The following is a 72,089-nucleotide window of genomic DNA, read 5'->3' on the forward strand; positions in this document are numbered from 1 at the left end:
AGTTCAATCACTTTCGACCCTTAAAAACGGCACCAGCCCTTTCAATTTCCAATCGAATGAGCCATTTCTGAAGTTTCTACAAATACGCTTTCTATAAGAACCTTATATGCCCCCAGGGTATAGCTTACAACCCTTGCCCTGAGGGCTGTTTGGGGAGTTTCATCCTCAAAGACATAATTCCTGGACCTTTCAACTACGCTGAACAAAATGCCTATCTCAAAATGTTGATTGAATGTGTATGGAGAAATGTTGGGCGTGAAAGAGGGTTTAGCTGCCCTCCAATCAATCTAGACTATTAAGAAGGGTACTAGCTCTTTCAATATCCAATCGAGTTAGCCCTTTCCGAAGTTTCTACGACAACGCTTTCTATAAATACGTTATATGCCCCCAGGGCATAAATTACAAACCTTGCCCTGATGGCTGTGGGGGCGGGGCTGTCATCCTCAAAGACCTAATTTCCAGAACTGTTCGGGGAAATGGTGGGCGTAGAAGGGCTATTAGTTGCCTTCCATTCACTTTCGGCTATTAAAAAGGGCACAAGCCCTTCCAATTTCCAATCAAATGAGCTTTCTCCGAAGTTTTTACGACAACTCCTTCGATACAAAGTGCCCTGGTCTAAACGAAAAAAAACAACAAAAAAACAAAAAATAAATAATACATTGTGCCAACATCGTTCTTTACTTAGGCAGCGCTATTGCGCTGCCTGTGACTAAGGATGTATAACATGGGTTACACTTAAGTGTTGCTGTTTGCTAAAATGGCAATTGTACATGACGCTCGGATTTCTTGGTTTATTAGACCTACACAAAACATGTAACTCAGAGAGCATCGGAAACTTTTAACTGATCATTAAACGGGAAACACATGAAAATGCTGTTTTGCATTTGCTAAATGGCGCGGGAATAGACACTGATGGATGTGGTATGATGGCTTCAAAGCACTTTGAAGTGTAAAGCTCGAAAAGTATGCCCTGCGTTGACCATGCTTCAAACAATCTTCTAAATCTTTCCATGTCAAAATCTTCATCTGTCCTGAGCGTAAGAAACTCTGTCAGAGTAATAGCAGGAATAGTTGCTTTTTTTGGTGCTTCTGCAAGGTATAATTGTGTATTAACCAGAGTGACAAAAGCACATCTAATTGATATGTGCGACACAAGCTAGATTGAAAGGCACCATTCGACAATGCACTTCGTTGCAGAGCTTCTTAAACTCATTTCAACTTTCTAGGTTATCCGGGGCTTGACAAAACGCATAACTGCAGCAAAAAAAAAATTTATTATATATTGCTACCTCATACCCTTCGATCTAATGGTAATAATTAACTCTCTTAGCATATCTGGACTTATTTTACCTTTCATTTAGCTATTTCAGAAAAAGGCGTGGACCTTCAGTCTGCAACTACCGATTTACATCAACCTATATTTCAAGCGTTTGGAGGGTGAAACTAAGAAGAAAAAAAATTGACGAGGCAACTAAATTATCAACTAATCTAGGATTAGCAACAACAGGTCCAAGATTAACAAAGGAACAAAGGAATTGGATTAATGTTTCATTCAGTTCGCATGAGGAATACTATAGATGCTCACCTTTTAGTCCCTCTTGGACTCGATTGTTTTGGACTTGGAAAGGCGCTTTACCGTAGAAACGCTGAGCCCTTTTAAGCTCACCATTTTCTTGCCAATAAATCGCATTGGAAACTTGACTTGACCTACTTTACTTAGGTCTCCTGCCGGGTGCTACTTGGCGTAGAGAGTGGTATCTGTCTCCTTAAAGAGCATGGGAAAGAGCAGAAAAAATTTACTGATACGATTCATGACTTGTCAGCACAATATTATTGAGTTGCCGGTTTCCCCTTCCAATAATTTTTTGAATGTGCCCTGACCATAGAAGCCACAATATGGAAAACCTTGTGGCATCGTTTGAGAGAAAGCAATGAAGGCAAAAGTAATATACCTGAAAGAATAAGGGACACTTCGCAGAAACAGAACTATTGGTGCTGATATTTTTCCAAAGTTTTAGCGCTCTTGCAGATCCTTATGACCCTATCTGTCAGTGAGACCCTATCTGTCGAGGACATTGAAAACATGACTGAGAAATATAACGATGGAAGAAAGTCTCACTAGACTTGCCCTCTTCATGCTCACCAATTATATTGCCATAAATGTAGAGAGTCTTATTGATAAATTGTCTAAAAGTTGAAACAGGAGCCGGAACTTAATAATTAGCCATATAGCCATAATTAGCCATAATAATTAGCACTTCTAAAAGTGCTGTTTTGAGGTTATATTTATAGAACTGACAGCTGAATAAATTATGGACTAAACAAAGGCGTACGGTTTTAAATATCAGTAAGGTGTGTTCTATCTCCCTTTATATGGATTATTTTGATGCATTTTGTCTTAAGGAGCACAGTAAAGGCAATGGGAGATCACGGAATCAAATGGGGAGGTAAAGGTCTCCTGGACTTAGATTATGCTGGTGATTTAAGCTTCCTAGATGAAAATGTGAGCAAAATGAATGAACTTCTAGAGGTTTTGTGAGGTCAGGGTGCTAGAATAGGTTTGAAAATTGATGTTAAGAAGACTAAGTCACTAAGGCTAGGAATAAGTGAGGATGAAAACTTGACGTTGGGTAACGAAAAGATTGATCAAGTGGGCAGCTTCACTTACCTTGGTAGTATTATTAGTAAAGATGGTGGGAGCAATGAAGATGTTAAAACTAGAATAGCCAAGGCTCAGGGTGTTTTTTCACAATTATAAAAAGTTTGGAAGAATAGGAAGATAAGTCTGCAAACCAAGATTAGAGTATTAGAAGCTACAGTGATGACAGTAGTCAAATATGGCTCTGAAGCATTGGCGCTTCGAAAAGCGGATGAAGATTTGCTAGATGTATTGCAGAGAAATTGCTTAAGGATTGTTCTGGGTACCGGGATGACTGACAGAATTTCAAATAATAGGCTGTGCGGAAACTGTGGTTCAATACCGCTCTCTAGGGCTATAATGAAAGAAAGGTTGAGATGGCTAGGGCATGTTGTGCGGATGAAGGATGACAGATTGCCGAAGATTGTTCTTTTTGCCAACCGTCTAGGGCTAAATGGAAAGCAGGTCGTCCTCGTATGGGGTGCGAGGACGTCATAAAGAAAGATTTAAAGGACATGGGAACTTCGTGGGAGGGTGTAAAAAGAGAGGCTTTGAATAGATTGGGATGGAGGAGGAGCGTGCATAGATGTGTTGGCCTCAGGCGGCTTGGTGCTGCGGTGAGTTGTTAGTAGTAGTAATAGTATCTAGTGAGAAAAAGTTGTCAGATGTAGCTGATTCAGGAATAGTGACTGTTATTTCGATTAATCTTAACTGTGAAAGTATATTGCGAAAACAGATTTTTGCGAATTCCAAAAAAGAGTATGAGACCCCTGAAAATGGTGTTGGGTCTAAATGAAAAGTAGCGCCACTGGAATCACCATGTTCGATAACCTGAAACACGAGAACTACAGCTTCCAACCCTGAACACGAAAGAAAATCACTATTTTGCATAGAAAGTGCTGATGGGTCCCCTTTCTTTCCTCTTCTTTTTTCTTATGGCCTAGAACCCTCAACTGGAGGTTTTGAGCCCCTATCGTGAAAAAGGAGGAAAATTACTTTTTTGCATGGTTGCATGGAATGCATCTTATTATTTGTTTCTACTTCTTGTTTCTGTCAGGGCTAGCAGGTTACCACAAAATCACTGAGAGATTTCTAATGACTCATTTAAAGCTACCACTCCTCTCCCCATGATTCTTCTAAATTTGTCGTAATAACTTCATCGCAAAGTGCCATATGGCACTATACGATGTGGAAAGTTCTGCAGTGGAAAGGTTGGAATGCACAATAAAGGTACCATTGTTATCTCCATAGTCGAGAATCTTTAATTAGGGGTTTAAAAGCCCCCCTTTTGTGTAAAGTTACTCTATGTACTTTCCTCCCAGCCCCATTTGTGAGAAAACACTGAAAAACCTGTTATACAAAAACTACCTCATAAGAAAATAATTTGTTTATTTTCCTTTTCCCGTCGGACCCCCTTGTTAAGTGACAAGGTTGCACGTATTTTGTGGGAATGATAAACGTTGTAGGAAGTAAAAATGATATTTAATAAAATATTTTCTTCGATTAGTTTTGTGTTTTCAGTAAAGCCATAGTTTTTATAATCCTACAAATATTGAAAAATATTACAATTAAGTTTATTTGAGCTAGTTTTGTAGATTTATAGTCTGCGAAATAGCAACTTTCGTTGAAGTTTCTACCCCATTTTCGTAATAAAAGCTACTTTTCTTTTTTTTTTATTTACTAAAAAGGGGTCGACTATTTTTAGAAAAATTTTGGAGTTTTCTAAACCAGAGGGAACAGGCACGTACGCAAGAATTTGTTTCGGGGGGGGGCCAATTTGTTTTGGGGGGGGGGGCAAATCCTTCAAACCCATTATTCTCTGAGAAAAATCAGAAAATTATGGGAAAATGAAAAAAATCATGAGATTTCGGGGGAGGCCCGGGCCCGGAGGCCCCTCCTGCGTACGTCCCTGAGAGGGAACTCTATTCATTTAAGTTGATTTGAGCTTATTATGTAGTTTTTGTTGACCATATAATGCTCGATCATTCACAAAACCCCAGTACATTCTTAATTGGGTATCTGTCAGTGTGAAAGTAATTGTTCGTAAATTAATGAAATAACCAGAACGATAATTCGAAATTCCCTCTGGGGTTGCTTGAACTTGAAGATAGAGGGGAGAGTTTCCCAAATACCTGCCAAAGTGACTGAGAATTTAGCCATTAACGTCCTATTGTTAATTTTTATAAATTTAAGGAAAATCAGAGAATAAAACAAACAAACGATAGATGTTTTGAACAAATGTTAAGTTTGAAGAAGAAACAGACCAGACGGGGACAACGAAAGAGAGAGGGATGAACAGGGGTAAATAGTAGGTTTTTTTATTGATTAAGAAAAAATATTTGAAATTTTTCAGTTTTCTCTATAAGAATCTCTTTTTGGCTTACCATTTACATGTTTGACAAAAATTTGCAGCAGTTCTTAACAATAATTCTACTATAATGCTCTGAATGGAGTTAGGGGAAAAATATTCAAATATATGGGTTAAAAATCTGCATTATCTTTGAGGTTGTATAGGACTGATGGAATTCTAACCCTACAATCTTACAATACCGAGCATAGACAGATAATTGTCAACCACCCCCTCCACATACCCTAAAAATTTTACGTTAATTGCCTTAACTTTTCCTGAGATATCGCAGATGCGGTCTTTTGACCAGGGTTGCCAAAACTTTTAAGGACAAAAGTGTCCAAATCAGCCAAAAATAGACACTTTTAGTGTCCCTCTAGAAAACTAGCCAATATACAGGGTTGCCACTATGAATTTTCAAAGCCTGTGAAAAAAGTGCCAAAAAATCTGTTAAATTCGTCCTTCTTTGTTGCGCTACCTCGCGGTCTGTTACCTGCATGAGTTCTGCAAGTATTTCCATCTTTGTCATTAACGCTACCAATAAATTAAGTCTAGTACTAGTTCAATTTGAAGAGATGGCACAAAAAAAATCGTCATTAGAATGTCAACAGAGCGAAATTTTACATCGATTATCAATATCGCTACCTATCTTAGTCGAAAAATAAAGAACCAATCATAGAGATTCATTTTCACTTCGGCATTTTCATAAGTTATGCGAAAAAGATGCGAGTCGTTGATCTTAGGTAGCTATTAAGGATCTTAGGGTGCGACAAGGTCCGAACGGCTGTAGCAACGAAAGGTTTATTTTGACCTACATGGTTTTAAAGTTCAATAAAATACGTCGATCTTCTTAACCACTCAGTCAACTGGTTGGTCAAGGTGTTAAAATCATTTAACAACTCCTCTATCTTGCCGTTTTCTGAACATTTAGAAGTAGCCCGGAGAAAAAATGACGTTTTCGAGAACTAAAAAAGTGAGAAGACAAGGCCGATTGAAATAAATTCGCTTGAGTTATACTCGATAGAAACTGTCGACAAGCGTTAGACAAAAAATCACAGCTGAAAGTATAGAATATAAAACAGAAACATTCGCTAGCGGCTACAAATAAAATTGAGCCGCAACACAGCTTTTCTGCGAAACTCCTTTCTTTCTATGACAGCAGTATAATAACAGCCTTGTGCTTGCTTGTACTTGTTGCACGTTCAAGGCGTATCCAGACTCATCGTGGCGCCCAGCAGATGACGAAATGTCTGCTTCCATAGGTTTCGCTCGAGAGTGCCAGGCTCCACCATTTCAAGCCACTAGCGATCCCAGCGACGGCCGTATTTTCGGAATCCTCTTATTGGCTCAAGATCAGACTTAACTATTACTAGCCACGTCTTCTTTAGGCCTCCTGCGCTCTTCTTCCATGCCGGTAGTGGTAGACATTTGAGACATATTTAGCTTATATGCTCATCTGGTCTGCGCATTGTGTGGCCAAACCATCTCAGTCTCCTGTGCTTAACAATGTCAGAGACAGGTGGGCGATCCCTACATCTTCTCCTTACTTCTTCATTCGAGATTCTATCTGAGAGGTGGATACCCAGGACATATCGCAGGCATTTGTGGTTGAATATATTCAAGCTCAACGCTTTGGTTACTGCAAGTGACCATGTTTCACATCCATAGAGGAGGACAGAGAGAACCATAGCTTCATACACTCGTAGCTTTGTGCTTGGCGATATTTCTCTCCACTTCAACGGTTCCGTAGTTGAAGGAACACACTCCAGTCTGACGATTTGCGGCTCTGGATTTCTTCTGAAGATTTGCCAGCAGGGTTTACCATCGATCCCAGGTATTTTAACGACTGGACGTCCTTTATCTGATTAACATTCAGGGCAATAGGGGTTTCATCCATCCCATCTGTTCGCATAGATTTTGTTTTTGGTAGGCTTATTTGGAGACCAGTCGAGAGTTCCTTGACTGCCATGTCATTTATCATAGCCTGGGTTTCTGCAACAGATTCAGCAATCATGTCCACATCGTCAGCATAGTCAAGATCTGTGACGGGGAAGGACGGGCTTACTGCAACCTCCTCATGCTTGTCCAGGACCCTGAGGATCCAATCGATGACGAAGTTGAACAAAGTTGGTGAAAGGACAAAGCCTTGACCTACACCTTCCTCGATCAGGACCAGATCTGAAAAATTGCTATCGACTCTTACCCGGGCCTTTGTTCCAGCATAGTATGCCTTGAGCAGATTGATAATCTTCTCTGGCACACCGTCCTCTCTCATTGCTTCCCATATTGTATCACGATGGACCGAATGAAACGCGGTAATGAAGTCTATGAAGATTTGGATTGTTTCCTGCTGGTGTTTAAACCGGTGTTCAAGGATCTGTCACAGGCTAAAAATCTGGTCACAACAACCCATGCCCGGCCTGAATCCTGCTTGGTTGAGTCCCGTTCATCTGTTTCTGGTGTCTCTGAATCTATTTAAAGGTATGACTGCGAACAGCTTGGCAGCAATGGGGATAGGGGATATACCTTGGTAGTTTTTGCAGTCCATTAGGTCTCCTTTTTTGAAGATAGGGAGAATTATTGAGGTCTTCCAGTCATATGGGATGTATTCATTGTTCCAGCCTTCAGTTATAACGCTATGAAATTTATCCATCACCACCTCAGGGAGAGCTTTCAGTAGCTCGGCAGGAATCCCAGCTATTCCTGGGCTTTTATGGTTTTTCAAAACTTGGATAGCCTTAATTACTTCATCCCTGGAGGGTGGGTCCGTACATGCAATTTTATATGGCTAGTTGTGTGGGGGGCTCTGCGGTCCAGTAAGTGGTTGCTTTCGATTACTATTGTCTTCTGGTCTCGATAGCTCTTGGAAGTGAGCTCGCCATCTTTCGATATACTCCTCGATGCTTGTGAGTATTTTCCCATCCTTCACCTTAAGCGAGAGGATGGTAGTTTTCTTCTTCTTCCCAGTGCATTCTCCAAGTATCTGAAAGATTTTTCGTGTATCATTCCGTTATGTGGCTCTTTCCATATCACTGGGAACATTAGACCAGTAGGATTTTTTGTCAGATCTTTTCGATTTGTGACATTTTTGTCGTATCACTTTGTATGTGGGGGATTTCTGGTTAGTCATTTATTTTTTCTTGGCAGAGTTTGAGTGTATTTTCTGAGATCCATTTCTTGGTTTTACGCTTGACAAACCCAGGTATGTTGGAGGCAGCATCATTGATGTGGTCCTTGAGTTTGCCCCATTTCTTCTCAATCTTTATCTCTTTATCTTGGGGCAGTTGTGACACTGATCTGTCAAGGTTGCCTCCTTGGTGTCATCTTGAAAGACATCGAATCTGTTTGAGAGTTCAAGGACAAACACTCCTCGGTACTCATCTACTTTCAGCTTCAACACGTCTATTTTCTGGTTTGGCATAGTAGTCTTCCTTGAGCTAAGTCTGTACTTTAGCCTTGTCTTCAGCAAGAAGTGGTCAGATCCTTTTTGTGATTTCGTGTTAGCACCTCTGCGCACTCTCGAGTCCAACACCATGGATTTCCATCATCGGGATACAAGGAGATAATCTATTTGGGCCTTTACTCTTCCATCACGAGATTCCCGTGTATACGTATGACACGACTTGTGCCTAAACCAGGTGTTATCCACAGCGAGATTGTTCTGCATTGCGAACAGCAGAAGCCTGTTTCCATTTGTGCACCGGTCTCCAAGGCCGTGCTTGCCGATCGCCTGTTCCAAGTTATTCAGCTTTCTGCCGATTGTGGCATTGAAGTCACCTCCAGTTAGGAGGATATCCTTCCGGGGAATCTTATCAACGACTGTCTGCAGGTCACTGAAAAACTGATCTTTTTGCTGTTCAGTGGCATCTCTTATTTGGGCATAAACGCTAAGGATAATCAGATTGTTCGTGCGACCTTTAATTCTTGCCCGTAAGATTCTCTCAGACCCAGGCTCATATTCGATGAGCCCAGTGATTGCTTTGGGGGACAACAGGATACCTACTCCTGCCCGGCCAGATCTATCTAATGGTCCCGAGTTAAAATAGAGACCGCCTTCCCAGCCGAAAATTCAAGGGCCAAGATGTTATGTCCATTTAGTCTCGTGTCAGAAACACACAGATTATTAATAAAAATAATATTCATCAGCTGCAAAAGATTGTGTCAATAAACATTTAATCGAACACAGGTTCCAGCAGCCGATATTCAGGCCTTGTCTTCTTGATAGGACGGTAGCTAGCATACTTTTCGACGAGAACAGCATTCTTGTCGCATTGCTAATACCGGGGATGCCCTAGCCAAACTTTTCATCATCATATTTGTCAGCATCATTGAGCGTTTCTTGGGAATAAGGTACATCACAAGGTCCCCAGTCTTGTGGTCACCCAAAGTGCGTTAGCCATCACCTTGCTTGGCGTGGAGCTCGGTGATGTTTACACCCCTTCACCACTTTGAGGTGCGCTAGCGGACTTCGTATACAGCCTTGGGACGGAGAGTCAAGCCTCATTGCCTGGATACCCACCACCGCCGTGGAAATTCCCAGGCTTAGCTACCCTTTGCTCCCACTTAGAATCAGTAATAGGTTTCAGAAGGCTTATAATATCAGTCATATGCACACGGCTACACGCCACACGGATTTACGCGGAACGTGCCAGCAGGGAGTGGCCATTCACTTCTTCTTTCCAGCCTTCTCAGCGGCCTTGGTGACTTTGCCACCAGTAGTAGGTAGGTCCTTAAAGTTGACCGACTTGATGACAAACGTCAACCGTAGATAGAAGAAAAAGATGGATTCGATAGTTCTTTCATACCACATTGGTTAAGACTTTAGTTCCTATTCGGTTGATAAATGGTGCTTGCGCAGGGCACAAAAACATCTAAAAAAATCCCCAAGCTGTTACCAAAGCTTAAAAGGGAAGTAAAAATTAAAAAAAAAGCAAAAAAAGAAGAAAATAAAGACATTTGATTTTTGATTTGGAAAAATGTCCAAAAAGTGTCCTTTATTTCAAAAAGCTGCCTTTTTTGATCCAATAGTGACCCGGTGTCCTTCAGAGTGAAAGAGTATCCAAAAGGCACTAAAAGTGTCCATTTGGCATCCCAGCTTTTGACAACCTTAGATGGATGTAGTGCATTTTGATTTACTTCAATTTCCCACTCAAGATGCATTCACAATTTTAACTTAATTCTGTTAGCCGTTTTTGAGACATCGCAGATATTCCCTTTGGACAAATTTGCATGCATATAGCGTCTTCTGATTTAGTTTAACATCCTGTAAAACATACCCTGACGATACGACATAATACCCTGAGTTTTTCCTGGGATATTACACAGACACCTGTTTGGCAATCAAGGTGCACATAGTTTATTGTAATTTGGTTTTACATACCCCTCAACTATCCCTAGAACCTTTAACTTAATACCTATTCAGTGCCGGATATATTGCATCTAGGCCATTTTGACGACGTGGATGCACATAAACTCTTGATTTAAGTCAATAGTTGTGGTAGTAGCTATGAGAGTTTTAAATTAATGCCGTCAGCCACTCCTGTGATATTCTGATGTATCCTTTTGACAACCTGCATGCATTTAGGTTGTTTGGATTTAGCTCTACATTCCCAAGCACTTTCTCTGACAGTTTCAACTTAATACCCTATTCAAGTCTTAAGATATACCGCCATTGCCTTTTTAAAAACCTGGATGCATTTAAACTATTTTGATTAAGTTCAATAGAAGCAGTGGTAGTAGTATAAGTAGTATCAATAGTGGTAGTAATATTGGAAACCTTGAATAAGATATTACTGATACACCCCTTGATAATCCGCATGCGCATAGTGTGTTTTGACTTAGTTTCACATCCGACTCAAAATGTTCAGGAAGCTTCAACTGAATACTTTAAGAAATACTTGAGATATTGCTGATATGCCCTTTTGACAACCTGCACACACATGACGTGTTTTAATTTAGTTAAACACCACCCTGACCATTTTTTTAAACTTTTATCTTCAGACTCTTAGACTTGGCAATAATAGTATTCGTAGTAGTAGCAGCTCTAGTAGGAGTAGTGGGAGTAACAACAGTGACTGCAAGAGCAATATTAGCTGTGATGCAGTAGTTGTATTCAAGAGTGTCTTTTTGGTTAGTTCAACATCACTTCATCATCCCCTAATAGTTTCAACTTAATACTCTATACCGTTCCTGAAATATTGCTGATATGCCCTTTTGATAACCTGCATGCACATAGTGTGTTTTGATTCAGTTCAACTCACATCACTTCATACTTCATCTTCACTTCAACATGCATTTCACTTCAACATTCACTTCACAGTTCAACTTCACTTCAACATACCCTAATAGTTTCAACTTAATACTCTATACCGTTCCTTAAATATTGCTGATATGCCCTTTTGATAACCTGCATGCATATAGTGTGTTTTGATTCAGTTCAACTCACATCACTTCATACTTCATCTTCACTTCAACATGCATTTCACTTCAACATTCACTTCACAGTTCAACTTCACTTCAACATACCCTAATAGTTTCAACTTAATACTCTATACTGTTCCTGAAATATTGCTGATATGCCCTTTTGATAAACTGCATGAACATAGTGTGTTTTGATTTAGTTCAACTCGCATCACTTCATACTTCATCTTCACTTCAACATGCATTTCATTTCAACAATCACTTCACAGTTCAACTTCACTTCAACATACCCTAATAGTTTCAACTTAATACTCTATACCGTTAATACTCTATACCCTAATACTCTATTCCTGAAACATTGCTGATATACCCTTTTGATAACTTGCTTGCACATAGGGTGTTTTGATTTGGTTCAACATTTTCCTCAACAATCCCTGATAGTTTCACTAAATACCTCTGTTCAAACCCTGCTCTTGAATAAGATTTGGTTTTTTAAAAATTCTTTTTAAATCCAGTCCCTAGAAATAAGAGAAACATTTTTGACCATAATTCTATTAGATTACTACATAAATTACTACCACATCAAGAATTTATTTCGTAAACACTAAAGAATAAATCTAAACCTGACAGTTTCACGTCAGATCTTTCGGAATGCATTTTTAATTTCCCGGACCATTTTATTACGTTCGAAAAAGTTTCTCTGATTTCTGGGGACTGGGGTTTAAAACAAGTATTTAGGAAAACCATTGAAATTTAAAAAATCTTATTCAAGAACCAGGCCTTCAACAAAGATCCGAGTGAATTTGGGTTAAATTGAATTTATGATAATTTACTACAGTCAAATAAAGCAAATTTCGTTTCTTTTCATACCAATGACCTTTGTTTACCTGACGATGAACTTTCATCATCATTGTCGTTAGTTTCATCGTTTCGTCGTTAGATCAAGTCAACGGTCCGGAAACAGGGAAATCAAAGAGATTTGCATCTGTAACGGCTTTGGAGAAATGAACAGCCTTCAATAACGTGTAATAATTTTTGTTTTGTGTATAAGCTGATGTTATATTTGTATTATTTTAGTTTATATGCTGATGATGGCCACTGTGTATGTGACTGTAATATCTAGAGATTATTTGTTTGTGCTTCACTGTCTAGTAAAAGCATTTTCCTTATTGAACTGTTATTTATGCGTAGAAGTAGGAAGCACACAATGCGTTTTGGTCAGTTCAACATTTCCCTCAAAATACCCTGGAAGTTTCAACTTAATAATACAAGCTATTCCTAAGATATTGCTTGACAACCTGTATCCGCATATTAAGTTTTAATTTATTCCACTTCCCCCCTCATTGTTTCCTGAAATTTGCATCTTCATACCCATATCCTTAATAGTAGTAGCAGTTGTAGTAGCAGTAGTAGTAGTAGTAGTAGTAGAAGTAGAAGTAGTAGTAGCTGTAGTAGTAATAACAGTAGTAGCAGCAGTAGTAGTAGTAGTAATAGCAATAGTAGTAGTAGCAGTGGTAGTAGTAGTAGTAGTAGTAGTAGTAGTATAATTAGTAGTATTAATAGTAGTAGTAGTAGCAGTAGTAGTGGTAGTATCAGTAGTAGCAGCAGTAGCAGTATTAATGCTTTACCTTTTGGTTAGTTGAACATCCCCCTCATCCTGCCCTGAAAGTTTCGACTTAATGCCCTAAGCCATTCCTGAGATATCGATTTTGACATCCTGAATACATATAATTTGTTTTGATTTAGTTGAAAATCCCCTCGAAATTCCGTGCAGTTTTACCTTAATTAATTAAAAAAACTTTTTCCACAAAATAAGTTTTTCAAAGAAAAGCAAAGAACTCCATTAAACAAAAAATCTGCAAAAATAAAATCAAATAATTTACCAAGCGTGAAACTACCACAAATCAGCATCGATAAATAAATGAAACCCAAAACGAACATAAATTACAATAAATAACCGAGTCAATCTCAAAACGAGCAAAAATTAACACGAGTAGAGCACAAAAACCCTATGCCTTACCAAGGCCAGGACATAATTTGCACTTTACTGAAAAAATATAAATGTTTTTTACTTTTATAGCTTTAACAAATCAAATAATATTAACATTTTGATTACTAAATATCATTACATATATATTAAACTGACAATGCACATTCATTTGTATTTTTTTCAGTAAAGTGCAAATTATGTTCTGGCCTTGGGAAAGCATAGGGGTTTTGAGCCCAACTTGTGTTAATTTCTGCTCGTTTCGAGTTTGACTCGGTTATTTATTGTAATTCTTGTTCGTTTTGGGTTTCATTTATTTATCGATGCTGATTTGTGGTAGTCCATGCACATAATGAGTCTTGATTTAGTTCAACACTCACCTCAAAAATCCCTGAAAGCTTCACCTTAATACCCTTAGCCTTTTGGGCATCAAGGATCAAACATGCCCCTCTTTTCCCAGTAACAAATAATGTATGTAAACAACGGGTAAATAGCATAGCTTACAGCCCTCGCCCAAGGCAAGTTATGTACTTTTCTCATCTTATGATAGCTGACCGGATGTCTATTTATTCCACGCTATTTTCTACAATATTTTGCTAGTATGGCCTAGTAAGCTAGTAAGCCTCTTCCGAATTGTAGGAATGAAGCCATAATTCTTTTCATATGGATCTCTTTGTATTTTAATCATAAGCTAAAGCCGACATGAATAATTCGATTTTTCTTTTACATTATTCTAGGGGCAAAATCCTTGATTGAATCCTAGCTTCATGTGTCCACGGCGAAGTCCTTGATAAGAGGATTAATACAAAAACCATGAAACCTTTTTATTATATTTTCATGTCAAACGCACAATAACACATTTTTCGTACCTAAACGTAAAAGAAAACATAACAAAATGTCTTTAGTGTGTTTGAGTTAATTAGTGCGTTGTGATAAAAAATAATAGTTTGAACTATTGATCACTTTTCTCCGGTGGTTGTTTCATTATTTATAGATTAGCAATGTCAAAGCCTATGGAAAGAAATTCATTTGCAATTAAAGGTACTTTATTGCGGTTATTAACACCCAGTCTCCTTTTTACTTTTAGTTTGAAAGGGAAGGGAGGGGGTTATAAATTTTGCAATGTATTTCTTACACTTCTTTTAATTTTCAATCTCCAGCAGCTTAATTTTTCCCTTTTTTTGTACTGATGTTATTCCTGTTATTTTTTGTACTGATTCTTTCTTATTCCTGCTTGTTTTACTTTTATATTAACTATTTTTTCCATGTTTCTTCTAATTTTTAGTTATCAGAGTTTTTCGTATTGCTTTCTTCTTACACTGAAGTGGAGGCCATTGTAGAATAATTGGTACCTTTCCTGTTTTTTTTCACAGGCTTAAAGCTCTTCTTCGTTTTGCTTCTTTTTTGAGCATTTAGTCAATTAATTTGGAAGTCAAGACTTAATATTATTCTCATTTTGAACTGTTAGGTCAGTAGATATCAGGGACGAATCTCTAGCATTTCTATCGGAAGGGCAAGAAGGGTCCATGTCTGGATAGTCAAAGGGTATCGTATGTATAATATTTTTTCTCCACATTGTTGGGGGGGCAACTTCCCCCCCCCACCATTGCCACCCCCAAACTACGCCTCTGGTAGGGATATCTGCTTTCTCTCCTCGATTCCTTTTTCAATTTATATTTGTTTTGATTCCTTCTTATTCAAGTTCGTTTTATAATTTCTTAGACCTCACTGCTTTTCCATTTATAAAAATTTAGGAGAAAAAAACGGGTTTAATTTAAATAGGCAATGGAACAAAGGCACAAAAAAATACAAATTTGAATAACAAAAAATCTCAATATTTCGGCTCCAAGTTCGGGAGCCTTTTTCAGCAGAAAAAAAGCTTTAAGGGAAAAAACACATTTAAAAATAAAAATCAAATCATCGAAAAACGACAACTACCAAACAAGAGAGAGAGAAAAAGTTTTTTTTTTGCTTTTTTCAGGTTGGTTTTATGTGTATTTTTTTCATTTGTTTTTTTATCCCCTGTTTTTAGTTATTTCGTTCTACTCAGAGTTTTATCCTTCATTTTTTTTTATAACTTTTCTTGATTATTAAGCTAAAAGCCGTCCTGTAGTCGAGTGGTGGGCATACTTGAATTTCAACCCTTTGTTCTTCGGGACAGGTGACCGAGAGTCTCGGGCCCCTTTCGGTAGTATCCAAAGTATCCAGATTACTTGGCTTAGGACTGGGGTTAGCCACACGGCTCTGTAAGCTCAATCAGAGTTGGTGCAGCTTCAGGTGGGGAAATCTAGGGGGAAAATACAGGAAACATCGTATGATTAACCCCCCTCCCAGCCACGCATTTTTCTCCCGGGTGAAGGCAGAGATTCAGGATATCAGTACTTGTGCTATGCGGACAATTGGTCAAGCACGCGATAATTGTTTGTGAAGTCTTACATCAAAGACAACTTAAGGTTTTTGCCTGAATATCAACATTTTTCCTAATATATTCACTACGTTACAGTTATCCTCCTTTTTTATTCTTAATTATTCCTTTTTTATTCTTAATTATTTAATTTATGAACGGTTGATTTGCAATAGTTAATCAATTGTCGATTTATACAAAAAGATCAAGTGAAAACTACATTGATCAGGTAATTGACATCTCAAATCTCTCCCAAAATGATATGAATGACGCCAGATTTTCTTTGTATGGATTTCTTTGCGCCTTCCCATCTTAGACTGTTTGATCAATAGACATCTTTCTTCTCTCTTCTCTTTTCTCCCCTGGACAGGGCTTATTAGAATTTTCTCCATGGAAACTAGAAACCAACAACCAATCCTCTGCAATCAGTAATCTATCTATCCTGAAAAGCAAATGTTCCAGCAATTTTCACGTCCATTGCGATGAAGAAAAGATGCGAACAAAAAGTGAATTATAGTGGTATAAGAATTCATTAGCCTAAGTAAGATCGGGAAAAAGAGAAGAATTAATGGTTCGTTCAGACGTCATGAAAAAAGAGACGAAGTCCCTAATGTACAAAGAGATTATTTTAGGGTTTTCCTTAAAGGGCAGTAGAATTTTCGATTCGGAATTACTTCTATTCGCCTTTTAAGCGTAGATTTAGATTCAATCCCATACAATGAAAAATATTCTATAGCGAAGAATAAATATAACCATAATAATTAGGGTAACAATAGTCAATTAAGGCTTAATTAATATAATAATAATAAATTTGATATTTTCGCAAACCCTATTTCAAACCCTTACTTGTTTTTTTTACTCAGACCAATTATGGTTTCAGCGTCAGATACAACCTAGTAAAAAATGGGCTCTGACCAATAGTAAAAAAAAAAAAAAAAAAAAAAAAAAATCAAGAGAGGAAGAATTGTCACTGGGAGCTGATTCAGGAGTGACAAATTTTAGTTCGGAAAATCTTAATACTGAAAGTTTATTCAGAAATTTTTTTTATAAGGATCTCGAAAAACAGTCGTATGCCCAAGGACGTATGTGTCATGTGTCCCTTTTCTTTTTTTCTTGTTTTTCCAAAGGTAATCATACAGAACTGGTTCTTTATAATTTTTACTTTACTGATTAAAATATAATTTGTATTTTACTGAAATATAATTTGTAATTTACGAAAAAAAATCCTTTAAATGTTTTCACTTTCATAGCTTTAAGAAATCCAAAATTAATCAAGAATTTAAGGAATAAATATGAGCATATGTATGTTCTAACAATGCACATTCATTTGAATTTTTTTCAGTAAAGAACAAATTATATTATTGCTTATAGAAAGCATAGGGGTTTTATTATACATATAGGGGAAATATTAATTTCTGCTCGTTTTGAGTTTGACTCTGTTATTTATTTTAATTTCTGTTTGTTTTGGGTTTCATTTATTTATTGATACTGATTTGTGGTAGTTGTATTGTTGGTAGATTATTTGATTCTATTTTTGTTCATTTTTGGTTTAGTGGAGTTCTTTAATTTTTTTGAAAAACTTATCTTGTGGAATTTTATTTTTAAATTAATTATTGGAAAAAGGGGTATGTTTGATTCTTGGTCCCCAAAAAGGCTTAGGGTATTAAAATGAAACTTTAAGGAATTGTTGAGAGGTATGCTAAACACAATCAAAACACACTATGTCCAAACTGGTTGTCAAAAGGGCATATCAGCAATATCTAGGGAACAGTTGAGGGCATTAAATTGAAACTTTTACAGTATCTTGAGGTGATGTTGAAGAGTGATTGGATGGCAATAAACCATACCCACCTTCCTTGTCATTTTTAGGTGCTCCCTCTCTGCAACACTAATAAAAATGTTGGCTAGTGTTCAAACTAGTCAAAAGCTCTAATAGCTATACCTCCAGGGATGCTAGGCCCCCTCGGCCCTGGGGCAAGATTGTAAATTGTGTGATTTGACTATTGTTTATACACATTATTGATCATTGGAAAACTTTGAGGAATGTTGAGGGGTATGTTGAATAAATCACAAGTTTTATGTGCATCTAGTTTATCAAAAAGGCGGATCTGCAATATCTTAAGAACTGCAGTGGACATTAAGTTGAAAATTTCAGGACATGTCGATTCAGATGTTGAAAAATAGCTCGACAGCTAGCAGTCCCCCTACTATGCCAATTTCCTATGTCCCCTCCTCAACGCCTCGGTCTTTACGCTAAAGTTTGACTCTTTGTCACAACTCTACTTTTTATTGTAATAAGAAACTTCAGCGTAAAGAGCGGGGTGTTGAGGAGGGGACAGCACCTTTCATTTACAAAACAATTTCTGTTCGTTTTAAGTTTTAATGTTGCTCCTTACTTTCAGTTAAAAAAACTCGTTTTTTTTTATTTAATATCGTTAGAAGACGAGGAGAGGGAGTAGTGGCTAATTCTAGTTTGTTGTAATTTTTGTTTCTTCGAAGTTTGACGTGCAATATTAAATTTAATTTTCACTCGTTTTAAGATTTATTTATTCAGCTTTATCAGTATCTGTTATCACTATGTTTGAAATAATCATTTACTTTTATTTCTGTCCGCTTGGGTTTCATTTAGTCTTGAAAATTTATTGCAGAAATTGTAGAATATCGCTTTTTAATTTTCTTTGAAAAACTTCTTTCTCGGAGAGTTTAAAAAAAATATTTTCTGTTTTTTGTTTATGTCAAAAGTTTTATTATTGATTAAAATAGTTAATTTTTCTCCAGTTTTTCGCGCCTTCAGCTTAAGTATTAAGATATATAATTTTAATTTATTAGTTCTAATTAGTGTCTTTTGATTTATTGCAACACCCACCTCAACATTCCCTGAAAGTCCGAAATAAAATATGTAATCTATTATACATACTAGAAATTACAGCTCTGCAAATATAAGCAATTTTATCGATTGCCTAAGAACCACTGACTGGTCCGATGTTTTAAATTGTCAAGAGGTAAATTCTGCCACAAAATGGTTTTGCGCAAAGGCTAAGTGAGATTATCCATTCAACTTTTCCTATTCGTAAACCTAACCGGAAAAATATCCCTATATGCCCCTGGATGTCACATAGCCTCATTTTCTTCTCACACCGTAAAAACAAATTATATAAGTTTGCCTGTAAAACCAGTAGTGATATTGACCTATCAAATTATAAAAACTATAAAAACTTATACACTAAACTCATCCGTGAAGCGAAAAAAATATTATTATACAAAAATTCTCAATTGCAAAGGAAACCTGAAAAAGATTTGGTCCACCATTAATGATATACTCTCAAAAAATAGAAAATCAAAATCTGTACCTATTCGCCTTAAAGACACAAATGGCAGATTAATTGACCCTTTACATGCACCTGACGCATTTAATAATTATTTTTCTAATGTCCCTTATATGACTCTCGCTCCTCCTTACAGGCTGTACTCCCTTGCTTCAATTCTAGATCCATGTTCATCTGCCCAACTGATAACAATGAGGTACTTCAAATCATCGGTTCTCTCCCTATTAGTTTTACACCTGACTGTCTTGGATTAAGTAATAAGCTCCTGAAGACCATATCTCCTTTTGTTTACGAGCCCATCAAGCACATTGCTAAACTATCTTTAACCCAGGGAGTTTTCCCTGATTTACTAAAGTCAGCCATTGTTATTCCAGTTCTTAAAAAGGATGATCCAACTGAGATAGATAATTATCGTCCAATCTCAATTCTTCCTGTGGTATCCAAAGTGCTCGAGAGAACTATCCTCAGACGTCTGTCTTCCTTTCTGTTTGGGAGTCAGCACTCCGTTTCCTTGATTTCTCCCCACCATTATGGCTTTCGGCCGAAATTTTCAACTTCTCATGCTCTAATTGACGCCACACAGTTCATACTCTCACAACTCGACCTTAAAAAAACTGTATTTGGCTTATTTTTGGATTTTTCTAAGGCCTTTGACACGGTTGATCATAGTATTTTAATAAGTAAATTAAATAGTTACGGTATTCATGGTGTTCCCCTCTCTTGGTTTGATTCTTATCTATCTGGAAGGGTACAGAGTTTGAAATTAGGTGGAGTATCCTATCAGCCCTTACCTGTTCGGAGGAGTGTCCCGCAAGGCTCCGTTCTAAGCCCGATATTATTTCTCCTATATATCAATGATCTTGATACGGACCTGGGCCCTTCAGTGTATCCTGTTCTATTTGCTGATGACAACAGCTTCTTCATCACTGGCATCTATTTACCATCGGCAATAACCTCTGCCCAAGTCCTTCTGAACAGAGTCCAGGCGTGGTGCCTTACGAATAACATGACCATTAATAGCAAAAAAAGTCAAGTAGGCCTAGTACTATTCAAAACCCCCTACAACAAAGACGTAATCCAACCTGCTCTTGGTCTCAAGTAATCCTCCGACATCCTCCCACAAGTGGAGGTTGCCTAATTTCTTGGTGTATTTATTGACTCATGCTTGTCATTCTCTAATCATATTTCTTACATCACAGCAATAATTTTGAGACAAGTAGCTATGATTAACCGTGTGAATTATTTTCTTCCTCCTGACATCCTAGTTACCCTTTATTATTCCTTTATTTTTCCTTACTTTTCTTATTGCGGATCAGTTTGGGGAAATACAAACCGGTCCTTCACTAAAAAACTCAAATCTGCCCAAAACCGTGCCATAAAAGCAGTTTTTCGGCTTCCTCGTCTATATCCAACCTGTGATTTGTACTCAAATTTTGCCATATTTCCACTAGATCAATTCATACAAAAACTAAACTTATCGCTTGCTTACTCTGCTTTCCACAATAATCTTCCTCCTCAACTACTACCCTATTATAATATTAATAATTCGGAAGCCCATTGTCTCCGTTCATCCAGTAGAGCCTTTATAATTCCTAAATGCGTTTCTAGTGCTGCCCAGCAATCTCCCATTTACAAATCTATTATCCAATGGAACAAAACACCCTCCAGTGTTGAGCTAGCCATAAGTTTCTACACGCTGTGCAACAATCTAACAAAACTTAACAACATAATTTAATCCTTCAATTCTTAATCAATTTCCTCTAACTACACATGTTTTATTATTCTTTGTTTTTTTCAGTGTACTTTAATTTTTTCTTTTTTTGGGTCCTAAACAAGTTTTATTCTAGGATCTTTATTGTTATTTATGTTATGTTTTATTTTTATTCGAATAAATTGAATTTAATTGAAATTGAATTCCTGAGAAATAGCAGATATGCCCTTTTGATAATCGGGATTCACTTTGTTGCATTTTAATTTTCAACATCAACCTGAACATTTTCTGAAAGTTTCAGCTTAATAGCCTATCCATAACTATTCCTGATTTATTGCAATTATGGCATTTTGACAACAAGAATGTATTTGGTGTCTTTTGATTCAGTTTAACATTACAGTCAATATTTTTTGAAAGTTTTGACTTACTAATTCAATTGCTGAGATACAGCAGCACAATCCATTAACAACTGGGATGCCTTCAAATTAAACTTCAAATTAAACTGGGATGCCTTCAAATTAAGTGTCTTCAAATTAAACATCCTCCTTAAAATTCTCTGAATGTTTCAACTTGATACCCTCATCTAACTGTTCTTTAAATATTGAAGATATGCCGTTTTGAAGACCTCGATGCATATAGTGTCTTTTGATTTTGTTTAGCGTCCCCCTGAGCTTTCCATGAAAGTTTCAACTTAACACCGTTAGTCATTCACAAGCTTGCCTCGGGGCTATGGGGGGGGGCATCCCCAGAGGCATAGCTATTAGGTCTTTCGACTATTTAGAACAAAGTGACTATTTCAAAATTTTGATCAGTATTGGGGAGAGGGGGCATTTAAAAAGACAGGTGGGGCCCTTTGCCCTCGAAGGCACTATTCAACACCCCCTGAAAATTTCAGCCTTATAGCCTCAGGCGTTCTTGAGATATTACTGATGCACCTTATTGACAATCAATATGCACAAAGTGTGTTTCTATTTAGTCCTAACCCCCCCCCAGCATTCCTGAAAATAGTCACAAGTAGAGGTAGTCATAATTGCAAGTATTCACAGACATAGTCACAAAATGTCTTGGTCGCCAGTAGTCACAGTCCTAGTTGCAACCAGTCACAGTTATAACCGTAGTAGTAGTAGTGGCCCTGAAAGTTTCAAGGTAATACCCTAAGCTGTTCCTAAGATATTACAGATTCTTCCCATTTATAGCCTGAGTGCAAACAGTGTCACTGATTTAGTTCAGTATCCCCTCAACCTTTCCTGAAGTTTCACCTCATCACCCTTAGCTTTTTATACACCCCTGATCAAAGATCTTCCCTTTCCCAATGATAAATTCTATATATAAACCACAGTTTATATAATTATCCAGTATGATCTTTCTCTATCTCACCCATTATAAAAACCCGGACCAAGGTGCGAGTGCTCCAGAGAACGTTTTTGCAGATAGAAACAAAGGCGGCATCAGATCTTTTCACGGGTAGACAAGTCAGACTGTGATGTAATCGGAAACAAGTGGTAACCCGCTATTACGAATAATGCACTTTGTTGGAAACAATCGGAAACAGACTAACCCGCTAATGCAGAAAGAAGTGGGAGGAGCTTTTTGTTCGTACCGAGAATGAAGACCAGAAATGATCTTCGATAAACTTACTGGATATTTCTATAAACTGTGATATAAACAGTTGGCAAATTTGCATAATTTACAGCCCTTGTCCCGAGTAAGCGATATTAGACCTCTTGGCTATTTTGAAGAAAACTTTTTTTTTCAAAACGTTGACTAGCGTTGGGGAGGAGTTATTTAAGTAGAATGTAGAGGAAGGGCTGGCTGCCCTCAGACCACTTACAAGCATCTTCCTGAACATACCCTTAAAATGTCAGCTTAATGCCCTCAGGACTCCCTAAGATATTGCGGATACACCCTTTTGACAGCCAGTATGCACATAGTGTGTTTTTATTTTGCTCAATATCCTCTTCAAAAATAGTTGCAAGCAAAAACAGACGTAGTTTCAAGTGGTTGAAGCAACAATCGCGAGTAGTCGTAGTCACAGTCACAAACAGCCGCAGTCACAAGTAGACATAGTGGAAGTCGCAAGAAACCATAGTTGCAAGTAGTCGCCGTATCTAGTGAACTTTGTCGCAGTCGAAATTAGGCTCAGCAGCAGTTACGAGTAGCCGCATTTGCAGTCACATTGGTAGTTGTAGTATTAATTGCCCGGAAAGTTTCAAGTTAATACTTATCCGATCCTAAAATATTGAATGTACGCCTTTTCGATGACCTGGATGCACATAATGCCTTTTTACTTAGCTCAAAATACCCCTGAACATTTTCCGAAATTCCACCTCAATACCTTTAGTGTTTTCAGACACCCCCAGGATCATATATTCCAACTTTCTCAATGATAAATCCTGCATTTAAAAATCACTGTATATATAATTAGCAGTATGATCTTTCCCTATCTCACCCATTATAAAAACCCGGACCGAGGTGCGAGTGCTCCAGAGAACGTAGAAACATAAGCGGCATTAGATCTTCACGGGTAGACAAGTCAGATTTCTCTTGAACGAGAAACTTGGCTTCAACGGTGGAACACTAAATTTTGAGGAAACTAATTTCGAATTAATTTATTCCAATACATATATGAAAATCGGTAACTAGTAGTGCAATGTTATTATTAGATGTTTTTAGGAATTAAAAGTTGGTTTCGAAGTCTCAAGTTGGTTTCAAAGGCATTTTGAGAAAGTTTCTGCCAGAGTTTCGTAGTTTCAAAGGCATAAGACCGCTGATGGCAGATCAAAAGAGAGGAGCTGTTTGTACGCTGTACGCGCCGATATAAATGTATATATATATATATATATATATATATATATATATATATATATATATATATATATATATATATATATATATATATATATATATATATATATATGTATATATATATATAATTAGTTCAGATGTTTATAGGAATTGTTTAAGTAGGTTTCGAAGTCTAGGAAGGTAGGAAGTCTAGGTAGTCTAGGTAGGAAGATGTTTAAAGTAGGTTTCGAAGTCTCAAGTTGGTTTTAAAGGCATTTTGAGAAAGTTTCTGCCAAAATACGTGTTCCAGGGTAATTGGACCGCTAATGGCAGATCAAATGAGTGGAGCTGTTTGTACGCGCCGATATATATATATATATATATATATATATATATATATATATATATATATATATATATATATATATATATATATATACGTACACGTATATATATCACACACACACACACACACACACACATATATATATATATATATATATATATATATATATATATATATATATATATATATATATATATCGTCGCGTACAATGTGTGATGTCCTTCAATTTTCTGAAAACTCCCTAAGAATCTTACGAAAAACACTTCTTTACAGACGTTTGGTATTTTCTTGGATAGGGCTATTGTGGCAACTTTTACCACAGTTACCAATAATTAGAACCTAAGTTCTAAAATTGGTCTCAATCAGGAACCCTTATCGCTATCTAAATTCACAAAGTGCAAAGATTTTCAAACAGAGGTGTTTATTCTTTAAAGTTCAGGAAAGGTTTGCCCATGAGTGCCCATTTCATACGAAAATATTGACTGAAAACGAAACTAGTCTTATCTCGGCTCTCCGCCAAAACAGGTAATTGGCCTTTTTCAAGTTTCACAGGAACTACAATCTGAGAAAATAAATATTACGACGTGAAAAAAAAATGATAAACCATCCAGTGGCGGATCCAGAGGGGGGGGGGGGCGGGGGGGGCACCCCCCCCCTAACATAGTCTAAAGTAGTGTAATTTACCTAATTAACGCAAGTTTGCATTAATTAAAAGTAGTAAGGGGCCAATTCGTTTCACCAGTGATTGCGTAATATGCCTTACCAGGGCCATTTACCTATTACAATGAACCCTATGTGGGTTGGCAGACAGGTTTTCTATTATGAGACTCATTTTTTGTGTGTCAAACGGTTAAAGAAAACTTGGTGGTTAGTTCATATAATAAGTTGATTGGTTGGTTTTTTAAAAAAACTTGCCACGCTATAATGTACTCAATTAGAAAAAAACCCGATATAATGTCTGTACACTGCATCCCAATTTTCATTATGTTTTAAGACATTGTTTATAGTACACCATATATTTTTAACTTTTGAAAACAATGGATTTGTCAATTTTCAATGTGAGTACACTTTTCATTCTTTTATTTCCCAAAAAAAAAAAATTAAATAAAAACGTTTTACTAGTATATTCAAATTTCAGATGGGCTTAGCTCCCCGTCCCTCCAACAGAACAAAATCTTAAGAATGTGACGAGTATATTCGATAGAAACGTCAAACCACGCTATTCACTACTATGTATATAAAATCCCTCTCATCCATAACTGTGTCTACAAGTTTTCATTGTTTTGAAAAACACTTCTTTATCATTCGAAAACAAGCTTTTTCCTAACATGCTGTATTTTTCTGCTTTGAATGAAAAGCTTGCGTGTTACAAAGAGTGTGAGAGTTTTGGGGGGTTAAATTTCACAGGCTCTTGCTATAAACAGGATTTGTCTAATTCCGATGTCACGGCGGATGACTTTGGGAAAAAATTAGCGTGGGAGGGGGCCTAGTTGCCCTCCATTTTTTTTGGGGGGGTACTTAAAAATGACATTAGAACTTGTAATTTCCATTCGAATGAGCCTCCAGATAGGAGTTTTTAACTTTTTTTGTATGGTTCTCTGATGGTATGATTTTCATTAAAGTTTTATGAGTTTTTGAGGGTGTTTCCCCCTTTTTTCCAAAACAATGTAAATTTGTCTAAGCCGTGTAATTTTTGACCAGTAGAGTTAAAATTGAGTAAACGGATATATTTAAAATCAAAAGGATTCACTCTTTACGCTAACGTTTTTTATTGTTTAAAAAAAATAAAGTTGTGAGACAGAGTCAAACTTGAGCGTAACGAGTGATGTGATGAGAAGGGGGGCACCCCCTTTCATATAGCGAATAATGTCTGTTCGTTTTAATGTCGCTCCTTACTTTCAGTTTAAAAAACTTGTTTTTTTTATATCTAATTTCTGATCGTTTTTTAGTTAATGCAGCTTTTATTTGAATAAAAATTTTACTTTTCTTTTGCTAAATGAATGTCTTTACAAATTAACTTACGTAACTAACTTCTATATTCGTGTATTTTTCTTCTGGAAAAAAATAAAAAGTTGCAGATTTTTGCATATTTGAGCTTGAAAGCTGTTTAATATATTTTTCTTATATGCTTAATCTTAGGGTGTGATTTTCACTAGAATTCAATGACTTTTTGGGGGTGTTTCCCCCCTCTTTAAAAAAAAAAAAAAAAAAAAAATCGGTTAAATTTTTCTCAGGCACGTAGCCTTTGATGAGTAATACTAAACTTAATAAAATTTATATATATTTAGAATCAGCATTATAAAAACATTATTTTTATACATTTATTAACATCAAAATTCTGTTTTTAAAAGTTTGGATTACTATTGAGCCATATCGCTTGTTTTTTTCATTGTTTTTTTTTCTATTACGTATATGAGGGGGAGGGTCCCCCCCCCCTTAGTCAATAACACACAATTTAAGTAAAAATTCAAAAAAAAAATTTGATTCACAATCCCCATGAATCACAAAGGCCGTTTTAATTAGAATAGATATCTCTTTTGAAAGCACTAAAAAAAAAAATTGGGCTTTAAAGAGCTAGGTATTGACTTGGGGGAGAACCCCCTCTCACACATAATAATTTCTTTTCATGTTTATTTATCAATGTGATATAAATATTAGGAGCACCCTAATGAGCACAAAACAAGAGGAGGAGGAGGGAAGAATTTGACCTCTTAAGCATTAACCCATCAAAATGTAAAAAGGCGAGTTGTGTTTTTCATGCTAAATTTTGCCTTTTTTTTCAAGGAAGAGGATAAGTGCAATAAACCCCCTTTTGAAAAGAAACCAAGACGGAGCGAAGCTACATTAATGCAAGCAACAAGACCATCTATTATCAAATATTCTTGTAGAATTACACACGATCTGAATCGGCCAACGACCAACCAACTTATACTGCTAGAGTAATCTAATGCCAGTGTTAGCTCCATGCAAGCTGGAAAGAATTTGAAAAGAGAATGGATTGCTTCTCTTAATGCCTATGTCAAGCCTACTCAAGATCGTGAGCTTGACCCCCTTCATTTTATGCCAATGAGTTCAGATGTACAAGCCCAGTCAGAATTTTTAAGTATATACATAATTTTTTCATTCCCTATTTTCAAAAAAAAGGTAAATTTTCTCAGGCGCATAGCTTTTGATGAGTAGAACTTAAATTTGTTTCTAAAGTATTCTATAATAATTCTATTTCATTTTCTTTCATTAACCAAATTAGTAATATATAAAGGAATTCTAATAAGACTGAAATAGATTATCATGCATTTCTAAAAAAACAGTACCTTGTAACTTCTCGCTTCTAACTAAGACGTTTTTCTAATGCAATAATCTAATATTCCCTTGGACAAAGTAACTATACGAAAACAGATAATTCGCCATCTCACAGTTGACAATCATTCATAAAATGGGCCATGTTTTGCACTATGCTTTTGTGCGTCTCCGGTGCTTATCAAAATCTACCATCGTTACATCTGAATTTTAATCCGATTGACAGCTATAATTTGAATTTTAAGTGGGATTCTTGTAAAAGACCGTGTATTTCCGATAAAAAATATTAAGATATAGGAAGAAGGTTTTAAATTATCTCCAATTATGTCTGCACAGTGTTGCCAAGAAACATTCTCTGAGACGAACCTATTTCATTGGAACACTTAGGGATATTTTAGAGGGTGTTTTCGAGAAAGAATTTGAGGCTGTTCTATTTGAACAGTGTTGTGAAGTCCGATATCCCAACTCGAAAGGGCATCGATCCTCCTACCTCGAAGGAAGCCCCCCGGCTCCCAAGGGTCCTCACAGGGGGGAGCTCTAAAAAGGACCATCCAGCATTTTAATTGCACTTTAATTGTTGATATGGATGGAGAAAAAAAGTTCTTCTCTCTCTCTTACAATCATTTATTTAGCCTAGGTCAACTATGTCCACAACTTCAAACAAATCCGTTGGAAAAAGACAGAGAAAAATTCGGATCATTGAGAAAGTAATACCACCAACCGCTGACGTATGGGATTCGTGTCCATTATATAAAGCTGAGGAGCAAGTGTTCGTGCATCATACCACGTCGGTTTAAGAATGGTAGAAATTAATTGAGATGGATATTTAAGTGGATCAGTAGGGCTAATTATACAAGTATTTCTCATTTTCATTTTGAAAGATCTTTTAATAAAACCATTAGTTTTTTTTTTATAATTATAATGTTCTAACTTACACTCTAAGAATAATACTACATTTTCCTGACTAAAAAAATATATATTTTTTAACATGTTCAGTTATCATAATGAAAGACATATTGCAATGTAACTTTTTTTTTCTTCTTCTTCTTTTAATTGTTCAGGTGGTGGTGGTGGGACAATGACTATGAGAAATTGACATAGTTTTTTAACTTTATAAAAATAATGGGTATTTAACATAAAAAACAAAACTTTTTTTCTATAGATTAATGATATAGAACCACCACCGACACCGTTGACTGATGAAACAAGTGTATTTAAAAAACCAATTCTGTCACCACCAACGGAGTTCAGCGATGAACCTACACTAGTTCTAGAGGATATGGAGTGGCATAGGGGTTGCTTAATGATGTTTTCGGGGAAATGGCTAGCCTAGAGGACTTAAGCTGTGATATTGACATGCTTGAGGATCCGGAGTGGACAGATAGTTTTATGCGTGAACATTTAGGTGATGCTACTAGTGCATCTGAACCAGTTCCTCATAGCGAAATTTCATCACAGGACAATACAGGCTGGCTCGATCAATTGTCCCCAAACACCTTGGAATATGTACTGGGGGACCACATGCCACATCCCCACGATGTGATTGAACAGTCTGGGAGTGGTGGTGTTCTGAACAATTCTCTGTCACCCTCCACCATCAATCCAATTAATGCCATAGATACTAGCATTAATACAACATCAACAGTATCCTCTCTTCCGGATTTGTTTCTTTCCAACTCTGCCTTGCACCAAACATTGCTCTACAGTACCAAATTTGGTGACCCCTTCAACTCTCTAGTGTCGGGGGATATAGTAACAGATCCCTTGACCATTACACATTTATAGACTGATAATATTCGAGCCAGTCTTGAACAAACCCGGGGGGTGTAGGGAATGGGGCTAAGATTAAAAGCATCAAGCGCACTAAAAATATTTTTTTTTAATGAAAGTGTGGGAGAGATGTAATCGAAATGCTTGCACGCAGATATGTTGTCAATACACCAGCATTTATCAAATTATGGGTAGGTTTTTCTAAATTGGGGTAATCGTACTCAAAGTAAGTGGGACAATTATACTGAGGGGGGGCGTGGAGCTCTGGTTTTAATTATAGAAAGTTTAAATGATAATATTGGTAGGTTTAAAAGGGAATTTATCGTAAGCGGGGGAGCGGGGAATATTGAATTAAAATTTAATAAAGATTTATAGTGGTATAGGGGGATACAACGAATCTATTTCGATACGAGGCTGCAGTGTTTCAAGTATTAGTTTTTAATTGGAGAATACAGACCTCCTCACATCGCTGAATCCTAGAAAAAGTGGGATAACCGTGCAGTTAATTGTATGGAGTGTTCAATGTTCACCAAAGTAGATTTTAATTGATTAAATGACCACTACAACGTGACACTAAAAGCAATAGATACTTTTGAGCGGGCTAATGCACATTTAAAGATTGGTGTCACGGTGTTACAGTATAAAGCAGAATTTGACGAAGTTCAGTGTTCCGATAAGAAGGATGTCTTATATCCATTTCGGTCTTCTTCAACCGAATTCGGAGAACACTGGGTATGGCTTTTATATACCCCACCGACAGACTACAATTTAATTGGTCTCTTCAATCCAATTACGGATATTAGTACGGTTTTAAGTGAGGGTAAAACGGGGCGAGGGGGTGCATGTTTTTACTGTCCACCATGCATCTCAAGATTTCGCTCTGATTTAAAGTTATAGCGTCAAATGAAACACTGTAAACGTCATGGATACCAGGCTATGGAGACGGTACGATGAGATAGATCGATATTAAGTTTTCATATTGTTCAAAACCCGCTCTTGCAGAGCAATCACATTGCTTTAGACTGTGAAGTTATGTTGACAGACGTGTATGATCCCCGTCAAATTCAAATCGTGATAAAATATATGAAGCCATAGGGGTCTCTTACGCCTACGCTCAACGAGATTCCAATAATACCATGCAAGTGTTGGAGGTACTTGAGATGTTGAGTGACGGTGCAATTTCGTGCCTTCGTTATACAAACTATCTTATGCTCCTATCACCAGATGACATAGTGGCCATTAAAAATCGTAAAATGTGTTGGGTTTGCAAGGGAGAATTTGATGATGATGTTGGGAATGGGGGGAGGAGAAAGGTGATCGACCATGATCATTTGCGGCATGAAATTACATCGGGGGAGAATAATTTGAGAGGGGGAGCGCATCAGTCACTTACCTTACAGATGAGACATAAAACCGTCGTGCCTGTTTTAGACAAAAGTCCACTTACAAATTTCATATTGGTCTTACAGCAATGAACCGTGGCTACAAGGGGGGGAGTGTTTAGGAAACATTCAGAGAGGGTTAATTGTATATAATATAGAACCAAACTTATTTGAGAATCTACTTTTGCTAGAATTCAGGTATAACACTGTTGACAAGGGCAACACCTGCCTGAGTAAAATTCGTTTTGTAGACTCTTTCAGCTTTGTCCAAAAATCTTTAAGTTAATTTACTCAGTTGCACAAAAGTAACAATTTTGATAGATTCCCCCTCCTCAAACAGCGTGGTCCCGATGATGAAACGTATGAGTTATTAACGTGTCAGGGTATATATTCTTATTAGTATTACAACTCAGGCTCGAAGCTAGAGCAGGTGTCACCAACGCCCAGTGAAGCTTTTTACAATTCTCGTACTGAGAGTGAGTGCACCGCCAGCGACTACGAAATTGCTAAGAGGGTTTGGGCGAAGGGCTGATGTAAAAATGGATGGGATTATTGTAAACTTTATTTGGCCAGTGACGTACTCACTCTTCTGGATATTGTGTGCAAAAATACGGATAAAATCTATGGGGAATTTGGTTTGGATTTTGTTTATTATTTTTCCACTCCCCTTTTGGTGTTGTAATAGATACTTAAAATAAGCAATTAAGAAATTGGTATTTTTGCCGTTCTGTATCAGAACATTTTTTTAGAGATAACAATGTGGGGTGGTTATGTTTTTCACGGGGATCGTATCAAGAAAACTGATCCGAGTTGACAGCACACCAATCAAAAGTCGGACGCAGTGTTTTCGGATATGAAGTCTCTTTACCCATCGGCAATGTCTCACTACTGTTTGCCATGTGTCAATTATAATTTGCTAGACAACCCGTGTGCTTCGAATTTTCCCGACATTGCAAGTGTTAAGGAGATTGGAGCACAGGGATGTTTTTTTGAAATTGACGGTAATACCCAATGAAATCCATGACTCGGTAAAAGATTTTCTTTTTCCGAGCATAAATAGACCGTTGGGTTGGGACTCTCTGAGCCCCTACAATTGATCTTTAGTAGAGGATGGGAGTAGGCACTGGGTACCTTCAAAACAAAAACTAATTGCCTATCTCAACCCGAAATAGAATATCGTTGTTCATCACGTGCTATTGGAATGGATTGTGTCCAATGGTTTCAAGGTCACAAAGATTCATAGAGCCCTCCAATTTTATTAAAAGCCTTACATAAAAATGTTTATTGACACCTCTGTCAGTAAGCGCTCACAAGCGAAAACAAAGGTTGAGAAAACATGTCTACAAACTTATTTTGAACTTAGCTTTCGGTAAAATTAGTGAGAGTACATGAGACAAACATTGATCGCACCTTTTAACCGTACCTAAAGATTGTACTCGAATCATTGCGGATCCAAATTTCTCATTGTTCACAATCATAGACTCCAATATGGTGCTCCTACATCGTAAGAAAAGACACATTGTATTAAATAAAAATATTGCAGGCGGAAGTGCAATAACCGAAATATCCAAGAAACTCATGTTGTCATTTTATTATAATGTATGCAAGGTACAGTGGCCGATTGAGGGACAAGTTCAAGTGTACTACGGGGACACTGATTCACTCCTGTTAAAAGTCAAAACTGAAAATCTATTGAATTATTTGGAAAATGGCGAGTACATTAGCTCACGAATGGACTACACTAACTGGGACGAATCCCTCTACCCAGAGCTAGTGAAACGCCAGGCCCCAAATCAATTGTTAATGTTAAAATCTGAAACGGGTAGCGATCTGATATCCAGTGGTGTGTTTCCTGGACCGAAGGTATACTGTGTGGAAACGCACGGCAAGGATATCAAACAAGTTTGTAAGGGTGTACCTACACACTTTGTAAAAAATAATTTCGACATGAGTGTTTATAGAAACTGTGTGGAACTTAGTTTATTGCCAAGTCTTAAAGTCATGTCGATTCTATATATAAAATTTAAAAACTACACATTTAGAGTTGATAAAAACGCCAGGTCTAAAATATCGGAAAAAGTCTTTATACTTGTATATGGTGTGATGTTACTGACACACGTTCATTTTTTAATTTCACCCCTTTTTTAATTTTTATATTAAATAAAACAACTCGGTATAGAAAAATTAACTTAAATTCACTAAAAAAAAAAATATATAAATTGGGTGGGTGGGTTTTTTGGGCCATTATGGGTTTTTTTTCAAATTCTTTTTTTTCTTTATCAATATCAATTTTCTATGTGTGTGTGTGTGTTTGTGTGTGTGTATGTGTGTTTGTGTGTGTGTTTGTGTGCAAGGCAGATCAATTTCCAGTATTTAATGCCGGCCCGGGCCCGCCACAGCGGGCCCCCTAGCGCCCGGCGCTTCCCGGCCCCGGCCGCCGCAGTGGCCGCCCCCGGGGGGTGACCCCAAAATTTAGAATGTTGTAAGTAAAAGTGTATGATTTTATTTCACAAGTGTGCACATTAGTCTAATAGATGTTTTATTTTTTTTATAAAAAAAAAAAGTGTATTTATTTAAGTGTTTTTTTTTTATAGTGGCTATTTAAATGTTGTATTTTTTTATTATAAATAAATTAAAAAAAAAAGTGTATTTTTTTATTGAGGTTTAGTGTGCCTTTTTCAATGGATTTATTTTTTTAAAGAAATTTTACCTTTTTTATGTTTAATAAAATATAATATGCTTACTCTTCGTATTCTTCTCGTTATTATTCTTTAGAGGAGTAGTAATATGTAAAGTATTTATTCATTAGACGGTCATAGTCTACAGTTAGTTGTCCAGGTGAACTGTTGAATGGAACATGTATCAATTTAAAACACCATTCAGATCGTTTCTATGTGGACCATCAATGTCGGGCAAAACGACAATTTTAACTAAAATAATCAAAAAGGGCGATAAAATGTTTTTAGTTAAGCCAAAAAAATATAATACTGTTATAGTGTTTGGCAAGGTTCAAATGCTAAAATAAGAGATATTGTGACTATGACGGCACTGGTGCAGAGACAGTTCTTAAAGGAGCTTGAAGTTTTCGACATTACTAAAACAAACTCCTTGCTGCTCAGTGACAATCTGGCTGAATCTGTCAAATACTAGTCTGATAAAATTCTGAAACTATTCACCGTTCATTCTCATCATGAACAGATTTCTGTTACTCTGATTCTACACAATCTCTTTCATCGGAGCAAGTGTATGCGAACACTTGCATTGAACTGCACCTACTATATCATCTACAGAGTTGTTCGTAACTCTAGGTCACTAATCGTTCTCAATATGCAACTATCTTTAGGAGCCTCCAAATTCTTGCTCTCAGAAAACAATAAGGCACCATATATAAACAATGGTTACGTCCTCAATGCTATAAATCCCAAGCAACCTGAAGATCTACGAGCCGTCCAAGATATTTTTGACAATGAAATTACAGTATATCTCCCCGTGAACACTAAAAAGACCTATTAGTTGCTATCATGACCTTGAAGAAGCTAAATGAAAATTGACATTTGTTTTCAGTTTTAAGCCCTTCAAAACCTCCACTCAGAAGAGCAACACTCAAACACGGTATTGAAAACAATTTCCTTAATCTAATATTCGAAGTTTGTTTAAATTTGATCGAGGGTAATGTTCAAGTGCCAGAAGTAGTTAAGCAGCAGGCAAAGCAATATCGTTCTCTTGTACGTACATTGGCATATAAACATAAAGGAAACAATTTTAAAAGGAAACGACTTCTTCAGGCGGGCGGTAGCTTTTTCACACTTTTACTGCCAATAATTGCTGGACCTGTAAACAGTTCTATCTAGTGAAAATGGCAAAACCCTATAAATTGACTCCAATAGAACTCGCTCTGTCACCCGTGGAACGCTTTGAGAACAATCTGAATAAATTCCTTGACAATGAGAATATTGAGGATGACAAAAACTGCTTTTACTTCAAGATGCGCTTTACTTCCGAGTGGACAAACATAAGTCCTATTGGTCGAAGCCCACTACTGCTGCTGCTGATCCCAAAAGAGAATCATCTCTTCAGCATTCTGCTATAACAAAACTGACGAATGTGTATTTTTATAAATTTTTATCTAAATTGTTAAATCAAAGCCCCAACAAATTTCTTGAAAAAATAACATGACACCTAATCTATGCCATCGAAAGTAGTCAAGATCATACACAAATTAAGAGAGATGATGCATGTATTATCATTCAGGGCAAGAGATATAATCTACTTGATTTAATCTATGATATAGCCACATATTGTAAAGGACTATTATCATTTGAAGTTCATATATATAACTTTCTAAATACATTAAACTTCCCCAAAAGTCTTATTGGCAATAGACAAATTCTTAAAAAAATAAATGAACATGCAGCATCATCATCATCAACAACAACATTGACACCATTAAAAAATGAACTTGAAGAAGAAGAAGATTTTAAAGCGATTTCGGAAAATACTAGCACACCGCTTACAGCTAAGCAAGAGCGACAACGTAACGAGTCATCATCACCACCACAACCACCATCCAGTATACAAAAGGGTAGTGGACGTTACACAAAGTGATTAGGTTCAAAATGTTTGAAGTTCTGAAAGGTGCTTCTGAAAATATTGGTTAGGCGGTGAGTCTAATTTCCACCACAACTCTTTCCAAAGTTACGGGTGTTCAAGCTAAAAGTATAAAAGACTATCTACAAAATGAATCAAGTTACACTCTGCATAGAAATCGTAGACTCCGTGCCAATCAATATCGAAGAACTAAAGCCTTTTACCCATTGCATATAATGCAAGCAGATCTCCTGACTCTAGATGAGCTTCAAAGACGTCACAGTACACCGTACAAGTACATTCTAATTGCAATCTGTGCTTTTAGTTGTTATGCCCATAAAAGTCAATTGCGGTCAGAGAGTGTTGTTGAATTTGCTCAAACCATTGAATGTATTCTTCAACAGAATTCGTATAAAAAAATTCAAACGGATCGCGGTAGTGAATTTGTTAATCCCCATGTTGCAAAAGTACTATAGAAATATAGTAAACTATTCTATCATAGTCACAGTCCTATAAAGGCTGCATTGTCCGAATGCTTGATAAGAACTATTTGACTTTTAATTTCAAGATATTGTACATTAAAAAATACATCGGGTTTTATTTGTGATATTGATAAAATCATGTTGATTTATAATCAACGACCTCATTGATCGTTGTACAACTGTACGCCAACGGAACTTCATTATTATGATCACTATAAAATTGACAACTTTCATAAACAGTATTACAATAAATCGTCGGCTGTGCAGAAGATGAAAAATAAATTAAATGCTGGTGATACCGTTTAAGTTAATAGAACAACTAATGTTTTTGAAAAGGAGAATTACTTGTTGTCCACAGAACTTTTTAAAGTGGCAAAAATCCTAGACACTAAGCCCATACCTTATCGCCTGCGTAATACCAAAGATGAAGAGATTCTCGGCGGGTTTTATGACTATGAACTACAAAAAGTTAAAAATGGTAGTGAAATCTATCAAATTGGAAAGATATTAAAGAGATGTAGTCGCAGGGGTAAGAAACAGTTACTTGTTTGATGTCTAGGATACAACTCTGATTTTCATTCTTGGATTGGTGTTGAAAATATTGAAAATGCCTAATGATTTCTATACAATATTCATGTCCAGCGTTTACGATCTTTTCTACAATGACTTGAATACGACAAGTGATTTTTGGACAAAACTCTCCCCTACCATCAAATTTGACGGTGCGTATAAAGTGACCCTTGTCGATTGTATCCTCAGAAATACCTATGACATCCTGAGAAGAGATTGCATGTATGATATAAAAGTTATACCATTCGATTAGGCTATGAATTGCCTAGGCTATGTCGCCTATGAATTGGTTGAAACACTTAAACATAGTGACTATCCACATGTCAGATTGAAATACATTGAATATGATAATATGGGGGATTTGTGTCATACAATCAATAGAAAAATCTCATATCGTAGGAATTTTAAGTTCCATTTTAACTATTCATTGGAACAAGATAGGATTTACATTACCTCACCTGTTGACACTGAAACAATTATTCTCAATGATAATCTAAGAGATGTTCTTGGCTTTAAACTGAATAAGATCCATGGGAAAAATGCTGGCACCATTTACGGGATGGATCAACTTTTTTTTGCTGATTATCCACCTGGTTTTACGTTGGAGTCTTGTATATTTATCTATACATCCTTTGGAGAAAAATCGAGAGATTGTAATTCAAATGCTCCCCTTCTATGAATTATTGAACGAAAAACCAATCAAGAACAATTTCATCACTATCAAATACAGCATCTTCAGTATGTTCCTGTAAGCACTCCGTATTTGTAACTCTTTCAGTTAAATCTAAGAACTGAATTGTGAACCTATAGTTATAAAAAGATGCTTAGCAGTGAATACTTGTCATTTTCGACCCATTGTCAACGACAGTACAATCACCTAAAATGAACAATAGGAGAATTTTATTTGTTTGTCCCGATATCGATTGTTATGTTGGTGCTTTGAGTCCACGTCAAATAGGCAATGATTTGGACTACTACAAGGGGCGTTCTACAATGTCTGGATATGGTCTTGGTAGCTTGTTTGCTAGGCTATTTCGTTCTGCACTACCCCTTGCCAGAAAATATCTTGTACCTGCTGCATCAAATTTTGCTGCCTCCACACTACAGGACTGGGGGTCGGGCAAGAATTTCAAGGAGAGTGTTAAGGAGAATATTAGATCTTCAGCAAAGCCGTTGGTGAGCAACTAAATTCTCGACAAAATGGAGAGGGATTGAAAAGGATACGTTCGCGTCATTCACTCATCAGTCTCCGCCCAGGCAGGAAGCGAAGGACATCAACAAAGAAACTAAGGACTAAAACAAGGAAGCCCAATAGTCAGAAGAAGAAAAAGAAAAAGATTGTCAGATCAAAGATGAATTTCTTCTCCTAAGATGACCTATCTCCCCAACAAGGAATCATATCCATTAATTAGTTCCTCATTGAATCTATTTAATACTGAAAATGTTGATGTCAGTGTCAAGTATAGCTACTATGAACAGTTTCACCCCCAACAACCCCTCTCGGACAATATACACTTTCAAATATTTTCCAATAAAGACTATTTCATTCATTTGTCGTCAACATTTATTGATTTAAATGATGTTATGAAGAAAAAGTGAGATAATACAACTCCAACTGCCATCGATGGTCTTTCCTATAAAAACTATATTCTATAGAGTCTATTAAAACAAAATAATGTATTTATTAAAGGAACATTGCTGAGCACTAGCAATAACCTATCCAACTATGAAAGCTACATAAAATCTACGATAATGACATCAAAGGCTTACAAGGGGCTGAGGGGAAGATCATTAGGCACTGAATTTCAGTCTGGTGTTGATACTGACGGTGAGTTGACTACTGTAGTGACCCAAGGGTATCATCTAGTTAGAAAATTAAATCATGAGGTTCAATATACCCCAATGATTCCCCCCCAATGTCAAGATTGACCTATAACTAAAGTTGGCCCCATCGAATATTATTCTTAGTTAAACACTTCATGCAGTACCCGATGCACATGTCATTATCACTTCGGAAATTCTCCACGTCCGAAAACAACAGGTTATGAGCTCTGTTGCATTGGCAGTGGAAAAGCTAAGAGCCAATGGTAACCACATTAAACTTCTTGTCCCCCATACAATCACTAATCAACGTCATATTGCAACAGGATCTCGTAGCTATACCGATTCATCATTTGTCAATGGAGAAATACAATCAAATATAGCTTAGACTTCCATAAAGACGGGCTGTATTGTCGGGTCCTGGACTGAATCCCCCCATCGTTTTAGTTTTTTCGGTCTATCTAGTCTCCCGTGTAAATCAACTGGTCTCCCCCTGCACACTCCACCATTCGACAAAAAATTCCATAAGAACTCTGTATGAGTTGACCATGCAATACCTAGATCATGACTCTCAACTATTTGAAAATGGAATAACCGAATCAATGTTTTCAAAAAATCATGGAGTTGTTGTTTTGTATTTGTCTGGCACACAGGACATGACGATATAAGAACTGGGAATTTACGTTTAGAGTGTATATGTGCCAATGCTCTGACCGAGAGTATCACGCTAATATCACTGAGTCAATTTGAAAACTATTGGGAAATCACCTCCGATGGCAGTATTCTACTAGACCTAGCACCATGAACACAAACCAAATAATCAACGTATTTAGTATGGATCCATACATGCCCCAGTACAAGTCCTATTGCATACCTTCGGACTACATTGAAAAAATTCCAAGTGTTAACAACACCCTAATCATTGTTAATAGCAGTCCGTCGACTTTGAAGACCGGTCATTGGCTATGCATCTTTCAAAGAGCGAAGGATATTGAATTTTTGACCATTTTGGCCTATCGTATAAATTCTACGCTCCATACATAAGTAGCTTTATCGAAAGCAGGGGTGCAACCATTGTTCAAAATCAAAGAAGAGTGTAGAATTTAGCAACTAATACATGTGGCTTTCATGCACTACTCTTTTTCATGTTCAGATGTCTTGGCTAAAATTACAAGCAGTTTTTCGATATCTACATTTACTTACCTCGATTGAACGACTTTCTAGTTGAGAATATACTTACAAGTGTATTTAATATCTATTTTAGTGCCCTAAGAATAAAATATTCTAAAGATGTATGTGAAATTGTTTATTAATAAAAAAAATAATTATATACATGATAAAACGACTTTTCTACTCTTTAGGTTTCGTCCAATACTAGATATTTGTCGACGACGAGTTGTGCTGGTAGATTGTTTGAGTTCACAGCGTACTGATCCCGAGGTGGTGCCATGTCAAGGTCATATTTTCTAAAGTAGAGCGTGACTTCACTCCTGTCACATCTCTTTGTATAGTCAATGATACTATTCTCATTCATTCTATAGAATTCAAATTCTTCAATTTGCTTATTTGAAGCAATTTCACAAACAGTGTCCTCAAGTGTCGAATCACATTCCGTCACAGCCAAATGAAAATCACTGTGTTTATAATCATAACAGCCAGTGTCTTCACAACGATGACGTAGAAACCATATTCTTTTGTTGTTCCAGCAGTTGAATCGTTGACCCGGTTCCTCCTCCCAGAACAATATAAAACCACAACGCTACCAATCTCGTAGCAATAAACTAAAGTCACGGTCAGAATACTTTCCAATCATACCGGGGTATGTACTTCCCCACTGCTTATAATTATCATAGTAGCAATTTGATCATAGGTAGCGACTAGAATGAGAGTCGCACACCTCTTCAGGAAAGGAATTACAGTCTTTAAATTGTACAGCACATACTTTATTCAAATTAAACGTGTTGTATAATCTACACTTTTCATAATACTCATCAATCATTTTGCAATTCTCACATGATGATGACCAGCTGCCCAGTGTGTACATACATAACGAACATGTATGGAACATTTTGTCATATGTTGCCAGTCTGACTGCCACAATGAAACTGAGCTAGCAACAACAAAAAATTGTCTGAGAGAGAGAGAGAGAGGAGTAAAATCATCCTTGACTACCATCTTTTTCATGAAAAAAGTCCTAAATTTCTAAACTAATGTTTAAAAGCATATCCACAATATCATTTTGCCGTGTTGTGACCAATATATCAACAATCTGTGTAAATGCATTTGGACCATAACGTAAAAGTTTCATACACTAGTCTAATGATGGAGAATCACTTTTTATCATATCAACAAGCATTCCCCGAGAAAACATCTTTCTTTGAATAGACAACTCTAGAAAATCATCATCTAGAATCAAACTTTGTCCATAGGAAACAAATTACGCATGATTCAATCTTTCTCGAATCTATCCATTTTTTATAGTCCTAACTCTCTCACAAACATCTCTAGACTCGCCATAATTTCTTTTTTGTTCTATATAAAATATACATTAGTCTATTATAGAAAGAAAGAAAAAATAAGATTGATTTAGAAAGATATTTACGTAACGTAATTACAATAATAATATTCAATGATGCATTTTGTTCTCATCAATCTATTTCGATAGGACATCTAATGCTGACCGAAATTTATTTATATGGAGAATATTCACTTTTCCAGCAAAACATAGTTGCTCCTCCTGCTTAAACTTGCTTAATGACATCACGTATCTCGCATACATAATGTCCCATTCAAGACATAGTCTACATCCAGCGGTTATTTCCACGGCTACATTGGTTACACGTTAATCGTTGCTGCTGCTGCTGTCGGTTCCATCATTAATCTTCAATAATGTAAATACACCACTCATTTTTTCTCCCTAAATATCCTCTGAAGAAAACTATTCTCTCTCTCTGAAATCGAGTCACTTACGCGTATGAAACAATCTGAAAATAACTACCTACATCCGACTCCATCAACTCAACAAGTAGTTTGTGTATCTATCACTCTCTCTCTGTTTGACATCCAAAAAATGGTTGTTTCATTAGAAAACCTGTCTAGTAAGGCAAGTATAGTTCATTGTATTTGGTGCTTGACCCCGGGTAAGTCTTATTACGCAATCACTGGTGAAACGAATTGGCCCCTTACTACTATTAAACTTGCTCCTAACGTAAGTTTATTGAATCATCCTTTTTTGCCCCCCCCCCCAAAAAAAAAAAATCCTGGATCCGCCACTGAAACCATCACATCTAGTCCACCAGATATTAGAAGAAAAAATTCCTTATTTTCACAAATTTCATCAACCCCCCGCCCCCTTTTTTAGAAATCCTACATAGGCCAATCACTTAAGTCCACTGTATAGAAATAATAGATTAAGTCATAATTTGTATATGAATTAAGTCATACCTGTGAGATGGGACAGTTGCAAACCACTTGGCCGGCTCACCAAGTTTTTTTCTGCTTTCGCAATTAAGGAATAATACAATTTCGAACCATTTCTCATTGATTGACGCATACGCACACACACTAACCCGCTAATGCATGAATAAGTGGGAGGAGCTTTTTGTTCACACCGAAAATGAAGAGCCGGAAATGATCTGCGGTAAACTTACTGCCTAATTGTATATACAGTGTTAAAAATGAACAAATTGCAGAATTTACATTTCTTGCCCCGGGGGCTGTGGGGTTATGGCATCTACGAGCGCATAGTTGTTAGTCCTTTTGAATCTTTGAACAAAACGACTTTTCAAAATTTAGAACAGTGTTGAGGGGAGAACAAGGGCGCCGGCAGAAAATTTTCCAGGGGGAGGGGACGCCAAAAAATCACTGATGGTCGGGTGACAGGGAATATATTCCAGAAAAATTTTCCGTAGGAATAAGTTTATTTTTAAATACTTTTAGGAAAAAACTCTCAAATAAAAAGAGAAATTAAATTGCTTGCTAATTGGTTTGAGTTTGAAAAATCAAACTCAAACCAAAATTACAGAAAGATTTATTGCTTCCGTAGATTAAAACAAATGTAGACTTGTCTTTATGCAATTTCCTACGCCTTAAAATAGTCTACAGAAAGAGTAGAGATACTCAAAAATCATCCTGCCTGCATAGATATCACGTTTTGATTTTATAACGGCCATGTAAAATGTACCTATTTCATAACAGAACAATTCTTCCTCTCTCAAGTTTAAATCCCTTATACATTCAGACATTAAAAAAAAAATTAGAATAGCGAAAGAAACACTAAATTTAAACTTACTATCCATCCATCAAATTAACCCTTATTCTTTTTAGTGTCCAATTCAACTAAATAAAATAAACGGGTTAAAAAAAATCCGTCAATATAGAATGTTATCCAATAGTTTGTGATCAAACTATTCAAACGATCAAACAACTGGAAGTAAAAAGTGACTTGGATCAATATTTACCAAAACTAAAAATGGAATTCTTATGACAATTGCTACACTGGCAGTATTGGCTTTTTATGCTGCTTTTAAATATATAAAAAATTTCAGTATATTGTTACCCACCCAAAACCAAAAATCTGAGAAAATTTCCCTGATTTTTGAAAAAAGTGGAAACACCGCCAAAAAAGCAAACGATCTGATTGAAAATCCCTTTATTAGATAAGTCATATCAGACAACCCTATCATAGATATTTTCAAGCTTCAATTTTCAAAATGTGAAATTTCGCTTTTTTTTTCAGAAGAAACATTATCGATGCATGTTTAATTGTTTCGTTTTTCACAGGGGTGATTGTATCAAACCGAAGGTCCAAGATAATTGGGATGGAGCTCATTCAAACGTGAATTTAAAGCTCTTTCTTAAGTGGCCATACAGATTGGGCAAGGGGAAATTCTTGTTTTCTTGGTATTTTAGGGGACCAAACCACGATTTTACCCCGAAGAGGACGAACTTGCAATCAATTTAAAATTCTGAGCAGTTAATTGATTTAAAAGTATCAATAATTATATTTTAGGCCTTCCAGTTCCAACAGAAGTAATGCCACACGGTGGCAGTACTGGATTCAACCAATTTGATTCGCTTTATTTGTAATGAAAATAGGCTAAGTTTGGTGATCTGTATTTGCGTATCAGCTATAATGAGGGATGATGAGTCAATGTTTAGGTGGGGGTAAGGTAAGTTCTGTTACAGGACAAAGTATTACAAGACTTAAAAATGGGTTATTACTATACAATTATATATAGTAATTAGAGGTAGTGTAATGTTAGTCTTTTCGTATCATTACCTGTTTACCTTAGAGACAAGAATTGAAAATATGTGTTAGCTGGAAATAAATATACTGCAGCAAACAACCCGACAGGTTACGTTGTGTGCGTTTGGTGATCTGTATTTGCGCATCAGCTATAATGAGGGGGGGGATGAGTCAATGTTTAGGTGGGGGTAGGGTAGATTCCTAAAAAAGTACATTTTAATGGACAAACTGCTTCCTCTTCATGAGGCTTCAGGTAAACGTTGAAAGAGGCAGGGGAGAGTAGGAATTAATTAAATTGTTTCTCTATTTAGCTAATATGTTGCATTCCCATATCTACCAGAACAGAGGTGGAAAATGCAAGACGGGTCATCATCAGCGCCGTCCAGAAATTTCTTTGGGATGGCAAATACTGCTAGGAACTTAGTTTTCAGCAATTTTATATGGTGTTATTTTCTTTTTTTATTTATACGAAGTACTTTAAAGTACCGTACTTTACGGCAGCATGCTGGATGACAATGCAGGCCAACTCTCCGCCTGGAGCAGTTACTTCTTAACGCTTCTTAACACCGAGGTAGTTCCTCATCCCGACCCAGATCTGATTCAAGCAGCCATGGCCACACCCGAGGCTACTTCCGGTCTCAAATCACAACCGCTTACCATCTTTGAGATTCGAAATGCTGTAAAACAGATAAATAAATCGAGCTCCTTGCGTCTGTTGTATTTCTGCAGAACTCCTCAATTACGGGGGTGCAGCGATGATTCTGTGTATCCAGCTAATCTTCTCAGCTGTATGGACAACAGAAAGTGTACCGAATAACTGGCGCGCTGGCATCATATTGCCACTCTGGAAATGCAAGGACAGCCGTCAAATCTGCTCCAACTATCGTGGGATCATGCTTATCTCCGTTCCTGGTAAACTCTTCGCCATGTCACTTTAGGACAGGTGCTCCCTCTTTTTGCGTAGAAAGAGAAAAGTCCAGCAAGCCGGGTTCATGCCCGGCAGGTCGACAACGGAGCAAATTTTCACAATGCGCCATTTGATCGAGAAGACGTGAGAGTTCCACCGAAAAGCGTACATCGCATTCGTGTACTTTGAGGCTGCCTTCGATTCTGTTGATCGCCGTTCACTTTGGCTGATACTGAGAACTACGGGCGTACCCCGGAAATATTGCTCTCTTTTTGAAAAGCTGTATGACGATACGAAGAGCTGCGTGCAAGGCAATGAAGGACGCAGTCTCACATTCTTGGTGAAGACTGGCGTCTGGCAAGGTTGCGCAACCGCTTCCGAGCTGTTCAACTGCGTCATAGACCATGTTATGACCAGCACAACGAATTGCCTTCAGTTTGGCTTTCAGTTCGGAGACCGGCTGCTCTCTGATGCTGACTTCGCCCACGACATAGCGCTAGTTGCGGACACCGTTGAAAAATTCACCAAAACGTCCAGGTGCTCTCAGAAGAAGCCTCAAAAGTTGGACTGCAGATCAACTAGCAGAAAATGAAAGTTATACTCCTTGAGCCCCCCCCCCCACGTTTCGTTCTACTGTAAAGGAAGTCAACATCGGAAGAAACCGAGTATACCTGGTATACTTCAGTATACTTCATACTTCGAGTATACTTCACATACCTGGGATCTATTTTGTCGAAGGATGGCTTGATCACAAAAGAGATTACATATCGAATAGCCAAAGTATCAGTACTTGTTGGGAGGCTTAGCAGCATCTGGCGAAAGCCAAACGTAAGCCGCCTTACCAAAATTAGCATTTACAATGCGCCAGTCAGCACTGTGCTGCTGTATGGAGTGGAGACGTGACCAGCTGCAAAATCTATCCTCAGCGCCGTTGATGTCGCACAGACGAAACATCTCCGAAAAATCGAGCGACTTCACTCGACTGATTTCGTTAGCAACCAGACCCTCCTGTCACGTACGGTACAAACTTTATCGACGCAGGTCACCCAGCGTACTGTTCGGTGGTACGGTCACTTCCTTCGCATGTCGTGCGACACCCCAGCGCGAGTCGCATTTGACTTCGAACCTACCCAACACGGTTGGAAGCGACCCAGAGGACGACCCACCCTAGGTGGAAAGATAAAGCCGATGAATTCCCCGCCAAGCCCACATCCCGGTGGAAGAAGCTTCAAGTCTGGCAAGCAATAAGTCAACCTGCAGTTGCCTCGTCTCATCGTTCTCTACGCTGAACCCTCGGCAGGAGCCTTAAGTCCAGTCAAGTCAAGACAAGTATAGGTGGCAAGCTTTCCGGGGATAAGTTTTTTATCGGGGTAGGTTTTACGGGAGGAAGTTTTCTGGGGGTGAGTTTTCCCGGTTCAAGATTTCTTTAAAGGCAAAATTCTCGGGAAAAGTTTTGCGGCGCTACGTTTTTTAGGGGCAAGCTTTTGAGGGTGAGTTTTCCGTGGCAAGTTTTGCTGTTACGCAAGACCACTTTATAAGATTTAAAGGGTGACTACATAGAAAAATGCTAAGAAACCCAGCTCTAGGCCATCCTTGCAGCAACACCCAAACTTGGGATGATGGCAATTGTGGTTTTTTCGTTTATTTGTTTATGTGTCAAACTTGGGAGATTTATCAAATTAAAGACCGTTACCGTAAATACTTGGAGAGAGGAAGACAATTTACTGCCTAAATGGAGCCGGGTCAATCACGAAAACAACGGAAATCTGGCCGAGATACTTGGGTGATTTATATTTTGCCGTAAGTTGTACTTACTGAGAACGGTATTTTCTGTATTAATTTTTCGTCATTCTTCCAGCCTTCGGACAAGAATGAGATTGACTTGACCACAACTACGTGATAAGCGGAAGTTCTTTTCTTTCGTTCCGTTACAGTTTCAAAATTCAAATAGCTAATTGCAGTTTAATCTCTTCATGTAGTTTAAATAGTTCATTTTTGATTTATTTTGGTCTTTAATAAACTAATGCTGGGTATTCTAGAAAAGTAATGCTGATTTTTAGGAAAATAATATCTTTTTAGCTTACACTTATTGAGATGAAATATTAATTGCTGTACTGTTTTGTTTGCTGAAATCACGGTACTCGTGTCTTACAGCCACCACACTCAAATTCTGTCGAGAAGTGAAGTTTGGTTAGTGCTACTGAAATAAAGCAAAATGTGTTAAGAATATAATACTTTATCAACAAAATTATGAGAACTACAACAAAGAATTATGGAGGGGCAGACCGCATTATATTAAATACGTAATCTAAACCTAACCTAACCTAACCAAAATACCAACTGAATATTTAATTAAAATGTAGCTATAGTGTAGTTTCCCACCAAGCTAATATTGTTTGGTATAAAGACCATGAAAATCTTTTTTTGTCTCATGTTCGTGATACAAGATCTAGAGTGTGGTGGCTATACGACAAAAGTACCGAAAGCGCTTGTAAAGTTTTACTTTCCTCTAATTATTTTTATGTTATTGTAATTTGTGGTATTTAAAACAGATGTCGTAGATTCATCATTCTGTAAGATTGCCTCTTTAGTTTCTTAAAATTTTAGAATAACACATCTTGCCTTCGACACTCTATGTGAATCCGAGCAGTGTTACCAGATGTCTGGTTTAAATTTGCGCCACCATAAAAGTGAAAATGTACCGAGAGAACGATTATCCCCACTCCAAAAAATCTGTCAGTTTGAAAAAAGCGATGCGCAATGTCCTCAAAATAGCCGAAATGGCGCAAATGTGCCCTATCTGGCAACTCTGAAACTAATTGTCCTTAGTCGCAAGCTGAGAGTAATTGCTTACCCTGAACCTCTCTTCCAGTCCACTTCGATCCCCCTTGCATGTAAATAAACAGATGTGATTAGGCAATAGCTTGTGCTTGTAACCGAGACTAAAAACAGAAGTTTTTATAACAATATAATATGCGTAAAAAAAAATTCCATTTTTATGGTGATTCTAATTATGTAAAATTCGCTAAGTTTAAAAATACGCACCAGAAGCTACGAGCGTGAGAATCTTTGGAAGATTTTTTAAGATGAGGCGAAACAACCCCAAAAGGGCGAGCAATCTTAATTAAAATCGTATTCTTGAATTCGGCATATCTGAGAACTATGATGCAAAGGTTTCCCATCCTTATCTATAACAATGGGAAATTTCATATTCACAAATGCATGTTTATTTGTTTATTAGTTTCTTTTCCAGACATGATTGTGTCGAAGAAGTAGTCCTAGAAAACCGGGAGAAGGTTCATTTGGACAAAATCAATAGGCTACGTCTAGTGTCCTTTTTTAGTACCAAAAAGATTGTACCGTGGTGAACTGGTTTTTCTGCCTAGAGACTGTCAATCGATTAAAACTATCAAAAAATTGCATAATAAGCTTCCCAGTATCAAAGTCAGCAAGGCCGTGCGACGGCACACTTTGCCACTTTGCACTTTGCTGTCCATACAAAATGACTGGTCAATGCAGTCATTTATTTAAAGCTTTGTTTAACCAATTAGATTTACTTGAAGATTGAGAACTATGTACAGCTACAAATCAGCTATTATGGAGGAGGAAAGGTGGATCTTTGTGTAGGTAAGGGGAGGAGAGTGGATAAAGCCTACAAAATGGCATTTGTATGTCAATTTTTTTTCTCTGTGAGCCTCCAGAATGTAATAGGAGCTTTTGAGGGAAGGATAGGAACTAACCTCTAACTTCCCTTCATTCTAGGAATTTTTTTCAACTCTAATTGTAATATTGTTTGTTTTTTGTGTTGTGGTACCTCTCTTCTTGTTAAATAGAAAATTTTGTGTTGCAAAAGAAGTTCTGTTACACTTAACCTTTTAAGGGAGGAAATTTGTCAAAAAATTCAACTTCAGAATATTGGAAATTATAACTATATAATTTTTCTCGATGTTTGAGATCTCTCTCCTAATAATTGATTTCAGGTTGAGTTTTTTCAGGTATGATTAATATTCTCAAAGCATTGTTACACGAATATTAAACTTGAATATGGAAAACGGGGCTGATGAAAGAGAGTAGTGGCGTGCCTCAAATTTTTGAGAGCTTTTCACAAGACAGTTCGTAATACCAGACTGTAAGCAGAAAGCAACCCCTGTCAATTTAAATTGAAGCTCTAAAAAACGAAGTTTTGATTAAGATACATAAATAAAAGGATTGAGATCCCCATGAGCCATTGCTGGCACATATTGCGTCGAATTGACATTTCAGTTTTTTTGGTCTTTTTTACACGGATAAGTAGCAGGCTTGTCACTCAAACTTGCTGTGGTGGGGATGGAGCCCCAGGCCCCTATTACCAAGTAAAGTATCAATCCACTATGCTGCAGTAAGGCTATTACAAAATTTACAGCAAAATTTTGCATTTATGCCAATACCAAATATGTGAAATGTTTTAATGTTAAATTTACTCTTCAAGCTTTTTTTAAATCAAGCTTTTAGTGACTTTATGAATAGTAATTGACCTCCCCCAAAAGGATGTGTGGTCTTGCAGAAAATTATCCTACAAAATTGAGCATGCAAGTGAGCCATAAGGTCAGTAGCGACAAAATATTACATTTGTTATATTTATAGAGAGGGGGTCAAGTATGTAACCATTCATAGTACTTAGCTCTAGATTATTAAACGAGGGCTTATTTGAATGAACTGTCCCTTTTAAGGTTAAAAAAATAGAATACAATATAGAAAATCGTTAAATTTCCTGAAAAAAAAATTTTTAGGACTGGAGTTAGAACAGAAGAAACTGGAGCTGCAAGCTGAAAGCTGAATAACAACAAAGCAACGGGAATATACGACCTGAAATAAAAAAGCCTGCTGAATGATGGTTCATTCATGATCCTCTGGTTACAAATGTTCCTCAGAACTTTGGGGCGCTCTGAAATAATTCCATTAAACTGTAAGACAGGCTTGCTTGTTCCTGTCTACAAGGAAAAAAAGCAAAGCTAGATTTAGAAACTGCTGTGGTACAAATTTGCTCTCAGTACTCGGCAAACTCTTTGCCAGTAAGCAGGAAAGGAGCTACTTCTATTCCCTCCGTCACCCTCAGCAGGCAGGGTTCATGTAGGGGCTGCTAACTACTTAGCAAATCAGCACAATCAGACAGCTGGTAGAGAAAGCTTTAGAATATAAAAGAAATGTGTACATTGCCTTTGTTGATTTTAGATTTGCCTTCGACGTGGTCGACAGACATTCACTGTAACTGATCCGCTAATCTGTTGGTGTATCCACAAAATCATCAATCTGTCTAAAGAGCTCTAAAATAACATTGAAAGCACTTTCGTTGTAAACGGTCAGCCCTCCTCGCGTTTTCAAATTAGAAACGGTGTTAAGCAAGGCGGTGCCGCTGCAGCCGAACTCTTCAGCTGTTTCATAAGCTATGTTTTCAACAAAAAATCTGTCGCATCCGATTGGCATTGAATTTGCTGGAAGAGTTCCGTCAGATGTTGACGAAGTTACACTAGTATGCGAAAGTCTTAGTAAGCTCAAAATTCAACTTGAAATACAAGCGTCTGCTGTAGAAAAACTAGTTCTAAAACTAAACTGGTCTAAGACCGATATAATACCTGTGGAAAAGGCACCACCCAGCCCCCTGTCATCCATATAATTGTGTGGTTATAATGCTGAGATTGTCAAGCTGATCACCTATCTTGTTGCAATTGTCTGTTTAAATTGGAATCTAGGTGCAATGGTATCTGCAAGAGGGGCAAAGAGGAATACCGTCTTCGGTCATCTTCTGAGAACAATGTTTCACAAACCTAGATCAGGTGCTTCACAAAAGCGCAAATCTACTCTGCCTAGGTATTTAGTGTTATGACGTACTCGTCAGAGACTTGGCCCACAGCTCAGGGACAGATGATGAGGGTAGATGCTGTTCAAACGAAACACTTTTGCAAAATTGAACCCGTTATATGGTTTGAAAGAGGATGGAACATGAAGGTCCCCTGGTCCTTTAATTTGTCACGACATTCTGAGCAGCTTAAACAGCGCTTGCTGCGTTGCTAAGGTGATCTACTTAGCCTGCAAGACGTTCCACGTTGAGCATATATGACTCTATTTCTCTAAAGATTCCACAAATGCGTTTATCATTGAGCCAAGGTATTTGAACGACTGAACACACTAAGCTCGACTACCATTTAAGGTCAAGGGGTGTCATACATCCAATTCGTTCGTATCGTTTTCGTCTACCGTGGACGTATTTACAGGCAAGTCAAGAGTGCTGAGGCTTTGATCATAGCCAGGGCATCTGTCATAGACTCACCATGTATGTTCACACACTCACCATAGTCATGGTCCGTAACGGTGAAGGATGGGCTCAGTATTGTACCTTTATAATCAAGAAAAATAAAAATCCCATTGCCAATAAAGTTAAATAAGATCAATGAGAGGATGATATTGACGTACACCATGCTCAGTAAGAACCAGATTGGAAAGGCCAGCGTCGGTTTTGACATGGCTTTTGGCTCCATCGCAGCATTCCCTAAATAGCCTGATAATCTTTTCAAGGACGCCGTCCTCTATTATTGGTAACCTCATGATGTTCCGGTGAACCGACTCGGAGGCAGCGATGACATTTTAAAAAATTTGGATTGTCTCCTGGTGGTGTTTGAAACGATGATATCCGTTATAGGTTAAAGATACGACCAGAGCAGCCCATGCGTGATCTAAATCCTGCCTGATTAGGTCACGGTCGTGAGTTTCAAATGTCTTGAAACCTATTCAAAAGTATAATTATGAAAATTTCTTAGAAATCAGAATGAGGGATATGCCTCGATAGTTTTGTGTTATATTCGGTCTCTCATTTTCGAGATAGAGGCAACAATCGATGTCTTCCACTCACTAGAAATATATTCATTGTCCAAAGCTTCCGTAGCAAGGTAATGTAGCTCATGTGTGGCTGAATCGGGCAGAGTTTTAAGCAGCTCAACATGGCCACTATGTATTGCAAGACCTTCATGGTATTTAAGTAGTTTAATTACCTGGAAAACTTTCTTTCTAGTCGGCAGGTCCTTCCATTTCATAAGGATAGCTTTCAGGCGGGAAGAGTCAGGATGTGGGGTGTTAGTTTTCGGTGGTAGTACCACCCACTCTCGGAAAATATTGGAGGTGTTCCCACTCCGCTACATTTTGGTACGTTCCTCCCTACTTTTGAGTAGTAGGGATATATATATATATATATATATATATATATATATATATATATATATATATATATATATATATATATATATATATATATATATATATATATATATATATAAATTAAGGTAGAGTTTGCAGTATCAACGCTGAAAGAGTGAAATATTCCCTCTTAATTTGGTGAAAGTGTAATTTAGACGATGGTTTATTTTGGAGTATTATGCATTATTTTGAAAAGCCAACACATGAAATAAGTTTTTTTTCTCCAAACATTGTTTTGCGAAAGTTAAACTTTAGAGAGTTAGGTATGAGGGGTATCTGAGTATCCCTCCTGACATTTAGGGCACCCTGCATATGATACAAAAACAAACAGAAATTAAAGAAGTCAAGATTTGTTTCCAAATGATAGTGATGAGCAACTTTAAAACTAAAAGGCGAACATAAATAATTCTGTATATGGGTGAAAGTAGCTGTCCCTTACTAGCCCCTACTCTTTACACTCAAGTTAGACTTTTGTCCGCAATGCTTCAAGAATAACTGTTCGAGCAGGAAGTTAATTGGGACGGGATAAAAACACGCCGGTTTGGCGTGCCGGCGTTGCAGCCAACCTAACTTGGCAACCTTAATTTGGTACCCGCTACTGCCAAAACTTGAAGAAACCTCATTTGAAAGTATTTTCAACAAAATTTGGAAAGCGGTTTCTTTCTTAATTTTGAAGATATTTATGGTGCGTATATTCCTCTTTTTCACTTCTCTTACCACTTCTCAACTAAATTAAAACATATACAACTCAAATAAAATCCTCACATTTTGAAAACCCTATTTACTATATTATTGGTCTTTTTGTTATTTTTTTCATCTGTCACGCCTTATATCCTATATATTTACGTACAGTAATTCATTAACATCTGCCTATGTAATTACATAAACTATTATTCAATTAACTGCATTAATTGACAGTAGGACTACGACGTATTGAAACAAATCCATCGCTTTAATTACTGCTAACTATCGTAAATGACCATATATGTTTTCATCATAAAAGGACTTCCTAAAACCAGAAATAAATTCCACACATCAGGAACACTCTGCCTTTATTAACTTGTTTATATACCTATTTATTGTTGCTTTAATTACAACAGAGAGGTCAATGCTCTAATCTAGATCATAAATAGAAAAAACGGTATAGAATTTGGGTTATTTTGGATCTAGGTATGTTCGAAACACTTTTTTTTCTCAGAGACACGAGAAGAATAGTTAATTTAATGCCTTTTTGCAATCGCCACAACAAAAATTGAGAAAAATTAAGGATTCATCTCAGGAGAGGGAAATTACTTTTTCCTTCTACCAGTATTTCTCTATTTAACTTATATATATGCATGACTTTTCATCCGTTTCTGTAACTAATTGTCCTAACCACCAAGACTGAATACGATCGACTATTGCCTGTCGGAGGTGTGGAATGAAGGAAACGGCCCGATGGATGAGAGCGTGTCAGTCTGGAAGGAAGTCCAGCAAACACTAAACAGAAAAGACAGTGGCAAAAGAAAAACTAAACAGAAAAGAAAGAGTGGCAAGACAAAAAGGACGAATCTATGTCTTGAGTTTTTACTCCCAAGATAGAGAGTGTTCAAGAAAAAAGAAGAAAGAAAAACAAGAAAAAATAAATGAGGCTAAAAATCATCAAATTAAGCTGGAAACAAATGGCACCGGAAAGTTTAAGAAGGTTTAGATTTCCTTTGAAAGGATAGTTGGCTTTGAGAACCAATAAATTCTTATTGTTTTAGTTTTTACGGACGAAAGCGTTCTCAAATTCTACGAGTTAGGTTTTCTTTTCTTCCAAGCGTAAAACTACCACGAACCACCATTAATAAATAAATGAAACCCAAAACGAACTGAAATTACAATAGATAACCTAGTGAAAGTCAAAACGAGCGAAAATTAGCAGGAGTAGGGCCGACAGCCCCCCTGTCTTCTCAAGACCAAAACATAATTTGAACTTTACTAAGCAAAAATCAATAACCGTGGATTAACACTTTAAAATATATATACTGATATATATACCTTAAAGTTTCAAGAATTTTTACTTATTAAGTAAAAAAAGTGATAGAATTTAAAATTTATTTTGTTTTCAGTAAAGCGCAAATTATTTTCTGGTCTTGACAAGGCACGGGGTGGTCGGCCCTGCTCATGTTAATTTTCTCTGTTGAGTTTGAATCAATAAGCGCTAGAAACATTTCTCTGCAACAAGAAGGGAAGTGCCGCCTTGCAGCACGCTTATGGATATTACCCACATTTTTCCACGGAAAACTCTTGCAAGACAATTTGATCCCCACTGAAAGGAAATTGCTCCCGAAAACTTCCCCAGACAGTCCCCCCCCCTGGCAGAGAACTCTCCGTGAAAAATGTCCGTATGTTTCCCAATAACAAATACTATCTGTAAGTAATGAACGAATTACAAAAGCTAAAAAGGCGCTTAAACTTCTACAATGTGGCTCACTGACTGATTTGTAGTTAGGGAGGCAGGGAGATACCTCAAAAGGTGTATTTTATTGCCAAAACATCCCGGCTCTTATTCAGCCGTCAGATAAATGCAGAATTATTTCTAAGGGAGAGACGAGGGGAGGGTGAGGTAGAAATTGATGTACAGTTCCCAGGGGCATAACCAGGATTATTTTTAGGGGGGAGGGCATCATTCGAGGGAGGGAGTAAAAACAAATATAATGTGAGATTAAATTTATCAAATAAAAATGTGAGATTGACATTTATCCCCCTTTTGATTTCCGGTCTATGCTGTTATTATGAAAGTATCATGAAAGTAATATTTCTGTTTTACGCCGTTATTATGAAAGTAAAGAGCAACATTAAGCCCCAAAATGAGCAAAATTTATTCCGGATGCACGGAGGACTACCTCTTTTTCATCCACCTCATCGTTGCAGGAACTTCGGAGTTTGTCCTTTTGTTTGAAGTCCAAAGTGAATGGAGAATAACCAGCCGCATGTGGATAGTATTTCCATGGGGTATTTTCCGAGGAGGTATTTTACAAGGGGGTATTTTCTGATGGGGTATTTTTCCGAGGGGGTATTTTTCCGAGGGGGTATTATCATCAGGGGTTATTTTTCGCGGAGGGATATTTTCCGGGGGGGAGGTTTCTGCGGGGGGTATTTTCCAGGAAGGTATTTTTCGTGGGGAATATTTTTCGGGAAGGGGGGGAGTATTCTGTAAACTTCAACCCCCCATGAGAGCAAGTTTTGTGGCCTGTGAAAGATAAGGGAATCAAACAATGAGGGCTGTCAAAACTCGTAAAAACACAATAAAAGGCAAATTTGAGGAAAGATACATGCAATACGGGAAGAATCGTAAGGTGTTTTGGGTTTCAGGCGACCTAGATAAAAAGACCACCCTCGTTTGTACATCCTTGGATAAAAAATTCGACAAATTATTCTTCTATAAAAATATTTATTCTTCTGAGAGTAAATCGCAGGTTTTGTCATGAGTTAGATTTAAGCCGGGTAAACGGCCCGGGATATGCCATCTAAATAGCTCATGTGCCACCAATATCTTAGTGCCTCATGAATCTTTCGTGGACACTTACTAAAGAGCGATGTGGCTCCCATCTGTCATTTTTTTGCCCACAAATACGTATGAAAGGGATGGCTGTAGAAACTTATAAAGGGGCTTATTCGACTTGAGTGGCGTTTTTAGGAGTCGAAAGTGACTGGATTGAAGTAAGATTCAATTTTTCACAAAAAATGACATTTTTTAGCAGTAGGCTATTAACTATAGAAACAAATCAAGTCTATCTGATGGAAGTAAAGCGAGGAGTTGAACTTAAATCAAACAAAACTTCGCTATTTGTACAATTAATTTTAAAAAACAAAGTTTTTCCGAGGGCAGTAAAGAGCGGAGTTGAAACTTAAAACGAACAAAAATTATTAATTCCCAGCCTATATCAATAAAATTAGTGCAAATAAATCCACTGGTGATTTTTCCCTATGTTTGTAGGATTAAAGAAAATTAGCGCTTTACTGACAACACAAAAGCCAATTATAAAAAACGAGAATATTGGTTTAGGAGTCAAAAGTAAATACGTAGCCTCACAACAACAAACTAATCTATAAAGCTTTTCATAGTCTTACAGGAGATGTGATGTCAGTAGCTTTCAGTATACAATTGAAATTATCTTAAAAACTTAGGCATAAAAATGATGTGTTTAAATTCATTTAATAGCATACAAAATAACGGATTGATTTATCACGTAACATCTCGGTTTCACCTAGTATTCCTGAAAATGAAGAACATATCAACCGTAATATGAACTCTGGAAATCCAGTTAATTCTCTCTAAGAAAAGCGGAGAATTTCAAGTTTTAATACATATTCTAAAGCGAGTCTGTAGTCTTAATAATAATAAGATTCCTCCACTTCAAACTTGTCTATAAAAAACCCATAAAATGTCCTTTTCAGATCCAAAATGACAGTCAATAACTGAACTGAGCTCATTGTGCAGAAGTGAGGCCAAATTAAACGAACAAAATAAATAAATCAAAAATATAAAAATGCTTTTCTTTTATACTCTTAAAAGTGTCCTTAAATGGTTTGCATTTACCGTACCAAAAATCCTATATTGTTATGTGTTTTCAGTAAAGCGCTACTTTTCTGTAATCCTACAAACATAGGGAAATTGCACCAGTAGATATATTTACACTAGTTTTATTGATATATGTTAGATAGGCTGGGACGTAATAATTTTTGTTCGTTTTAAGTTTCAACTTGGCTCTTTACTTCCCTCGGAAAAACTTAGTTTTTTTAAACTAATCTTTCCTCGTTTTTGATTAATATTTAATTTAGAAATAACATTGCCATATTTTTTTTTATTTATACGGAATAATTTCTGTTCGTTTTAAGTTTTAATGTTGCTCCTTAGTTTCAGTTGAAAACTTATTATTTTATATAATTTCTAGTCATCTCCCATCTATGGGAGATATGACACCTCAACTCTTAAGATTATATATTTTTTTATATTAAAGAAATAGAGGAAAGCTGGAAACCGCAGAAGAGCAGGAGAACAAGTGGTAAGAACATTCCTAATTTTTCTTTGAATTAATTAAAAAAGACTTTCCGAAAAAAAAGTTTTTCAAAGAAAAGTAAAGGCCATTTTAAACTTAAGCTCAATAGATACAAATACCTGTTAAAATTCAAACTCAAAACGACCAGAAATTACTATTAAAGAATAAATGAAACCCAAAACGAACAGAAATTAAATAAACAATCATGGCAAAAAACATGCAACAAGTAATAATATAAATGAATAAATAGATCTTAAAGCGAGTAATGCTTGGATTGAATATGAAAATCAGGCTTAAAACGAAAAAAAAATATTTTGCTATTGAAGTATAAATGAAACTTAAAACGAACAGAAACAAAATAAAAAATCAATGCGAACAAACATACAATAGATATTAGTGTAAATGAATAAATAAATCTTAAAACGAGTGAAACTTAAATTGAATATGCAAATCAAGTTTGAATCGAATATAAATAACTACAAACAAGAGTTTGGGTATCGCCTCACTGAAGAAGGCTAAAACCTACTGCGTAATTGGCGCTTTACTGAAAACTATATGAGTCTTGAACAGTCTTGGAAAGTATAAACAAAATCAAATTGAATATTAGAAATGTAATGATATTAATTGTTGAAAGATCCATCAGTTCAAGATATTTTTTTTCACTTTAATTTTTATTTTGATTTTCAATGCTGTAAGAGCTGGAAAAGAATAAATTTGTAATATACGAGCAATTCGTTTTCAGTGAATCGCCAATGACGCAGAAGGCTTTAGGTGTTTACAGTTAAAGAAGGGGGCAGTATCCAAATTTTGTTTGTAGTGAAACTATATTTGTTTTGAACAATCTTGGAAAGAACTAGTAAATGAAACTGAATATTTGATGTATAATGATGTTAATGCTGAGAGCTCACCAGTTCAAAATTTTACTGTAATTTTAATATTTATTTTCAATATTAAGTACAAAAGAAAACATTTGTAATATAATTCGTTTTCAGTAAAGCGCCAAAGACGCAGTAGGTTTTAGGCTTCTGCGGTGAGACCCAAACTCTTGTTTGTAGTTATTTTATTCGATTCAAACTTGACTTGCATATTCAATTTAAGTTCCACTCGTTTTAAGATTTATTTATTCATTTACATTAATATCTATTGTATTTGCGTTCGCATTGATTGTTTGTTTAATTTCTGTTCGTTTTAAGTTTCGTTTATACTTTAATAACAAAATATTTTTTTTCGTTTTAAGCTTGATTTTCATATTCAATCTAAGCATTACTCGCTTTAAGATCTATTTATTCATTTATATTATTACTTGTTGTATGTTTTTTTGCTACGATTGTTTATTTTATTTCTATTCGTTTTGGGCTTCATTTATCCTTTGATAATAATTTAAAGCCGTGTTCAGTCTGTATTTTATCAGCTATTTGTATATGCTGATCTTAAATTCAAAATGGTCTTAATTTTTATTCTGAAAAATTATTTTTCGGAAAGTTTTTTTTTTAATTAATTTTTGTTTGTTTTTTATTGCAAAAAGTTTCAAGTTTTTAGGGAAAGGGTCCAATTATTCTTGACTTTAAAAAACGGATCTAGAACTTTCGATTTAAATCGAATGAGGCTTTTTTCAAAGTCTATACGATTACATCTTTGATAAAAACCTTATCAGAGGCAACGCTGTAGCGTTGCCTATAGTAAAGGCCATACGGCTCCAATGTTTTATTATTATTATTATTATTATTATTATTATTATTTTATTTTTCCCAGAGGCACTTCATATGGAAGGGGTTATCCTAGAAACTTCAAAGGGGGCTCATTGGATTGGAAATCGAGAGTTCTAGTGCCCTTTTTAATAGTCGAAAATGATTGAAGGGCAACTATTCCCCCCCCCCCACGCCCATCATTCCCCCAAACACATCCAATCAAAATTTTGAGATAACCATTTTGTTCAGCGTAGTTGATTTCCAGATAGAAAATATATTTTCGAGGAGGAAACTCCCCCACAACCCTCATGGCAAGGGTTTTAAGTTATGCCCTGGGGGCACATAAGGTTGTAATAAGGTATTGTCGCAGAAACTTAAGAACAGGCTCATTCCATTGTACATTGATGGGCTACTGCCCTTTTTAATAGTCGAAAAATGATTGGAGTGCAACTGCCCCCCCCTCCCCCTCACGCCCATCATTTCCCCAAACACATCCAATAAAAATTTTGAGATAGCAATTTTATTAAGCGTAGTTGATTTCCAGATAGAAAATATATTTTTGAGGAGGACACTCCCCCACAACCCACAGGGCAAGTGTTTTAAGTTATGCCCTGGGGGCATATAAGGTTTTTAAAGAAGGCGTTGTCGTAGAAACTTTAAAAAGGGCTCATTCTATTGGAAATTGAAAAAGCTAGTGCCCTTTTTAGTATTCGATAGTGATTGAAGGGGAACTAGCCCCCCCCTCATTTCCCCAAACACATCCAATCAAAATTTTGATATAGCCATTTTGTTCAGCATAGTTGATTTCCAGATAGAAAATATATTTTTGAGGAGGACACTCTCCCACAACCTTCAGGGTAAGGGTTTTAAGATATGCTCTGGGGGCATATAAGGTTTTTATAGAAGGCGTTGTCGTAGAAACTTCAAAAAAGGCTCCTTCGATTGGAAATTCAAAGGGATAGTACCCTTTTTAATAGTCGAAAGTGATTGGAGGGCAACTAGCCCTCCTCGCCCATCATTCCCCCAAACACATCCAATCAAAACTTTTGAGATAGCCATTTATTTCAGCGTAGTGATTTCCAGATAGAAAATATATTTTTGAGGAGGACATTCTCCCACAACCTTCAGGGTAAGGGTTTTAAGATATGCTCTGGGGGCAGATAAGGTTTTTATAGAAGGCGTTGTCGTAAAAACTTCAAAAAAGGCTCATTCGATTGGAAATTCAAAGGGCTACTACCTTTTTTAATGGTCAAAAGTGATTGGAGGGCCAATAGCCCCCCCCACGCCCATAATTCCCCCAAACAAAACGACATACAATTTGGAGAGTGCTTTGTGGTGCTGCGTATCGTTGTTTCAAGGAGGCACCTTGTTTTTTTAGTAGACACTCTCTCACAACTATCAGGGTAAGGATTTTACTTTAGACACAAGGGTCATATAAGGTTTTTGTTGAAGGTCGTGTCGTAGAAACTTCAAAAAAGGCTAATTCGATTGGAAATTCAAAGGGATAGTGCCCTTTTTAATAGTCGAAAGTGATTGGAGGGCAACTAGCCCCCCTCCCCTCGCTTATAATTCCCCCAATCATATCCAATCAAAATTTCGAGATAGCCATTTTGTTCAGCGTAGTTGATTTCAAGATAGAAAATATATTTTTTGAGGAGGACAATCCCCGACAACCCTAAGGGCAAGGGTTTAAACTTATGCCCCGGGGGCATATAAGGTTTTTCTAGAAGGTGTTGTCGTAGAAACTTCAAAAAAGGCTCATTCGATTTGAAATTCAAAAAGCTAGTGCCCTTTTTAATAGTCGAAAGTGATTGGAGGGCAACTACCTCCCCCCCACGCCCATCCTTCCCCCAAACACATTCAATCAAGATTTTGATATAGCCATTTTGTTCAGCGGAGTTGATTTTTAGATAGAAAATATGTTTTTCAGGAGGACACTCCCCCATAACCCTTACGGCAAGGGTTTTAAGTTATGCCCTGGGGGCATATAAGGTTTTTGTAGAAGGAGTTGTCGTAGAAACTTCAAAAAGGCTCATTTGATTGGAATTTCAAAGGGCTAGTGCTCTTTTTAACAGTCGAAAGTGATTGGAGGGCAACTAGACCCCCCCCACGCCATTTATTCCCGCAAACACATCCAATCAAAATTTTGAGTTAGCAATTTTGTTCAGCGTAGTTGATTTTCAGATAGAAAATATGTATTTGAGAAGGACACTCCCCCTCAACCCTCAAGGCAAGGGTTTTAAGTTATACCCTGGGGGCATATAAGGTTTTTATAGAAGGCGGTGTCGTAGAAACTTCAAAAAAGGCTCATTCGATTGGAAATTCAAAGGGCTAGTGCCCTTTTTAATAGTCGAAAGTGATTTGAGGGCATCTAACCCCCTCTCACGCCCACCTTTTCCCCAAACACATCCAATCAAAATTTTGAGACAGCCATTTTATTAAACGTAGTTTTAAGGTCTGGAAATTAGGTCTTTGAGGATGAGAGGTTGTAATTTAAGGATTCTCCGAATCCTTCATATTATTTTTTTATGGAAGGGATACGCGTATAAACTTTAGAGAGGGCTCATTTGATTGGAAATTGAAAGTTCTTGTTCCTTCTTTAAGAGTCAAAAGAGATTGGAGGGCAACTAGCCTCCCCTCCTCCACGTCCTAAATACATCAGATAAAAATTTTGTTAAAAATAGTTGAAAAATTAAGTAACAAAATTCTGGCGTCGACAAAACCCCCAGGGCCCGGGGGCAGGAAGGGATTCTCGTATAAACTTCAGAGAGGGCTCATTTGATTGGAAATTGGAAGTTCTAGTCCAGCTCTTAAGAGTCAAAATCGATCGAAGGGCAAATACCCCCCACCACGCCCTCTTTCCCCACCCCTCCCTTTGAACTAATTCTGTTTATACCGGAAGGTCCAATGAGAGTTAGAATGTTTTGGTATTAACACACACCTATTAGGCATCTGCTCTCCTCCCTAACAAGGAAAGAAACAGAGAGTGTAAGGCAGTGGGTAGTAAGCTATCATGAGCTCCGAGACGACACCACTGCTTCCATCTATAATTAAGTCTAACACCGACAGGTTATAATTTATTCAAGGATTATCCATCCACGAACGGGTCAATGATCCCTTTTTTCAAGGTCGATTTATTTGTTTTTCGTCGAGGTGTATTGACATTGGGGGGTGAAGTTTGCACATGCGCATAATCGGTGGGGGAATGTATTGATCCGATAACGGGAAACAGGATCACATGTCTCCTTCTCAACCAATCAGGGAGTCGGTTACATATTAGCGGGAGAGGATTGCAGAGAATATAAAAAAAGGATTTTTTTATTTAATTTAGTCTAATGCCGACGGGACATAATTTATTCAAGGATTATAGATCGAGTCTAATGGGGGTCAAGGTCAATTTTTTTGTTGTTTCCATATGTAATGACACTGAGGGTGATTTACATAATCGATGGGGAATGTATTGATCTAGGACAAGAGAGGGGAAGTGAATTTCCGAGAACTTGATTTACATAATCGGTGGGGGAATGTATTGATCCAGGACTCGACTAGGACAAGTGGATTTCCGAGAAATTGATTTACATAATCGGTGGGGGAATGTATTGATCTAATATCTTGTGACGGGACCGTGTGCTGCCATCAACAATTTAGCCTAACGCTGACGGGACATAATTTATTCAAGGATTATCGATCCACGAAGGGGAGAGAATTTCTGAGAAATTGATTTGCATAATCTAGGGGAATGTATTGATCTAGGACTCGAGGGGAATCCTGATTAAACATAATTTATTCAAGGATTATCGATCCACGAAAGGGAGAGAATTTCTGAGAAATTGATTTGCATAATCGAAGGGAATTATTGATCTACGAAAGGGGAATTAAGAAACATTATGGCTTCTTTGATCTTTAGGTCTGAGGGATAAATGGTCTTTAGGTCAGAGAGATAAATTGATATTCTATTTTTAAATATAGCTTCTCTGATCTTTAGTGTCAGGAATTAGAAATGACATCACTTGTTATCTTGGAATTATGCGGGAGTCTAAAGAGATAGAAAAATCCTTTTTTAAATACAGCTTCTCTGATCTTTAGGTCACAGAGATAAATTAATATTCTATCGAAACCATAATAGTGTAGCTAGGAACACCTATGAGATGAAGAGATTAACGCGGGAAATGGTTTCTTAGGAATTTCAAATGTGACAGCGCAGGGATACCAAAACCAAAGGAACACGCAGAAAATACGTTTAGGGATTATTTGGGCGAAACCGTTTGACACATTTTAGAGGATGATTTAAGCAAAACCGTTTGAGGCATTTTAGAAGATGATTTGAGGGTGAAACTCTGTGGTCGTTATAATACACAAGTTCCGTTTGAACAATGTTCTGGGGTCCCCTACCCCAACCCCAAAGGACCCCCCTCCCTACCACAACCCCAAAGGGCCCCTCTACCCCAACCCCAAAGGACCCCCGGGCCCCAAAGCCCCCGGGCCCCAAAGGACCCCCAGCTCCCCCCAAGTGCCCCCCCGGGCCCAACATTTTTTTTAAATACTTTTTTGAATCAATTTGTTTGCATGTCTGGGCTGGTGTTTCTAAGTCCAATAATTTGTCTTTGTTGGTTTGTATATCTAAAGTGCCTGTCTTTCTCTGTTTGCATGTCTGAATCTATCTGTTTGCATGTCTGGGTTGGTGTTTGCTAGTCCAAGTATTTGTCTTTGTTGGTTTGTATATCTAAAGTGCCTGTCTTTCTCTGTTTTCATGTCTGATTCTATTTGTTTACATGTTTGGGTTGGTGTTTGCCAGTCAAAGTATTTGTCTTTGTTGGTTTTGTATATCTAAAGTGCCTGTCTTTCTCTGTTTGCATGTCTCATTCTATTTGTTTGCATGTCTGGGTTGATGTTTGCTAGTCCAAGTATTTGTCTTGTTGGTTTGTATATCTAAAGTGCCTGTGACTCTCTGTTTGCATGTCTGATTCTATTTGTTTGCAAGTCTGGGTTGGTGTTTGCAAGTCCAAGTATTTGTCTTTGTTGGTTTGTATATCTAAAGTGCCTGTCTTTCTCTGTTTTCATGGCTGATTATATTTTTTTCCATGTCTGGGTTGGTGTTTACAAGTCCAAGTATCTGTCTTTTTTGGTTTGTATGTCTAAAGTGCCTATCTTTCTCTGTTTGCATGTCTGATTCTATTTTTTTTCATGTTTGGGTTGGTGTTTACAAGTCCAAGTATTTGTCTTTGTTGGTTTTGTATATCTAAAATGCCTGTATTTCTATGATTGCAATTGTGTGTCTATTTGTTGATATATCTGGGTAGATGTTTGCAAGTCCAAGTATTTCTCTTTGTTGGTTTGTTTATATAAAGTATACGTATTTCTATATTTGAATGGCTGATTCTAAGTTTTGACATGTCTTGGTTGATGATTGTAAGTCCAAGTATCTGTCTTTATTGGTTTGTATATCTAAAGTGCTTGTTTTTCTCTGTTTGCGTGTCTGATTCTATTTGTTTACATGTTTGGGTTGGTGTTTGCCAGTCCAAGTATTTGTCTTTGTTGGTTTTGTGTATCTAAAGTGCCTGTCTTTCTCTGTTTGCATGTCTCATTCAATTTGTTTGCATGTCTGGGTTGATTTTTGCTAGTCCAAGTATTTGTCTTGTTGGTTTGTATATCTAAAGTGCCTGTCTTTCTCTGATTGTATGTCTGATTCTATTTTTTTGCATGTCTGGGTTGGTGTTTGCTAGTACAGGTACCTGTCTTTGTTGGTTCGTATATCTAAAGTGTCTGTTTTTCTCAGTTTGCGTGTCTGGGTTGGTGTTTTCGAGTCCCAGTATTTGTCTTTGTTGGTTTGTGTATCTAAAGGGCCTGTCTTTCTGTGTTTGCTTGTCTGAATCTTTCTGTTTCCATACATGGGCTGGTGTTTTCAAGTCCAAGAATTTGTCTTTGTTGGGATATACATCTAAAAGTGGCAGACTTTGTCTGTTTGTACGTTTGATTCTTTTTGTTTACATTTTTGGGTTGGTCTTTCCAAGACTATCTTTCTTTCGTTGATCTTTTATTGGTCTAGTGGGCCTGTTTTTCTCAGTTTGAATGTCTGATTTTGTCTTTGTGAAAGGATTGATTGGTGTTTGCAAGTCAAAGTATGTGTGTTTGAGTGTGTGTATAATAAATGTGAACATCTTTCTCTGTTTGCATGTCTGATTCTATTTCTTTGCTTGTCTGGGTTGGTGTTTGCAAGTCCAAGTATATGTCTTTGTTGGTTTGTATATCTAAAGTGCCTGTCTTTCTCTGTTTGCGTGTGTGATTCTATTTGTTTGCATGTCTGGGTTGTTGTTTGCTAGTCCAAGTATTTGTCTTGTTGGTTTGTACATATCAAGCTCCTGTCTTTCTCTGATTTTTTGTCCTATTTTATATTTGGGCATATAAGGGGTTATTTTTTCAAGTCCAATAACTTGTCTATGTTGCTTTAAATGTATAAAGTGCCTCTCTGCCTATATGTATCTTTCTAATTCTGTCATTTTGAATGTCTGGGTCGGTGTTTGCAAGTCCAGGAATCTTTCTTTGTTGGTTTTGTATATCTAAAGTGCCTGTTTTTCTCAGTTTGCATGTCTGGGTTGGTGTTTGCAAGTCCAAGTGTTTGTCTTGTTGGTTTGTAAATCTAAAGTGCCTGTCTTTCTCTGTTTTCATGTCTGATTCTATTTGTTTGCATGTTTGGGTTGGTGTTTGCAAGTCTAAGTATTTGTCGTTGTTGGTTTTTATATCTAAAGTTCCTTTCTTTCTCTTTTTGCATTGCTTATTATATTTGTTTACATGTCTGTGTTGTTGTTTGCAAGTCCAAGTATTTATCTTTGTTGGTTTGTATTTCTAAAGTGCCTTTCTTTCTCTGTTTGCATGTCTGATTCTATTTGTTTGCATGTTTGGGTTGGTGTTTGCCAGTCCAAGTATTTGTCTTTGTTGGTTTTGTATATCTAAATTGCATTTCTTTCTCTGTTTGCACGTCTAAATCTATTTCTTGGCACGTCAGGGATGGTGTTTGCAAGTGTGAGTATTTTTCTTCGTTGGTTTCTACTAAAGTGCCCGTCTTTCTCTGTTTGCATGTGTGATTCTCTTTCTTTGCATGTCTTGGTTGGTGTTTACAAGTCTAAGTATTTGTCTTTGTTGGCTTGTATGTCTAAAGTGCATGTCTTTCTCTGTTTGCATGTCTGATTTTATTTGTTTACATGTTTGGGTTGGTGTTTGCAAGTCCAAGTATTTGTCTTTGTTGGTTTTGTATGTCTAAAGTGCCTGTCTTTCTTTGTTTGAATGTATGATTCTTTTTGTGTCCAAATCGGGGTTTATTTTTGCTAGTCAAAGTATTTCTCTTGTTTGTTTGTATATACCAAGCGCCTGTCTTTCTTTGATTGTATGTCTGATTCTATTTTTTTTCATGTCTGGGGATGTGTTTTCAAGTAAAAATATTTGTCTTTGTTGATTTGTTTGTCTAAAGTGCCTGTCTTTCTCTGTTTGTATATCAGGGTTGGTGTTTCCAAGTCCAAGTATATGTCTTTGTTTGTTTGTATATATAAAGTGCCTATCTTTCTCTGTTTGCATGTCTGATTCTATTTGTTTGCTTGTCTGGGTTGATGTTTGCAATTCCAAGTATATTTGTTTGTTGGTTTGTATATATAAAGTGCCTGTCTTTCTCTGTTTGTATGTCTGATTCTCTTTGTTTACATGTCTGGGTTGGTGTTTGCAAGTCCAAGTATTTGTCGTTGTTGGTTTGTATACCTAAAGTGCCTGTCTTTCTCTGTTTGTATGTCTGAATCTATTTGTTTGCATGTCTGGGTTGGTGTTTGTAAGTCCAAGTATTTGTCTTTGTTGGTTTGTATATTCAAAGTACCTATCTTTTTCTAGTGCTATGTCTGATTTTATTTGTTTGCTTGTCTGGATTGGTTTCTGCAAGTCCAAGTATTTGTCTTTCTTGGTTTGTATATCTAGAGTACATGTCTTTTCCCTGTTTGCATGTCTGAGTCTATTTGTTTACATGTCTGGGTTGGTGTTTGCTAGTCCAAGTATTTGTCTTGTTGTTTTTTGTCTTGTTGGTTTGTATATCTAAAGTGCCGGTCTTTCTCTGTTTGCATGTCTGATTCTATGTGTGTATTTGTCTTGGATGGTGTTTTCAAGTCCTAGTATTTGTCAATGTTGGTTTGTATATCTAAAATGCCTATTTTTATTATTTTGCTTTTATGATTCTAATTATTTGAATGTATGGGTTGGTGTTTGCAAGTCCAAGTATTTGTCATTGTTGGTCTGTATATCTAAAGTGCCTGTCTTTCTCTGTTTGCATGTCTGATTCTATTTGTTTGCATGTCTGGGTTGGTGTTTGCAAGTCCAAGTATTTATCGTTGTTGGTTTGTATATCTAAAGTGCCTGTCTTTCTCTGTTTGCATGTCTGATTCTATTTGTTTGCATGTCTGGGTTGATGTATGTAAGTCCAACTATTTGTCTTTGTTGGTTTGTATATATAAAGTGCCTATCTTTCTCTGTTTGCATGTCTGATTCTATTTGTTTGCATGTCTGGGTTGGTGTTTGCAAGTCCAAGTATTTGTCTTTGTTGGTTTGTATATCTAAAGTGCCTGTCTTTCTCTGTTTGTATGTCTGGGTAGGTGTTTGGAAGTCCAAGTATATGTCTTTGTTGGTTTGTATATCTAAAGTGCCTGTCTTTCTCTGTTTGCATGTCTGATTCTATTTATTTGCATGTCTGGGTTGGTGTTTGCAAGTCCAAGTATTTGTCTTTGTTGGTTTGTATATCTAAAGTGCCTGTCTTTCTCTGTTTGCATGTCTGATTCTATTTCATTGCTTGTCTGGGTTGGTGTTTGCAAGTCCAAGTATTTGTCATTGTTGGTTTGTATATCTTAAGTGCCTTTCTTTCTCTGTTTGCATGTCTGATTCTATTTGTTAGCATGTCTAGGTTTATGTTTTCTAGTCCAAGTATTTGTCTTGTTGGTTTGTATATCTAAAGTGCTTGTCTTTCTCTGTTTGTAAGTCCGTGTCTATTTGTGTGTTTTTGTGGGTTGGTGTTTGCTATTCCTAGTATCTGTCGTTGAGGTTGTGTACATCATAATTATCTGTCAGATTCCGTTGGCATGACTGTTGCTGATTCTATTCAGATCTGGGTCTGTGTAGGCAAGACCAATTTTCTGTCGATGTTGGATTGTATATATAAAGTGCATGTATATCTATCCTTTCATGGCTGATTCTATTTGTTTTCATTTCAGGGTTGGTGTTTGCAAGTCCAACTATCTGTCTTTTTTGGTTTGTATATCTAAAGTGCCCGTCTTCCTCTGTTTGCATGTCTTATTCTATTTTTTTGCATGTCTGGGTTGGTGTTTGAAAGTCCAAGTATTTGTCTTTGTTGGTTTGTATATCTAAAGTGCCTGTCTTTCTCTGTTTACATGTCTGATTCTATTTGTTTCCATGTCTGGGTTGGTGTTTGCAAGTCTAAGTATTTGTCTTGTCTGGTTTGTAAATCTAAAGTGCCTGTCTTTCTCTGTTTGCTTGTCTGATTCTATTTGTTTGCATGTCTGGGTTGGTGTTTGCAAGTCCAAGTATTTGTCTTTGTTGGTTTGTATATCTAAAGTGCCTGTCTTTCTCTGTTTGCATGTCTGATTAGGTTTTTGCAAGTCCAAATATATGTCTTTGTTGGTTTGTATATCTAAAGTGCCTGTCTTTCTCTGTTTGCATGTCTGATTCTATTTGTGTGTATCCCAGGATTTATTTGTGCACTTCTAAATGTCTGTCTTTGTTGGTTTGTATATCTAAAGTGCCTGTCTTTCTCCGAGAACTAGTGCTAAAATAAAAGATGTAATTTCAGGGATTTATTGTTCCAGACCAAGTAATTTACTTTTTTGGATAGTTAAAAAAGAGTGCAAGAATTTATAATATTTCATGTATGATTCTATTTGTTTGAATGTCTGGGTTGGTGTTTGCAAGTCCAAGTATTTGTCTTTGTTGGTTTGTATATCTAAAGTGCCTGTTTTTGTCAGTTGGGTTGTGTGTGTCTAGATTTGTGTATGTATTGGCTTATGTCTTCCTTTCAAAGTATTTGTCTTTGGTGCGTTAATCAACTAAGATGCCTGCCGATCCGTTTTTGCATATCTGTTTATCTTTGTTTGCATTTCTGGGATTTATGTTTGCATTTCCAAGTATTTGTATTAGTTGGTTTGTATATCTAAAGTGCATCTCTTTCTCTGTTTGCATGTCTGATTCTATTTGTTTGCATGTCTGGGTTGGTGTTTGCAAGTCCAAGTATTTGTATTTGTTGGTTTTGTATATCTAAAGTGCCTGTCTTTCTCTAGTTGCATGTCTGATTCTATTTGTTTGCATGTCTGGGTTGGTGTTTGCAAGTCCAAATATTTGTCTTTGTTGGTTTATATATCTAAAAGGCCTGTCTTTCGCTGTTCGCATATCTGATTCTATTTGTTTGCATGTCTGGGTTGGTGTTTGCAAGTCCAAGTATTTGTCATTGTTGGTTTGTATATCTAAAGTGCCTGTCTTTCTCTGTTTGTGTGTCTGATTCTATTTGTTTGCATGTCTGGGTTGATGTTTGCAAGTCCATGTATTTGTCTTTGTTGGTTTGTATATCTAAAGTGCCTATCTTTCTCTGTTTGTAAGTCTGATTTTATTTGTTTGCATGTCTGGGTTGGTGGTTTGAAAGTCCAAGTATTTGTCGTTGTTGTTTTGAATATCTAAATTGCCTATCTTTTTTTGATTGCATGTCTGATTATATTTGTTTGAAACTCTGGGTTTAGATTTGCAAGTCAAACTATTTGTCTTTGTTGGTTTCTATAACGGAAGTGACTGTCTTTATCTGTTTGCATTTCTGATTTCATTTCTTTGCATGTCTGGGTTGGTGTTTGCAAGTCCAAATATGTTTCTTTGTTGGTTTGTATATTTAAAATGCCTGTTTTTCTCTGTTTGCATGTCTAATTCTATTTGTTTGCATGCCTGGGCTGGTGTTTGCAAGTCCAATTATTTGTCTTTGTTGGTATTGTATATCTAAAGTGCATGTCTTTTTCTGTTTGTATGTCTGATTCTATTTGTTTGCATGTCTGGGTTGGTGTTTACAAGTCCAATTATTTGTCTTTGTTTGTTTTTATGTGTAAAGTGCCTCTATTTCTCTTTTTTGGTTTCTGATTAAATTTTTTTGCATGTCTGGGTTGGTGTTTGCAAGTCCAAGAATTTGTCTTTCTTGGTTTGAATGTCTAAAGTATCTGTCTTTCTCTGTTTGTGTGTCTGATTCTATTGTTTTACATGTCTGGGTAGGTGTTTGCAAGTCCGAGTATTTGTCTTTGTTGGTTTGAATGTTTAAAGTTTCTGTCTTTCTCTGTTTGTGTGTCTGATTCTATTTGTTTGCATGTCTGGGTTGGTGTTTGCATGTCCAGTAATTTGTCTTTGTTGGTTTGAATGTCTAAATTGTATGTCTTTCTCTGTTTTTGTTTCTGATTCTATTTGTTTGTGTGTCTGGGTTGGTTTTTGCATTTCCAAGTATTTGTCTGGATTATTTCAGTAGTGTTTTGTCATGCTTTACCTTACCATTGTTACATTCTGAAGATGTTTCTAAATTCATTTTGGATTTTTTTTATTGAAATGTAAGATTCAGGTTAGGTTAGGTTTTTAGAAGAAGCGCAAAACGTTCAAGTTCTTTTCTGAATTTTCTTAAAGAAAAGAAAAAAGCTATAGTCCAATTCTAATTTTTACAAAGAAAATAATAAATCTCCGACCTTTTAATAAACATTCTAAGCGTTTGACATGCTAACATATCCTAAAATAATGCAAATATAACAAAGTAATGTATGATATATTTTTAATGAAATAACAACATGTAGCATATTAACACAAAAATATGTTTCAGATATTATTATACATTATTAACATCGTTAAACAAAGTTGGACATTTTGAATCTGTTCCATTAAATAATTTATCATGTTCTCTTTTGATACTAGAGTTACTCGTTTCTTTTAGTTCATAACCAGTAGAATAATCATTCATCCATTTTGTGTCAAATACAATTTTTACAGGGGTGTCACCTACTGGCTCAATCTGCATTTCTTCTTTAGTGTTATTTGATTCATTGACTAAATGATCTATAGTAGTAATAATGCTCACTAATGCTTCATTTTCCTTCAATTTATCTTTATAATCATTGATGATGTTGTATGCCAATGCCCTTTTTTTGCCAGCGATTTCACTGTCTATTCTCACACTGTGTTTACACAGGTAACAGTTCTGGCAGGTAGACATGATATGATTTATTACACTAGTGCAGCAGTAGGCCTTTCTTTTCCTCTTTGCTTTCATTTGAATAGTAATACCAGAACGATGGGAATAGGATCTATCAATGGGTAAAGTGTTACCAGAACCATTAGCAAGAAGATGACCATCTTCATCAACTATTATTTTTAAGTTGGCATTCTCCTTTAGCACTATCATCTCTGGTGATCTCACTCTCACATATCCACCTTGAGCAATGTTGAATGATTTCTATAGTCCAAAGAAATTGAGCTTTTCACTATCATGACAACGCAAACATACATTTCCAATAAGATCTCCATTAATGCTTGTCTCATTGTTTAAATAACGATCTATGTCGGCATTCAACACGACGAGGATTTTATCGTGTGTACACACTTTCGCTGAATAATTCATTTTCACTTTTTTTCTAAGTATGATACAAGGTGTTTATCCTGCCAAAGTGTGAAAATTACTGATTTAATACCTACATTTAACTAGGTAGTGTCGATAACCCGCCATAGAGCATCACTGAGACAGCCGCATAGTGTCTATAACCAACCATATAGTATAATTGATACAGCCATATGAATAAATATTAATAAATAAATAGAAACATTTCTCCATGTTTAAGTTAGGTTAAATTAGGTTAGCTTATCATGAACCCCCCCCCCCAAAGGCCCCCACAGGGCCCCAGGCCTCAAAGAGCCCCCATCCCTCCCATCCCCCTCCCTTTCCAACTACATAGAAATACGAAAACCATAGGTTAGATTAGGTTAGGTTAAGTTAGGTTAGGTTAGCCTACGTACGCGCGCATACGTAGGCTAACCTAACTTAACATAACTTAACCTAACCTAGCCTAACCTAACCTAATCTTACCTATGGTTTTTGTATTTCTATGTAGTGGGAAAGGGAGGGGGATGGGAGGGAGGGGGCTCTCAGGGGCCCAGAGACCCTTGAGGGGGCCTTTGGGGGGGGGGGGGGTCATGATAAGCTAACCTAATCCAACCTAACTTAAACACGGAGAAATGTCTCTATTTATTTATTAATATATATTCATATGGCTGTATCAATTATACTCTAAGGTTGGTTATAGACACTATGCGGCTGTCTCAGTGATGCTCTATGGCGGGTTATCGACACTACCTAGTTAAATGTAGGTATTAAATCAGTAATCTTCACACTTTGGCAGGATAAACACCTTGTATCATACTTAGAAAAAAAGTGAAAATGAATTATTCAGCGAAAGTGCGACACACGATAAAATCATCGTCGTGTTGAATGCCGACATAGATCGTTATTTAAACTATGAGACAAGCATTAATGGAGATCTTATTGGAAATGTATGTGTGCGTTGTCATGATAGTGAAAAGCTAAATTTCTTTGGACTATCGAAACCATTCAACATTGCTCAAGGTGGATATGCGACAAAGATGATAGTGCTAAAGGAGAATGTCAACTTAAAAATAATAGTTGATGAAGATGGTCATCTTCTTGCTAATGGTTCTGGTAACAACAAAGGTGGATATGCACCAGAGATGATACTGCTAAAGGAGAATGCCAACTTAGAAATAATAGTTGATGAAGATGGTCATCTTCTTGCTAATGGTTCTGGTAACACGTTACCTATTGATAGATCCTATTCCCATCGTTCTGGTATTACTATTCAAATGAAAGCAAAGAGGAAAAGATAAGTCCTACTGCTGCACTAATATAATAAATCATATCATGGTTACCTGCCAGAACTGTTACCTGTGTAAACACAATGTGAGAATAGACAGTGAAATTACTGGCAAATTAAAAAGGGCATTGGCATACAATATCATGAATGATTACAATGATGAACTGAAGGAAAATGAAGCACTAGTGA

Source organism: Artemia sp. Qi Xiang Cuo, chromosome 11 (genome assembly GCF_049724085.1).
Source record: "Artemia sp. Qi Xiang Cuo chromosome 11, ASM4972408v1, whole genome shotgun sequence".
Classification (NCBI taxonomy): Eukaryota; Metazoa; Arthropoda; class Branchiopoda; order Anostraca; family Artemiidae; genus Artemia; species Artemia sp. Qi Xiang Cuo.